Source organism: Delphinus delphis, chromosome 12, assembly GCF_949987515.2.
Source record: "Delphinus delphis chromosome 12, mDelDel1.2, whole genome shotgun sequence".
NCBI classification, from domain to species: Eukaryota; Metazoa; Chordata; class Mammalia; order Artiodactyla; family Delphinidae; genus Delphinus; species Delphinus delphis.
In genome coordinates, this window is record NC_082694.2 from 65,267,784 (window position 1) to 65,339,872 (window position 72,089).

A 72,089-nucleotide genomic window follows, 5' to 3' on the forward strand; every position below is an offset into this window, starting at 1 on the left:
CCTTGGAATTTCCTTAGTGATAGGAGTATCTTTGCTGTTCATGGGGGCCCTGATAGTTTATACTAAGTAGATGACTCAGAATGGGGGTTGGCCATGCCAGAATGACCAACTGTGTGATTAGAGGGTTGGGATTTGAGCCACGTGATATCAGCCTGACCTCTGAGGAGCAGAGCAGGGCTGGAGATTGAGTTCAGTCACATAGCCAGTGATCAATCAATTGTGAATGAAACCTTAATAAAAAATATGGACACTGAAGCTTGGATGAGCTTTCCTGGTAGGCAAGCCACTGCAATTGTCACACACTGATGTGCTGAGAAGGTAGTGGATCCTGACTCCATGGGGAGAGGACAAGAAAACTTCATGTTTGGGACCACCCCCCTTGACCTAATCTCTTTTTTTGGCTAGCTCTGATTTATGTCTTTTTGCTATAGTAAAGCTGTAATCGTCAATATATTACTTTCCTGAGTTCTGTGAGTTGCTCTAGAGAATTACTGAACCTGAAGGTTTAGTGGGAGCCCTCATATTTGTAGTGAGCTGTTCAGAAGTATGTGTGGCCTGGAGACCCCTGAAGTTACTTGTATCTGAAGTGAGGGCAGTCTTGTGGAGGACTGTGTCCTAAACCTCTGAAGTTTGGCTCAACTTGAGTAGTTGTTGTCAGAAGTCAACACAACATGTCTAGTAACTTGGGGGATGTTAGATATTGTGAAGGCTACATTGTTACTTGTCTGTATGTAATTGTCTCCCTTTAAAGAGGGTTGGACATTGTTAAATTACTTGTGAATCATCTTGATCTTTTGGGGGGATTGATTGAACATTTTGTTAGGATGGTAGTCTTCACTGTAAAAATAAATTATTCCTACCACTAAAGCATGACCTTCTGGGATCACTACTGAATTTCCCAGGTGATCTCTTTCTCTGTCTGACACACACACACACACACACACACACACACACACACACACACACATATGCACACACCAGCCATACCCCAATCATCTCTTATATCAGGCTCTTATACTCTGGACCACTATTCGCCTGACTTAATCACCCCAGTGCCAGGTACCAGCCAACTAGAAATAACCCCTACAACCAACAGCCCACTGAAAATATTCAAACTAGCCAATCCTAAGTCTGCTTACCTTACCTTGTCCATTCCTTCCTGCAGAAACCACAACAAAGCTCTTGTCCATGATTTCCTGTCACTCCCTCTGCCTACTGACTGAGCCTGATTCTTCCCTGTGTTGTCTTGTGTGGCTTGCTGTGTCTCCTGTTTCTGGGGATCTGTGAGTATAAACTTCCTTCATGATGGTCATTTCCATGTCTGCATGCCTCACCATACTGATTAAAGTAAATTTCCAGTACCATTAAAACACACACGAAAAGTAAATACTGTATGATTATATTATGTAAAGTTCAAAAGCTGGCATAACTAATTATGATGTCAGAAGTCAGGGTGGTGGTTATTCTGGGAGGGGATGTAAGGAGGCCTGAGGGGAGGATGTAAGGAGGCCTGAGGGGAGCTTCTGGTATGCTAGCAATCAGTTTCTTGACTTAGGTGCTGGTTGCAAGAATGTGTTCAGGTTGTGCAAATCAATCAAGTTGTATATTTCCAATCTGAGCACTTTCTTTATGCATGTAATTCAGAGCAGTTGCATTACTGGTTCCAATTCTCTACCTCTCCCTGTATCCCTGTCCTTTGCCACGTAACTTTGCATTACTTTCCTATTCTGACTGTGGAATCCACGATGTGACTTGATTTGGACAACAGAAAAAGTACAAAATAAGAGTGTACTAGTTCTTGGCCTGAGCCTCAAGAGGTCTTTTGTGTTTCTTGTCCTCTTGTACTTCTGTTATTGAGACTGTATAGATATGGTGGGGCTAGCTCACTTATGCTAGGACCAGAGCCATGTGGAACAGAGCTGTCTCAGCTAAGGTTCTCCATCCAAACCCAGCCTGGAGCAGGCCTCTCAGTTGCTCAGCAGATGAATGAGTGAGATCAACCAAGCCTAGCCTAGGACAGCTGACCTCCAGCTGACTCACAGATGCATAATCTGAAGATAACTGACTTTTAGGGTAGTTTGTTATGCAGCAAAAGCTAACTGATACAGTAGTGGAAAAAAGATGATGAGGGCCAAAATTGGGCAAAGTTGTAAGAAAAGAGAGGAGAGAATTGGGACAGGAGAAATTTCATTAAAAAAAAAGTATTCCATCAAGTTGGGTTTGAAATGTCACACTGCCTATTATCCTGATACTGTATGTTATCAAGAAATATAGGGACTTCCCTGGCAGTCCAGTGGTTAAGACTTCACCTTCCAGTGCAGGGGGTGCGGGTTTGATCCCTGGTCTGGGAGCTAAGATCCCACATGCCTCATGGCCAAAAACCAAAACATAAAATAAAAGAAGCAATACTGTAACAAATTCAGTAAAAACTTTAGAAAGGTCCACATCAAAAAAATCTTAAAAAAAAAAAAGAAATCTAGAATTTCCTGAGTCTGCAAGCCAGCCTCCCAGGGAGGCTATGGCTATATCGGACAGAGAAGAGGTAACCAGGAACACAGAGGGAGGATCTGGGTGTGGGTGGAGGAGAGTGGAGGGGAAGATAAATGGGTTTAGTTTTGGGTAGGGTTGAATTTGAGGTCTCTGAAGGACATCCAAGTAGAGTTGTCCAGCAGGGAGGAAACGCAGATGAGAAGCTCCAGTCTTTGCTGGAGGTCTAGATTTGGGTGTTCTCAACTAGCAAGTGGTAAATAAGGAATCTGGGACTGGATCTGGAAAGCCAGTGCAAATACGGCTCTAGGTATCTGTGAGAGCTGAGCCTGGCCACTCCATTGAGAGTGCTTCAGCCAATATGGGTGGTTCCTACAGGGTGGTCAACTGAAAACTGAAGCCTATTTACAATTTAATTTTTAACCCAACAGGAAAGTGGTGAATACCTCTTCAGCAAGCAGAGGGCATCACCATACACCACCGTGTCCCAGGAATCAGGAAACAATCTCAAACTGGGCAGGTGAAACACTATGTACCTTTCATTGGAATAGCTGGTAGGACAGGGCAGGAGTGGATGGAGTAATACTGAGTGGGGCTCCTGAGCGGCAGTTAGTGGGAACAAAGGGCGAAGGATGAAGAAAGCGCCCCAGAAAGGGGAGGGAGAGCAAGGGAAAGATGGGTGGAGCCTGAAGTAGGGACAAGAGAAGAGAATTAACAGGGATGAAGCAATCAAGGGAGGTGGGACAAGAAGATGAGGAGGCAAACAGCAGGTGGGAAGAGGAGGCCAACCTGGGAGGAGAAAACTGGATTAAAGAAAGAAGAGGGAAAAAGGGGTACAAAATATATGAAGAAGGCAGTTAAGCAAGTCCGGATACTGAATCAGAGAAGGGAAGAGGAAACAGATAATGAACAGATAATGAATGACAGGAGGGCAGCAAATAGAAGGGAGAGAGAAAGAACCGCGTCTTAGGTGTTCTAGAGCCCAGCTGCACTTCAAAGGGCAACATCATATAGGACTCGATTCATCCGTTCCAGGAGGCTGAAGCCCTAGACATGAGCCTGAATCTGGACCAGCTTGGGAAGAGGAGAGGCTAGGGCAGACAGACAGGATCACTACTCAGGGTCGAAATCCGTGCTTCCACGCCCACGCTCAGTCGGCTCGTCTCTTTAAAGCAGAGAGAAAGCAGAGGAAATAAGGGTGGGGAGAGGCTGGTACCTGCCTGGGGGCGAGGTGGTGTGGAGGGGCCACTAATGACGAAAGTGGCCAAGGAAAGCGGCGCCCCAGCGCAGAAGGCCTGGGGGACGCGGGAAGTGGCTGGAGGCTGGGCCCAGAGTCGAAGGAAGGATTCAGGGTTGAGTGGAAGCTGGCGGAGAGTGAAGGAGCACAGGGAACCGGAGGGGTTGGGGAGATTCTGGCTGCGGATGGTCAGAGGGTGGGGACTGCGTGGCCACCACACAGAGGGTGTGTGTTAGAGCGGAAGAACTACCCTGGCTAAGTCGTACCTGTAGTTTTCTATTTCCTAGTCCCAGAAGTTGCAGCATCAGAGGTTGATGGGTGAAGAACAAATCTTCGAAGGGTAGTTAGAAGGAGAGAACAGTGGCAGGATGTGGAGAGGGGCGGACGCGCGGGCGACGGCGCGAATATGGGCTAAAGGAAGGGCGCAGGACACTAAGTTGGCTCCACGAAAGCCTTCATCCACTCTCCGCCTGGCTGCTTTCCGAAGTGCCAGCCCTGCGAAAGGGGCATCGCTGCTGAGCCTAGCCAGGGCTGGCCGCTCTGAGATGGGAGGTAGGATAGAGGGGCGGGAGCCAAGGCCGAAGGGGCGGACACGGGGTGGCGTCTAGCTCTCCATAAAGGGGCGGCGAGGGCCGCGCTCTCTTCTGCGCTGGCAGCGGCCACCAGCGGGGAACAGGGCGCAATGTCCGTTCGCTGCCAGGAGAGTCCGGTGCTGGCAGGCAGCGCCACTTTGGCTGTCCTGGGGGCACTGGTTCTGTGCCTCGCGGAGCCCGCCGGCTACGGGAAGTACACGGAGAGCCGAATTCCCGTGGCTACCCGCCTGTCCGCCCGCGCCGCCTGGTTCCTGCAGGAGCTGCCCTCCTTCGCGGTGCCCGCGGGGATTCTCGCCGGGCAGCCCCGCTCTCTCTTCGGCCAGCCTGCGACTGTGCTTCTGGGCCTCTTCTGCGCACATTACTTCCACAGGTAGCATAGCGTTTTCCCTTGAGGGTGCGGAGCGCAGCGCACAGCCAGGCTCCCGGCGTCCAGGAGCGCAGCGCGGCGCGAGCCGCTGCAAGGAACGCGGAGTGCCGCGCGAGGGGAGCACCTGGCCGGGTCGGGGCTGCGGGCCAGACGCGGGCTAGTGGAGGAGCGATCGCGGGCAGACGCCGCCTTCACTCTCCACGGCCCCGCGCGCGTCTCGGGTCCGCTTCGAATCCTTGGCCTGCTCCGGGGAAAGCGGTGGAGCGGGGCGGGAGGCAAGCTGGAAAGCTCAAGCTGGGCAGAGCTCTTGGCTCAGACAGTTACCTCTCCAACTCCGCGCCGTCCCGCGTCACCTGTGGCGTCTTGCCCACCACCCCTTCTCGTTCTTCCTTCACCTTTCCTTTGCAGGGTGGGGGCGGGCTGGTTCTGAGATCTTGAGGGAGTCTAAGTATTGGCATCTCCCGAAGGAAACTCGGCTCAGAGGGACTGGATCAACGTATCTCCGCAGGGAGATGGGCAGACCCAGACCCTGGACTTAACGGTGAGAAAGAGAACGTGATGGGAACCCACTGACCTGAGCAGAGTCCCACTTCTCAGGAACCACCGAAAAGGGACCGCACTCACCACCAACTCGTTGCAAATTCCACTGGCACTAAAGTGTGGATGGGTTGAAGTTAACTTAGAGCTCAAATGTTCTGAATTAAAAATCCCAAATTCAGGAGAACTTTACCTTCTGCTCTGAGAAGGAAAGACAGGAAAGAAACCAAGGGCTTTCAAGATTCGGAGAATAGATGTTCAAAAGAGACTCCTAGGAGAAGAGAAGAGCTTAAGATTCAGTTGCCTACCATGCCTAGTCATTTACCGTCTGTCGTCCCATGTAGCCCCATAGTAACCTTGTGAGATACGTATTTACTGTGCCCACTTTATAGACAAAGGAACTGAGGCTGTGTCAGGTTAAGTGACTGAATGAAGATGATACAGCTAGTGCCCAGCCAAATTCAAATCTAAGCCTGTGAAACTCCATGGTTTAAGACTTTCCCACCATGTTAAGCAGGCCGATACTCTGCAAGGAGAAAACAGGATCCATGGACAGAGAAAAGTTGCCAAACCAAATCAAGAACTGGAACAGAGGCACAGCCTTATTTTGCGTAGAGAATTTATGGGGTAAAAAAAATCAAGGAAATCTAGATTAGAAATTAGGGTAAAGAATTCCTCTGGAAGCTGAAAGGCATGATCCTCTCTCATAAGGATCATAAGGGAAAAGTGATGCCTCATTTTGGGAAAAGGAAGTGTAGAGAAACAAGTTTTAACCTCTCTTTCCATATAATCCCTTCTTATCTTCTGGATCTTTTTTATTGGTCAAGATTTAATATTTATGCAATTTTAACTGGGTTCTCACTCTTTTAATAATTATTGCCAAGCAACCATTTCATAAATGGGTGTCCTTTCTGGAGCTATTTACTAACCATTTTATTTTATCCAGATTTAGGTGGTTTAATTTGCACAGAAAGAAGGATGTTGGGTGTAGGAGATAAGAGACCAGCTTTTGATTTCACTGTTTTTGGAAAAGACATTTGACAGAAAAATGTGATTTTATCAGGCAATTACTTTTAACTTCTAAAACTACTGTCTATTAGCACCATAAACAATATTTTTATGAGTTCATTTCATCTTACAGTATTGATTAGTGCTTTCTGACACTCCTATTAACATAAGTTTTAGACTTGTTTTTAAAGCCAAAAGGTACTTTGCCTTAGTAAATTATGACAAGTACATTTAAAAAACCAAGGAAGTAATTACTCATAAAATGAATATCAACATACTGTTCACCTTCTTCAGGGGAAAATTTAAAATGTAAAATTTAGAGGATTTGGGGATTGATTCTGCCTGAGGGAAAATTCCCCACAGAAAACACAACTCAGGGTGAGTTGTCCCTAAGGAATGAAGATGTGATGTTTGTCCACCATTCCCTTTGTGTGAACTCTTTCTTTGTGGCCACTGGGCTGTTGAATCTATTATCATTTTGAGTGCTTACAAGGGGTTACGCTCTGTGCTAAACACTATGTGAGTTATCTACTAATCCTCATACCAGCCCATTGAGGAAGCACTATTATCACCCCCATTTTGCAGGTGGGAAACTGGGGTGAGAAAAGCTTAAATAACTTGCCCAAGGTCACAAAGTAACCAGGGAGCCAGGGTTCAGATCCAGGGAATCTGAATCCAGATCTTAGGCTCTTAGCTACCATGATAAACTGTTTTATATTTGTTCTTGCTGCCTTGTTCTTGCCTTTTAAAAAGTATATTTAGGCTTAAAATTATTTTTTAATTATAAAAATAATGAATGTTTACTAAAGAAAAAATGAAAAGTACAAAAGTAGAAAAATTCCCATAATTTCAACACTTAAGTACATTAATTGTTAATGTTCTGGAACATTTCCATCAAGGTTCTTTTTTTTTTTTATCTTTATTGGGGTATGATTGCTTTACAATGGTGTGTTAGTTTCTGCTTTATAACAAAGTGACTCAGTTATACATATACATATGTTCCCATATCTCTTCCCTCTTGCGTCTTCCTCCATAAAGGTTCTAATTTTTCTTGGTCAATTTTTATACATGCTTGCTATATTGAATATATGTAGGTTTTAGTTCTGCTTGATTACTGTCTATAATAAATATTTTTCCACATTATCATAGAATCTTAGTAAATATCATCTTAGTGGCTGCTTGTTATTTCATCTAAAAACAATAATTTATCCATTAATCTATAGTTTTTTGATAATTTTAATATTTTAAAAATATAATTTATATTAAATTGGATATTTAACTTGTCTTTTTATTTTGGCTAAATAAGGTTATGATGTACATTTTTGCACCTAAATTTTTTTCAGAAGTCATCACTATTCTCTTAGCCAGGATTCCCAGAAGTGGTTCAAAGTTATGAGCATTTTTGCCTTGAGGTTTTAGGAGTCATTAGGCTTGATAGTGAGGGCACATTAAGGAAAAAGCTCCAGGCTGCCTTGGCTTTACCCTGTGCTGTGCGTAGCTATGACACAGAGTATACGATGGAGGAACAGGGGTTCAGGAGAAAGCTGGCTCAGCTGTGGCTTAGACTCTTTTGCAAAATGTCCCTTGGGGGCTATTCAGAAAAGCAATATGTCCCATTGGATAGAAGGTGAAACTCTGCACTTTTCTCCATACAAGGGTGACATGCTAGAATGTGAGTCCCACAAGGGCAAGGATTTTTATCTCATTTGTTCCTCAGTGTATAGAAAAGCTGTGTCCTCAGTGTATAGAAAAGTGCCAGTACATATTTGTTACTCACTAAAATTTGTTGAATGCATGAATGAACTCTACTTCTGACATCAGTACAGGCAGTCAGAATTGTGGGAGGGCTAGCAATTACTTAGGAATCGTTGCTGAGATTGCATGGCTAGGTCAACTCAGATAATTCTCTTCCCTTCAGAATCTATTGTTGTGGATATTTGGTTGGTTTAGCTACATGAAAATGACTGCTGTGTAAGCATGTTGCCTAATCTCACATCTAGAGTTGTTTGAAGTCAGAGTTATCTCACCTCTTGTTGACCTTGACTACGGCCTGGAATGATCCTTTCCCCCCACTCTCTGATTCATCATTTTCTCAAGATGCCTTGGTGTCTCACGCAATGGTCATCACAACACCTATGCCTGTGGGAGCTTATGTTTTTTCAAGACTTGGGTGTGACCTTGGTATTTAGATGAAAAAGAAAACTGTTTTCAAATAAAGGTGACTATTCTGTAAAAAGTTGCTGGCAGTGTGACCTTCCTTGATGCACATGCAGAAGCAGACGGCAATGCACACATTAGAGTCTGTTTGAATTTGGAAAGAACTTTCCTGGGGTTTAGATGCTGAAAATAATGACATTTTCTATTCAGCCTAATAAAATGATGGATTAAATGGGAGGTCTTTTTTTTCTTTCTTTGAATTTTCTTTTATTTATTTTTTTATACAGCAGGTTATTATTAGTTATCCATTTTATACATATCAGTGTATATATGTCAATCACAATTTCCCAGTTCATCACACCACACCCCGCCCCCCCACCACTTTTCCCCCTTTGTGTCCATACGTTTGTTCTCTACATCTCTGTCTCTATTTCTGCCCTGGAAACAGGTTCGTCTGTACCATTTTTCTAGGTTTCACATATATGCGTTAATATATGATATTTGTTTTTCTCTTTCTGACGTACTTCACTCTGTATGACAGTCTCTAGATCCATCCACGTCTCTACAAAATGAGCCAATTTCGTTCCTTTTTATGGCTGAGTAATATTCCATTGTATATATGTACCACATCTTCTTTTTTTTTTTTTTTTTTTTGCAGTACACGGGCCTCTCACTGTTGTGTGACCTCTCCTGTTGTGGAGCACAGGCTCTGGACACACAGGCTCAACAGCCATGGCTCACGGGCCTAGCCGCTCTGTGGCATGTGGGATCTTCCCAGACCGGGGCATGAACCCGTGTCCCCTGCATCGGCAGGTGGACTCTCAACCACTGCGCCACCAGGGAAGCCCCCACATCTTCTTTATCCATTTGTCCGTTGATGGGCATTTAGGTTGCTTCCATGACCTGGCTATTGTACATGGTGCTGCAGTGAATATTGGTGTGCATGTGTCTTTTTGAATTATGGTTTTCTCTTGAGTATATGCCCAGTAGTGGGTTTGCTGGGTGATATGGTACTTCTATTTTTAGTCATTTAAGGAACATCCATACTGTTCTATATACTGGCTGTATCAATTTACATGCCTGCCAACAGTACAAGAGGGTTCCCTTTTCTCCACACCCTCTCCAGCATTTGTTGTCTGTAAATTTTCTGATGACGCCCATTCTAACTGGTGTGAGGTGAAAACTTGTAGTTTTGATTTGCATTTCTCTAATAATTAGTGATGTTGAGCAGCTTTTCATGTGCTTCTTGCCCATCTGTATGTCTTCTTTGGAGAAATGTCTATTTAGGTCTTCTGCCCATTTTTTGATTGGGTTGTTTGTTTTCTTAATATTGAGCTGCATGAGCTGTTTATATATTTTGGAGATTAATCCTTTGTCCGATGATTCACTTGCAAATATTTTCTTCCATTCTGAGGGTTGTCTTTTCGTCTTGTTTGTAGTTTCTTTTGCTTTATAAAAGCTTTTAAGTTTCATTAGGTCCCATTTGTTTATTTTTGTTTTTATTTCCATTACTCTAGGAGGCAGATCAAAAAAGATCTTGCTGTAATTTATGTCAAAGAGTGTTCTTCCTATATTTTCCTCTAAGAGTTTTATTGTGTCTGGTCTTACATTTAGGTCTCTAATCCATTTTGAGTTTATTTTTGTGTATGGTGTTAGGGAGTGTGCTAATTTCATTCTTTTATATGTAGCTGTCCAGTTTTCCCTGCACCACTTATTGAAGAGACTGTCTTTTGTCCATTGTATATCCTTGCCTCCTTTGTCATAGATTAGTTGACCATAGGTGTGTGGGTTTATCTCTGGGCTTTCTATCCTGTTCCATTGATCTATATTTCTGTTTTTTGTGTTGTGTACCATATTGTCTTGATTACTGTAGCTTTGTAGTATAGTCTGAAGTCAGGCTATAGTCTGATTCCTCCAGCTCCATTTTTTTCCCTCAAGACTGCATTGGCTATTTGGGGTCTTTTGTGTCTACATACAAATTTTAAGATTTTTTTGTTCTAGTTCTGTAAAATATGCCTTTGGTAATTTGGTAGGGATTGCATTGAATCTGTAGATTCCTTTGGATAGTATAGTCAGTTTCACAATATTGATTCTTCCAATCCAAGAACATGGTATCTCTCTCCATCTGTTTCTATCATCTTTAATTTATTTCAACAGTGTCTTATAGTTTTCTGTATACAGGTATTCTGTCTCCCTAGGTAGGTTTGTTCCTAGGTATTTTACTCTGTTTGTTGCAATGGTAAATGGGAGTGTTTCCTTAGTATCTCTTTCAGATTTTTCATTATTAGTATATAGGAATGCAAGGGATTTCTGCGCATTACTTTTGTATCCTGCAACTTTACCAAATTCATTGATTAGCTCTAGTAGTTTTCTGGTAGCATCGTTAGGATTCTCTATGTATAGTATCATGTCATCTGCAAACAGTAACAGTTTTACTTCTTTTCCAATTTGTATTAATTTATTTCTTTTTCTTCTCTGATTGCCGTGGCTAGGACTTCCAAAACTATGTTGAATAATAGTGGCAAGAGTGCACATCCTTGTCTTGTTCCTGATCTTAGAGGAAATGCTTTCAGTTTTTCACCATTGAGAATAATGTTTGTTGTGGGTTTGTCGTATATGGCCTTTAATATGTTGAGGTAGGTTCCTTCTGTGCCCACTCTCTGGAGAGTTTTTATCATAAATGGGTGTTGAATTTTGTCAAAAGCTTTTTCTGCATTTATTGAGTTGATCATATGGTTTTTATTCTTCCATTTGTTAATATGGTGTATCACATTGATTGATTTGAGTATATTGAAGAATGCTTGCATCCCTGGAATAAAACCCACTTAATCGTGGTGTATGATCCTTTGAATGTGTTGTTGGATTCTGTTTGCTAGTATTTCGTTGATGATTTTTGCATCTGTATTCATCACTCAGTGATATTGGATTGTAATTTTCTTTTTTTGTAGTATCTTTGTCTGGTTTTGGTATCAGGGTAATGGTGGCCTCGTACAATGGGTTTGCGAGTGTTCCTTCCTCTGCAATTTTTTGGAAGTGTTAGAGAAGGATGGGTGTTAGCTCTTCTCTAAATGCTTGATAGAATTTACCTGTGAAGCCATCGGGTCATGGACTTTTGTTTTTTGGAAGATTTTTAATCACAGTTTGAATTTCATTACTCGTGATTGGTCTGTTCATAATTTGTATTTCTTCCTGGTTCAGTCTTGGAAGGTTATACCTTTCTAAGACTTTGTCCATTTCTTCCAGGTTGTCCATTTTATTTGCATAGAGTTGCTTGTAGTAATCTCTTAGGATGCTTTGTATTTCTGTGGTGTCTGTTGTAATTCTCCTTTTTCATTTCTAATTTTATTGATTTGTGTCCTCTCCCTCTTTTTCTTGATGAATCTGGCTAATGGTTTATCAATTTTGTTTATCTTCTCAATGAACCAGCTTTTAGTTTTATTGATCTTTGCTATTGTTCTCTGTTTCTATTTCATTTATTTCTGCTCTGATCTTTATGATTTCTTTCCTTCTGCTAACTTTGGGTTTTCTTTGTTCTTCTTTCTCTAATTCCTTTAGGTGTAAGGTTAGATTATTTATTTGATATTTTTCTTGTTTCTTGAGGTAGGCTTGTAGAGCTATAAACTTCCCTTTAGAACTGCTTTTGCTGCATCCCATAGGTTTTGGATTGTCGTGTATTCATTGTCATTTGTCTCTAGGTATTTTTTGATTTCCTCTTTGATTTCTGTAGTGATCTCCTGGTTATTTAGTAACGTAGTGTTTAGCCTCCATGTGTTTTTGTTTTTTACGTTTTTTTCCCCTGTAATTCATTCTAATCTCTAGTGTTGTGGTCAGAAAAGATGCTTGATATGATTTCAATTTTCTTCAAGTTACTGAGGCTTGATTTGTGAACCAAGATGTGATCAATCCTGGAGAATGTTCCGTGCACACTTGAGAAGAAAGTGTAATCTGCTGTTTTTGGATGGAATGTCTTATAAATATTAAATCTATCTGGTCTATTGTGTCATTTAAAGCTTGTGTTTCCTTATTTATTTTCATTTTGGATGATCTGTCCATTGGTGTAAGTGAGGTGTTATGGTCCCCCACTATTATTGTGTTACTGTCGATTTCTTCTTTTACAGCTGTTAGCAGTTGCCTTATGTATTGATGTGCTCCTATGTTGGGTGCACATATGTTTATAATTGTTAAACCTTCTTCTTGGATTGATCACTTGATCATTATGTAGTGTCCTTCCTTGTCTCTTGTAACATTCTTTCTTTTAAAGTCTATTTTATCTGATATGAGTATTGCTACTCTTTTGATTTCCATTTGCATGGAATATCTTTTTCCATCCCCTCACTTTCAGTCTGTATGTATCCCTAGGTCTGAAGTGGGTCTCTTGTAGACAGCATATATATGGGTCTTGTTTTTGTATCCATTCAGCCAGCCTGTGTCATTTGGTTGGAGCATTTTTCCATTCACGTTTAAGGTAATTATCAATATGTATGTTCCTATGACCATTTTCTTAATTGTTTTGTGTTTGTTTTTGTAGGTCCTTTTCTTCCCTTGTGTTTCCCACTTAGAGAAGTTCCTTTAGCATTTGTTGTAGAGCTGGTTTGGTGGTGCTGATTTCTCTTAGCTTTTGCTTGTCTGTAAAGCTTTTGATTTCTCCATCGAATCTAAATGAGATCCTTGCTGGGTAGAGTATTCTTGGTTATAGGTTCTTCCCTTTCATCACTTTAAGTGTATCATGCCACTCCCTTCTGGCTTGTAGAGTTTCTGCTGAGAAATCAGCTTTTAACCTTATGGGAGTTCCCTTGTATGTTATTTGTCGTTTTTCCCTTGCTGCTTTCAATAATTTTTCTTTGTCTTTAATTTTTGCCAAATTGATTACTATGTGTCTTGGTGTGTTTCTCCTTGGGTTTATCCTGTATGGGACTCACTGTGCTTCCTGTACTTGGGTGGCTATTTCCTTTCCCATGTTAGGGAAGTTTTCGACTATAATCTCTTCAAATTTTTTCTCGGGTCCTTTGTCTCTCTCTTCTCCTTCTGGGACCCCTATAATGTGAATGTTTTTGCATTTAATGTTGTCCCAGAGGTCTCTTAGGCTGTCTTCACTTCTTTTCATTCTTTTTTCTTTATTCTGTTCTGCAGCAGTGAATTCCACCATTCTGTCTTCCAGGTCACTTTTCCTTTCTTCTGCCTCAGTTATTCTGCTATTGATTCCTTCTAGTGTAGTTTTCATTTCAGTTATTGTATTGTTCATCTCTGTTTGTTCTTTAATTTTTCTAGGTCTTTGTTAAACATTTCTTGCATCTTCTCCATCTTTGCCTCTATTGTTTTTCTGAGGTCCTGGATCATCTTCACTATCATTATTCTGAATTCTTTTTCTGGAAGGTTGCCTTTCTCTACTTCATTTAGTTGTTTTTCTGGGGTTTTATCTTGTTCATTCATGTGGTATGTAGCCCTCTGCCTTTTCATCTTGTCTATCTTTCTGTGAATGTGGTTTTTGTTCCACAGGCTGTAGGATTGTAGTTCTTGCTTCTGCTGTCTGTCCTCTAGTGGATGAGGCTATCTAAGAGGCTTGTGCAGGTTTCCTGATGGGTGGGACTGGTGGTAGGTAGAGCTGGGTGTTGCTCTGGTGGGCAGAGCTCAGGAAAACTTTAATCTGCTTGACTGCTGTTGGGTGGGGCTGGGTTCCCTCCCTGTTGGTTGTTTGGCCTGAGGCAACCCAACACTGGAGCCTACCTGGGCTCTTTGGGGGGGCTAATGGCAGACTCTGGGAGGGCTCATGCCAAGGAGTACTTCCCAGAACTTCTGCTGCCAGTGTCCTTGTCCCCAGGGTGAGCCACAGCCACCCCCCGCCTCTGCAGGAGACCCTGCAACACTTGCAGGTAGGTCTGGTTCAGTCTCCTACGGGGTCACTGCTCCTTCCCCTGGGTTCCGATGCGCACACTACTTTGTGTGTGCCCTCCAAGAGTGGAGTCTCTGCTTCCCCCAGTCCTGTCAAAGTCCTGCAATCAAATCCCACTAGCCTTCAAAGTCTGATTCTCTAGGAATTCCTCCTCCTGTTGCTGGACCCCCAGGTTGGAACGCCTGACGTGGGGCTCAGAACCTTAACTCCAGTGGGTGGACTTCTGTGGTATAAGTGTTCTCCAGTTTGTGAGTCACCCAGCCAGCCGTTATGGGATTTGATTTTGTTGTGATTGCGCCCCTCCTACTGTCTCATTGTGGCTTCTCCTTTGTCTTTGGATGTGGGGTATCTTTTTTGGTGAGTTCCAGTGTCTTCGTGTCAATGATTGCTCAGAAGTTAGTTGTGATTCCAGTGCTCTCCCAAGAGGGAGTGTACCTACGTCCTTCTACTCCACCATCTTGAACGAATCTCTCAGTAAGAGGCCTTTTTGCTCGATTGCTCAGTTCATTCTCCAGCACCATGAATTCTTCCCCATCCTTCAAGACTCAGATCGGGCATCACTTCCTCCAAGAAGGCTTCTCTGTGTCCTTTCTCCTTTTGTAAGTCAAGGTGTGGTTTTCATAGCAGCCAGCGTGGCCTTCCATGAGGCACTTCACACACTGGATCATAATTCTCTATTTTAAGGAAACGTCACATCTGTCTAGCCTCCTCATTTTATAGAAGCAGAGCACCACAAAGTTAAGACAATTAGGGGCAAAGAGGGCACTGGAACTTGAGTCTCATCATGTGCCGTGTCAATGCTTCTCCAATCTTATAAGACCTGCAGATGTGTCAAATATTCAGAAGTAATCAAACCTCATGAAGGAAATTATTCATTGGCTGAGAATCAGGAGGATGATTAATACGGACATTGGAAACCACCTAGAAAAATCTCTCCTCTTACACACTGAGAAGGAAGTCCCAGGCAGAATAAACTGAATTCTTGTGGTCACTTATTCATGTGTTAAGGACATTCATGAGGCATAATTTGGATCAATTAAAATGGGGGTCAGCAAACATTTTTCTGTAGAAAAGCCAGATAGTAGCTGTTTTAGGCTTTGTAGTAATACAGTCTCTGTCACAACTACTCAGCTCTGTTCTTGTAGCATGAAAACAGCACAGACAATTATGTAGACAAATGAGTGAGGTAATGTTCCAATAAAACTTTATTTACAAAAACAGGTATTGGGCTGTATTTGGCCTGTGGGTCATAGTTTGCTAGCCTCTGCTTAAGAAAACCATGTGTGGCATAGCTTTACATTCAGTGCTCTGGTAGTTCTATTATAAAATTTTGTTAAATCCTATAGTAAAGTACTGGGCATAATCTAGAAAATTTCTGCTACATTTAAATAGGAATTTGGTAGTAAATCTGATTTTCTGTGAATTCCTGGGTTGCAAGTCATTTATTTGATCCTTTGTGGGAAATAGTAGGACTCTTGGAGTTTACATTCTAAATGGGATGACATCATAAGCACATCTGAAACATATACAGCTATGTTTGCCAAAAATGTAAACAAGATTTAGAGATCTTGACCACTTTTACCACACTGAAGAAAGGTCCAACTTATTGCTCATTTTAAATCTAATTTAATGTCACTTAACAAACAAGATAAGGAAACAGTGATCCAAGCTGGTTAAGTGATGTGTATGAAGTTACATGGTGAGGAAGGGGCAGAGTGGGGCTTGAACTTAGGTGTCCTAATTCTTTATCAGAGTTCCACATGCTCAGAACTGTGCTGGGTCCTAGGGGAGCACACAAAAGAAACACAAAGCTGGTGCTTGCCCTCCAGGAGAAAGGCAGGAAAACGCATCATAGTGTGTCTGACACTCTTTCTGGTGTGAAAGTTCGGTGGTGGTAATGTCAGTGTGAGAAGCTCAGGACAGGTGGGAAAATGCAAATTGAGGGACATGTGGGCCATGGTCCACAAGGGGGACCATGGTCATGCCACTGAACATGCTGAGGTCTCTGGTGCCTGTCTGTGTTTGAGTGTGCATGGAAGAGTGGGCAGATGGGTGGGTGGGTTTTGAGGGAACCCAATAAATGGCACCCTTCTTCCCCCACCCAAGTTCATAATCAACTGAGAGACAGATCCAGGAATTAGGCAACTAGAGACAAATTACTACCCTTATTAGTGGTAAAGCTGGTTTGGGGCAACATGGCTTCCCTTTTGGATCCTAACACTGTCCCTCAGAAAAACTCAGTGACAACGATGGCTGAATACTACGGGCCTTACCCAGTGGTGCCTGTTTGGAAAGATAGCAGAACGGAAGAAGGGCTGAGCTGCACACACCCCTTGAGAGGTCCTGCTTTCAAATTTACCAATTGGGTAATTTACTCCTCCTTTCCTGAGGAGCAATGAGTGAGGGAGAGTGGAAAGGCAAGGAGGTATACTCAGATGAAAGATCCTCGGCCAGCAGGAGGGAGAATATTAATGTTTTCTGTTACAAGATAGAATATGAAAGTTGTCTACATGTTGATTTTTGCCAGAGCCTGGCAACTTGGTTCTGGAACCTGGGGCACTTCCCTTTCTGCTTTTTGACTCCTTGCCACATACGGCAATGGAGACATTAAAGGCTGGACTCAAGATGTTTAAAAAGTTGCTGGGCTCAACCCAGCAGCCTTTAAGGAGACTCATCATAGGAGCTCTAAATTTTAAAACCCTCTGAACCAGGGCCAACAATGCAATTTGCCTTCCATTTGGTTATGGAAGGGGGGATATGGGAAGGAGAAACCAATATTTATTGAGCTCCGGGTGTTCCAGGAATTATGTTACGTGTTTTATATCAGTTATCTCATGTTATCCTTGAGACAATCGCTGTTATTAATGCAATTTCACAAATAACTGCACTCTGTCTGATTGCAGTAATTGGTGGGAGTGAGGGGGAGTGATGACTAAGCACTTAGCTGGTCCTCTAAAGATGGTCTATGTGGGTGGGAATGAGATGTTCAGTCGGGAAAAGGGGTCTCTTTGGTGACCTATGACTTAAAATTGCCCTGTGCGCCATATGTACTCCGTGTTAGAATACCTTTTTAATACCAAATATCTTTTGTTTCTTTTAACATCTTTATTGGAGTATAATTGCTTTACAATGGTGTGTTAGTTTCTGCTTTATAACAAAGTGAATCAGCTATACATATACATGTATCCCCATATCTCCTCCCTCTTGTGTCTCCCTCCCACCCTCCCTATCCCACGCTTCTACATGGTCACAAAGCACGGAGCTGATCTCCCTGTGCTATGCGGCTGCTTCCCACAATACCAAATATCTTTTGTATCTGTGCCATAATATCTGATCCTACTATCCAAGCCTTAAATCAGGTCTGGGCCATTTTCAAAATTCTTCCATTTACTTGCTTCATGTTGTCAAGGCTGATCCTAAAAGTTACTGTGAAGAAAATAAGGCAATTTGCTTTTGATATTTTTTCTATTTGACCATGAAAAACCCGCAACTCCCTTTCTGTGTACAGTCTCTGTTTTTCTCTTCTGCTCTATCTGTCCTCTTTCAACAGCAGTACTTGGTCTCACTTCAGTCTCCCAGTGAATGTTCTTTACTTACCCAAAGTTACTATCTGATAAACAAATCTAAATACTAGTGTTTTGGGTCCTTTGTTTTCTTATTATTAAGTTTTGAAAGTTCTTTATATATTCTAGATACAAATTCTTTACCAGATATATACTTTGCAAATAATTTCTCCTACTCTGTGTGGCTTGTCTTTTTCATTCTTTTAACCATATCTTTTGAAAAGCAGAGGTTTTTAATTTTGATGAAGTCCAATTTTTCTATTTGTTTTCATGCAATTAAATCTAAGAAATCTTTGCCTAGTCTAAAGTCACATGGGTTTTTTCCTTATGTTTTCTTATAAAAGTTTTATTATTTTAGGTTTTACATTTATGTCTATTATCTATTTTGAGTTAATTCTTATATGGGGTTAGAAATATGAATCAAAGTTCTTTCTTTTGCCTATAGATAGCCAATTGTTCCAGTACCATTTGTTGAAAATACTTTTCTTTCTCTAATGAAATTGCTCCTGCACCTCATGATATGAACAGATACTTTGCTAAAGAAAACATATGAATGGGAAATAAAAACAGGGAAAGATGCTCAACATCATTAGTCATTAGGGAAATGCTAATTAAACCACAGTGGGATACTACTATGCCTCCATTAGAATGGCTAGAATAAAAAGACTGAACATACCAAGTGCTACTGAGGATGTGGAAGACTAGAATTCTTATACATTGTTGATAGGAATGTAAAATGACTACCACTTTGGAAAACATTTTGAAGTCTCTTAAAAAGTTAAACATAAACATACCATGTGACCTACCCATTCCATTGCTAGCTCTTTTCCAAGCAAAATAAAAGCACATGTCTGGGGCTTCCCTGGTGGCGCAGTGGTTGAGAGTCCGGCTGCCGATGCAGGGGACGTGGGTTCGTGCCCCGGTCTGGAAAGACCCCACATGCCGTGGAGCGGCTAGGCCCGTGAGCCATGGCCGCTGAGCCTGTGTGTCCGGAGCCTGTGCTCCGCAACGGGAGAGGCCACAACAGTGAGAGGCCCGCGTACCGCAAAAAAAAAAAGCACATCTCGACACCAAGACTTCTATACAGATGTTTTTAGCAGGTTTATTTGTAGCAGCCAAAAACCAGAAACAACCCAAATGTCCGTCAAAAAGTGAATGAGTAAACAAATTGTGGTATAACCATATAATAGAATACTACTCAGCAATAAAAATGAGTGAACTATTGATGTGAACTACACTAAGATGAAAGTCAAAATAATTATTCTGTGTAAAGAAGACAAGCAAAAAAAATAGTGCATGCGTTTTTTTTTTAATAAATTTATTTATTTTTGGCTGCATTGTGTCTTCATTGCTGCGCACAGGCTTTCTCTAGTTGCGGCAAGCAGGGGCTACTCTTTGTTGCAGTGTGTGGGCTTCTCATTGTGGTGGCTTCTCGTTGCAGAGCATGGGCTCTAGGTGTGTGGGCTTCAGTAGCTGTGGCACGCAGACTCAGTTGTTGTGGCTTATGGGCTCTAGAGCACAGGCTCAGTAGTTGCAGCACATGGGCTTAGTTTCTCTGTGGTATTTGGGATCTTCCCGGACCAGGGCTCGAACTAGTGTCCCCTGCATTGACAGGCGGATTCTTAACCACTGCGCCACCAGGGAAGCCCAGTACATGCTTTATGACTCCATTTGTATAAAATTCTATGGAATTCAAACTAACCTATGGTACATGAAGTACATCAGGGGTTTCCTGGGGACAAAGGGAGAGACAGAAGGATGAGATCACGAAGAGTATGAGCAAAATTTTGGTAGAGATGGATATGTTATTTTGATATCATGATGGTTTTAAAATTTATCAAATTGCATACTTTAAATACATGCAGTTGATTGTTAATTATACCTCAGTAAAGATTAAAAAAAAAACTATAGGTAGGCCTTTGAAAAAATCGTTGTATGTGTGGCCCTGTGTCACTGTGTCACTGAGAATTGTTCAAACTTTCTGTGAAGCTAATCTGGCAATGTTTAACAATAGCTGAAAAGCAGTTCACTTTTTTTCCCCCAGGAATTTCACTTAGGTAGAATACTCAAGGGCAATAGTCCAAAAGAAAGAAATCAATTTACACAAAGTTATAGTGTTACTATTCACAACTGTAGAACACTGGAAGTTACTTAAATGCTCTACTATTAAGGGCTGATTGTAATCAATATGATTGAATATTACATATAATTCAAAAATATTACCTTCTTGGATCTATATCTGTGATGGAAATAATATAAAGTTATTTAGTGAAAAAATAGCACACAATGAGTATGCTCTAAATAAGTCCACATCAACCCATATGAATTAATATAGATAATGATTAGAATATAAAGTGATGTGAATAGCTGATACTTTTGGTTTATAGATTTTTTAAAATAAAGTTTTAAATTTATTTTTGTCTGTGTTGGGTCTTCATTGCTGCGAGCGAGCTTTTTCTTATTGCAGCAAGCGGGGGCTACTCTTCGCTGTGGTACACTTGCTTCTCATTGCAGTGGCTTCTCTTGTTGCAGAGCACGGGCTCTAGGCATGCGGGCTTCAGTTGTTGCGGCTCATGGGCTCAGTAGTGTGGCTCATGGGCTCTAGAGCGCAGGCTCAGTAGTTGTGGGGCACGGGCTTAGTTGCTCTGCAGCATGTAGGATCTTCCTGGACCAGGGCTCGAACCCATGTCCCCTGCATTGGCAGGCGGATTCTTAACCACTGTGCCACCAGGGAAATCCCTGGTTTCTAGATTTTTATGTAATATTTTCAAAGTGTTTAATGGCATAACTCCCACTATACCTAATAGAAGAAGTAATACTGACATTACAAGATTTTAAGAATTACCTCGCAAACTGAGCATGCAATTAAATGCCAATAGAGATCAAGACATTTCTACAAATAAGCACTGCCTTGAGGGAAAAGTCACCATTAATGTATAAGATCTCTCCCACTAAGCCACTGTGATATCACTAACTTCTGAAATTGTCATCTTTCATATTGATCCTTTGAGTTAGGATGTTGAAGATCCCTTAAAAGGCAGATGTTACCTGGTGAAGTGTCAATACACAGATATCCTTTTAATATGTATAGAATACATGGGGATGTCACCTGTCTGATTCTTGATAATGGTAATGTATGTCTTCTCACTTTTTCCCCTACTCTGTCTAGCTAGAGTTTTATCAACTTTATTGATATTTTCAAGGAACCAGATTTTGGTTTCGTTGAGTTTCTCTATTGATTTTTATGTTTCCTGTTTGTTTTCTGATTTGATCTTTATTATTTCCTTCCTTCTTCTTACTTTGGGTTTAATTTGCTCTCCTTTTTCTAGCTTTTTAAGGCAGAAGCTGAGGTTATGCATTAAGACCTCCTTTTTCTGATTGGCATATATTGCTATGAAAATCACAAAATACTGCTTTTGGCACCTCACAAATTCTAATATGTTGTTTTTGTTCTAATTCATTTCAAAATACTGATATTTCTCTTTTGATTTCTTCTCTGATCCATGGGTTATTTGGAACGGTACTATTTAGTTTCCAAATGTTAGGGCTTTTCCAGATATATTCTGTTATCAATTTCTAATATAATTTCATCATGGACAGAGAACATACTTTATATGACTTAAAGCCTTTTACTTGTTGAATTAAAACTTGTTTTATGGCCCAGAATTTGGTCTGTCTTGGTAAATGTGCTCTTTAAACTTGAAAAGAATAGGTATTCTGCTATAAGGAGGAGTCTTCTAAAAATGTCCATAGGTTAATTTGATTGAAAGTGCTTTTCAGATCTTCTATATCCTGCTGATTTTCTGTCTACTTTTTCTCTAAGTACTGAGAGAGGAGTATTGATTTATGTCTGATTAAAATAGGACTTCCCTATTTCTCCTCAAAGTTCTATCAGGTGTTTTTCATGTATTTTGAAGCTCTGTTATTAGATGCATGAGCATTTAGGATTGCTATGTCCTTGATGAATTGATCCTTTTTATCATTATTCCTTTATTATCACTACTTCATTATCATTACCCTTATTCCTGATAATATTCTTTGCTCTGAAATCTACTTTTATCTAATATTAATGTAGTCACTATGGTTTTCTTTTTCTGAGGGTTGGCATGGCATATTTTTTCAACATTTTACTTTGAATCTGTCTCTGTGTTTAAATTCACTGTATGTTTCTTGAAGGCAGTATATGGTCAAGTCTTGCTTTTTGCTCAATACTGACAATCTCTGCTTTTTAATTGGGACTTTTAGAATGTTTATAGCTAATGGGATTATTTATGTAGTTTGGTTTAAATCTATCACATTGCTATTTGTGTCTTTTTGTCTCTCTGTTACTTGCGTTCATTTTCCCTTTATCTTCCATCTTTTGAATTGAGTGTTATTTTATTCCATTTTATAGCTTTTGTTGGATTATTAGCTATAACTCTTTCTTTTGTTAGTTTGATTAAAGCTTTAAAGCACGTATCTTAAACTTATCACTATTTATTTTCAAGTGATGTCATACCACTTCATGTGTACTGTAGGAATGTGAAATAATATACTTCCCTTTCTTCCCTCTTGACCTTTATGCTATTGTTGTTATTTGTTTTACTTATACACATGCCATAAGAAGCTTCAACCTATTGCTGTTATTTTTGTTTAAACAATTATCTTTTATAGAGATTCAAATAATAAAAAACATGTATTTGCCCATGTATTTGCCATTTCTGGTGCTCTTTACTTTTGGAGGTTGATCTATACTTCTATCTGATATTATTCTTTCTTTTGTCTGAAGAAATTAATTTTGTTAGAACAGTTTTTTCGTATTTTGAATATCTGAAAACGTCTTTATGTCTCCTTTGTTTCTGAAGGTATATAATTCTAGACATAGCATTCAGATTGACAGTTATTTTCTTTCAGTACTTTAAAGGTGTTGCTCCACTGTTATCTAGCTTGCATTGTTTCCAAAAAGAAACCTGTCGTTTTCCTTATCTTTGTTCCTCTGTACATATGTCTTTGATCTCTGGCTGCTTTTATTTTTTTTGCTGTATGCGGGCCTCTCACCGTTGTGGCCTCTCCCATTGTGGAGCACAGGCTCCGGACCCGCAGGCTCAGCGGCCATGGCTCACGGGCCCAGCCGCTCCGCGGCATGTGGGATCTTCCCAGACCGGGGCAGGAACCTGTGTCCCCTGCATCGGCAGGCAGACTCTCAACCACTGCGCCACCAGGGAAGCCCTGCCTGGTAATCTTTGATTGGATGGTCAGACATTGTACCTTGTTGGCTGTTGGATATTTTTGTATTCCTATAAATATTCTTGAGCTTTGTTCCGGGGTGCAGTTAAATTACTTGGAAGTAATTTGGCCCTTTCAGGTCTTAATGTGGTTTATTAGGTGGTTCTAGAAGAGTGCTAGTGGAAGGGCTAATTAATCCCCTCCTCTGAGCTAAGGCCTTTCTGAGTACTCTACCCAATGTCCCATGTATTGTGAGTTTTTCAGTCTGGCTGGTGGGAATGGGTTCTATTCCTGGCCCATTCCAAATGACATCAGGATCCCTCTAAAGCTAGGCTGCAGTATAAAGCCAAACAACTAGAATTAGAAAACCACAGCATCATTTTTGCAAATAATGAAAAATAAAGGAGACAAAATTACAGCTTAGAGAAATTATGTATTTGTGTCCAACAGTGAATGTGTCTTGTCCTTATCTTACCTTAGTAGCCTTGCTGAACTTTGTACTTCAAGCTGAAGACCACCCCATGTCACAATTTATAATTTATTAACTTGGTCGTGACCAGTTAGCATGAGTGGCTGAGGAGATGTGTCTACACCATGCCAAAACCCACACCAAAGCAATCAACTTAAAGAAAAAGAAAAGGTAAACTAGTTATTCAAATCAATTGATTAGTTACTCAGGCCGAGAGATTGATCTGGTTCTATTTGTACACTAAGATTTTGATCTTCTAGGGTATAAATAAATAAGGAAGCAAGCAAACAAACAAATAAATAGGGTCAGTGGTCTGTAGCCTGTCTCTTGTAGGAGGTTGTAGCCTCGATGATTACTCTTTTCATCATTCAGAAGATCCTCAAAGTTTCTTAAAACCTTAGTAATTCATTGGATGTTCAGACTGAATTCTGCTTTGATGCAGAGGTGGGAAGAAAGAGGAAAATTGAGTGAGTGAGCAGTCCCAGGGTCTCCCAATACTACCAGGACACAAAGATTAAGAAATAATACAGGAAAGTTAAAAATGGTGTACTGTATTTTAGATCTTCATGAGCTAATCATCTCAATAATTTTAATATATCTACTGGATCATGACCACCAGGTGGTTCACACCGGATGACGTCTGCAAGGGGTTGACAATGGGGCCTGTCTGTCCTCACTTCCAGGGCATCAGAGCAAGATAAGAAGAAGTCTTAGGAGCTTTGGGGAAAACTTTGTATTGAATTTTTCCCATGGTATCACCCTTAGTAGAAAGTGATCAACCACTCTATTGCAGGAAAAAGAAATGTAGTTTTATTGAATTGAGTCCCTTAAAAAAAACTAGATTTGGCAGTCTGATTTCTCTGTGTGTACATAGTCTTTGGAGAAACCAAACCATCTGGTCACTTCCAATTTGAAAAAGTTAAATTTGCCATTGAAGTTTATGCTGTTAGTGGTTTTTAACCCTGTCTGCACATTAGAGTCATCTGGGGGGACTCGTAAGTGCTACTGATGCTCAGGATCCTATGCCTAAGATTCTGATTAATTTGTCTTCAGTGTGCCTCTTCCCCTTTAGTGTTCCTAAAGCCCCTTAGGTGATTTGAATATGGAACCAGAGGTGAGAACCTCTGGTGTAAACAAATGCTCATGAAACTGATGTTTTTCACACAGTGACTGCAAAGCAAAGTGCTCAAGAGCATAAACTCTGGAAACAGCTCCACCTGGACTTGGATCCCAGCTGTGACATTTCATAGCTGTGTCAACTTGGGCTAATTTAATCTCACTGTGCCTCAGTTTCCTTATCTGTATAATGGGGATAATAACAATATTACCTATCTCCTAGGGTTACTATAAAGATTAAATGAGTTAATGTGTGCAAAGTACTTAGAACATTACCTGGAGCATAGTAAGCAACGTATAAATATTAGCTGTGTGTGGTCCTTTGCTGGCAGTTCCCTTACCGGATGTCTGAACTGAAATTAATTTCAATGACCTGATATTACTCTAACAAGGTGTATTAGTTCCCTGTAGCTGCTATAATAAATTACCACAAATGGGGTGGCTTAAAACTACAGAAATTTTTTCTCTCATCATGCTGGAGACCAGAAGTCTGAAATTTTTTCTCTTGTCATTCTGGAGGCCAGAAGGTGCCAGCAGGGGTCCCTGTGGAAGCTCTAAAGGAAGATCTGTTCCTTGCCTCATCCAGTTTCTGGTAGCTGTCTGCATTCCTTGGCTTGTGGTTACATCTCTATGCTCTGTCTTCACATTGCCTTTTTCTCTGTGTATCTTTCTTTTCTTCTGCTCCTTTCTTGTATAAGGATACATGTGATTGCATTTAGGGTCTATCCAGATTATCCAGGATAACACCATCTTCTCAAGATCCTTCATTTAAACTCATCTTTTGCCATGTAAGAATATTCGCTCTTTTGTTATAATGAAGTAGTATTCACAAATTCTGGGGATTAGGGCATAAACATATTTTGGGGGCCACCATTCAAACCACAACACAAGGTCCATAGTAAAACATAAACTTGGATGGGATGCACCACTGACTCATTCTGTATTTAGTCACCTTTGCATTTGGCCTGCACTTCCCGCTTTCTAATATGTCCGAAACCATTACTTACAATGACAGGTATCATCTGAGTATATAGACAAATGACTGTTCATTGTCACTGTTTGTTATTTCTTGGGAAGGACTTGGGGAAGTGGGCCAAGGGCTCAGAGGACGGGTTGGCCTAATGCCCTTTGGCATACATAGAGGCTCCAACAAGGAAAGACCTCTTGGTGAGTTCTGCTCCAAGAAAATAATTTTGGGGAAACTCTGTTTTATGATTAAATGCAACTCAAAACCTTCACCAAGTCTGGTTTCAAACTTGGAAAAGTTTGATGCTTATTTCAAAAGAGAACAGTGTGGTGTTGCATTAATCAGGACTCTTTCAGTTCCAAGTGACAGAAAATTCAAGTAGGTTTAAGTAAAACCTGAATTTATTAACTCTCATGACTGGAAAATTCTAACTTAAGGTCCAGATTGATGTAGTGGTTCCAAAGATACCATCAAGACCTGGTTTCTCTCTCCAACTCTTGGCTCTACTTCTTTTACTGGCTCTGTTTTCAGAAAGGCTGTCCTTTGGTGGTGGCAAGACAACTGTAACATCTAAGAGTATATGTACTCTCAGATCCAAGGCATGTGGGAAAAAACAGTTCTAGAAAAAAACATAAGGGGTTTGTTGGGTCATGTGCCCATCTCTGAAACAACCAGTGTAATAGGGCTGTCACTGTTCTGATTGACTGAGGATGAACCCTCTCATGGGCTAAGATGGAAAGGGAGTGGAGAACCAGGGTAGTTACCATAAAAAGGAAGAATGAATGCTGGGTGGCAAATACAACAAATGACTACCAGAGATGCAACAAGATCCTTAGACTAAAATGACTGAAAACCAAACATGGATTCTTTTGAAGGGCATGTGAGATTTTTTTTTTCCAATTGTATGTTTTGATGTGAATTTTCCTTTCCAACTGGAAATGAGTGAGTTGTTTTGAAACAGGAGACCCTCATTTAAATCTCATCTCTGCTGCCCCTTTGTAGCTGTGTGGCCCTAGGAAAATTACCATACCTCTGTGAGTTTCATATTCTTCACTGGCCCAGTAGTAGTAACACACACGCACACGCACACACGCACACGCACACGTACACGCACACGCACACACACACTCAGGATAGATGCCTTCTTATCAGGACAGCAGGGTGCATAAACAGAATAAGCCTACCTGAACACAATCTGATCGGTACCAAAAAACCATCTGCCCCTACAACTTTTTTCTGTGGCCCTGAAACATGTCTGAAATTCCTACCATTCAAGTGTTTTCTTTGGTTTAAAGCGATGTGTCTCCAGGGAGCCAGGTAAAAAATGCAAAAAAACCCCAAGGAGAGGTAACAGGAAATCTTGCATCACTGACTACACTTTATCTGCCGTCTTGGAGGGGATGAACCAGAGAAAGTCACCTTGTGAGTTGATTTTTATTGCCACATGCAAGGCAACAATTAAGACCTGGAGAAAAATGTTTTCTTTTCCTTCCTCATCTATTTTAGGATTCTTCTCTCACTGTTTCTCCTTTCACTCAGCCAGGGCCTTCATGTTCCCTAGCGATACCCAAAGCCACAGGGAACCTCCACAAGGAAAAACTCTGTGTAATGTTCTCCTTTCCCCAAGTGTCTCTAGTTGTGAAATGACTCTCTTCTCCATAATCGCAATTCTCATTTTCACACTGGAACTGATGTTAGGTAGGGTGAGTGCCATCTGATTACTATTTGATTAAAGTATTTATGCAAAGCATGAATGAGGGACAGGCTCAACTTTCTTTCAGGGGATAAACAATATTTATCTTCAATCTTCTATTTTGGCATAAGAGGTTTTTTTTAAAATTAATTTATTTTATTTATTTATTTTTGGCTGCATGGGTCTTCGTTGTTGTGTGCGGACTTTTTCTAGTTGCAGTGAGCGGGGGCTTACTCTTTGTTGTGGCGAGCGAGCTTCTCATTGTGCTGGCTTCTCGTTGCAGAGCATGGGCTCCAGGTGCGCGGGCTTCAGTAGTTGTGGCTCACAGACTCTAGAGTGCAGGCTCAGTAGTTGTGGTGCGCGGGCTTAGTTGCTCCGCGGCATGTGGGATCTTCCCGGACCAGGGCTCGAACCCATGTCCCCTGCATTGGGAGGCAGATTCTTAACCACTGCGCCACCAGCGAAGCCCTGGTGTAAGTTTTTGAGAAGGATACTTAGGTCTCTTTCCTAGTAACCAAAGATCAGTTACAAATGTGCTTATAGCAGGTGCTAACTCCACTTCTGAGAGATTATTGCCCATAGGTTTTAGGTGTTGCTTAGAAGATAATAGGAAGTAGAGCATCCTGAGGGATTAGGACAAAGGAATGGTAGGTTTCAATAAAGGAACTGGAAAGAAAAGATTTGAAGACTGGGAAATTTCCAGGAAAAATAAACATTTTGGGGAACGGTCATTCATGTCTGTGTCAGGCATGTCTGGGATCCTGAGAACCTAGGGCAAAGAGGGAAGCAGTGGGAGAGAGCCCCACAGGGGATATGATCTGAGCAGACCCAAAGACTAGGGCACAAAGACCATTTTCACCATTGGTCTTAGGCTGACCCTCGGCTTTATACAGAGAAACTCTAATGATATATTTCCTTGGTTGGGGAAAGAAACACTTAGTCATTAAGTTTTAATATGTGCCAGTTACATTAATAATGTCATTTAATTCTTTCAACAACCTTCTGAGGTTGGTTATTATTCTCCTCCTTTTACCAATGGAAAACTGAGGTTCAGAGGAGTTAAGTTGCCAAGGTCATTGTGATAGTTAAAAAAAAAATAATAATAATTTTTTTTTTTTTTTTTTGCGTTACTCGGGCCTCTCACTGTTGTGGCCTCTCTTGTTGCGGAGCACAGGCTCCGGACGCACAGGCTCAGTGGCCATGGCTCACAGGCCCAGCCGCTCTGCGGCATGTGGGATCTTCCCAGACCGGGCACGAACCAGCATCCCCTGCATCGGCAGGCGGACTCTCAACCACTGCGCCACCAGGGAAGCCCCCAAAATATATATTTTTTGATATGATTTCCTTGAAAAGATGGTACCTAAGAGAGAGTTAAGAGAGCTCTTTATGCATTCTAAACTTCTAGTTCTTTGTAAGATATGTGGTTTCCAGATATTTTTCCCAATGTGTAGCTTGTCTTTTCATTCTCTTAACAGGGTCTTACAAAAAGCAAAAGTTTAAAAAATTTTGGTTAAGTCCAATTTATGCATTTTTCCTTTTATGGATGGTTCTTTGGGATTTTCTATAGAGACAATCATGTCATTTTCAAACAGGAACAGTTTTATTTCTTATTTCTTATCTGTATGCTTTTAATTTTTTTCTTGCCTTGTTGCACTGACTAGAATTTCCAGCACTTTGTTAAGTGAGAGCGGTGAGAAAAGACATCTTGTCTTGCTCATGATCTTAGAGGGAAAACATTCAGTCATTGACCATTAAGTATAATGTTAGCTGTGGTTTTGCTTTATCAAATTCAGAAAGTTTTCCTTTATTCCTGTTTTCTCAGAGCTTTTATCATTAAAGGGGTTGAATTTCATCATATTTTTTTACAATGATTGATATGATCATAATATTTCTTTTTTTATTCTGTTAAAATGTTGGGTTGCATTGATTGATTTTTCAATATTGAACCAGTCTTGCAGCCCTGGAATAAACCTCACTTGGTCATGCTGTATAATTCTTTTTATATATTGCTGAATTCTATTTGTTAACAGTTTGTTAAAAATTTTTGGCATTAGTGGCTTGTAGTTTTTTTTCTTTGTACTGTGTTTGTCTGGTTTTTGTGTCAGAGTAATATTAGCTTTATAAAGTGAAGAGATTGTGCAGAATTAGTGTTAATTCTTCTTTAAATGTTAGGTAGAATTCTCCAGTGAAACCATCTGGACCTGGAGATCTCATTTTTGAGGAGTTTTAAAATTATGAATTAAATTTCCTTAATAGTTATAAGGCTAGTCAAATGATCTGTTTCATTAGGATGAGTTATGATTGCTTGTGTTTTTCAAGGAATTAGTCCATTTCATCTAAACTGTCAAATTTATGCATGTATAGTTGTTCATAGTATTTCATTAATATTCTTTTGTTATTTGCAGGTTCTCTAATGTTATCCCCTGTTTCTTTCCTGATTATGTTTTCTCTTTTTTTCTTTATTAGTCTCATTAAAGGTAAATTTTATTAATCTTTTCAAAGAATTAGTTTTATTATTGTTTTACTATTTTGAATTTTATTGATTTTTTGCTCTTTTTTATTGCCTCCTTGGATTTATTATTCTCTCTTTTTTTTTTTTCCCTAGGTTCTTAAGGTAGAGGTTTTGAGACCCTTCCTATTTTCTATTATATGTATTTAGTGCTACAAAATTTTCTACGAGCACTGATTTAGCTGTGTCCCACGAATTTTGATATATTGTATTTTTCATTTTCATTGAGTTCAATATAGTTTTAAATTTTCCCTTGAGGCTTCCTCTTTGAAACATAAATTATTTGGAAGTATGATGTTAAGTTTCCAAGTTTTGGAGATTTTCTTATCTTTCTGTTTGATTGATATGGTGTGAGGTGGCCAGATTCTGGAAATATTTTGAAGGTAGAGCTGACAGGATTTGCTAACAGATTCTATGTGGATTATGAGAGAGAGAGAGAGAGAGAGAGAGAGAGAGAGAGAGAGAGAGAAAAGGAGAAGAAGAAGAAGAAGAGAGAAGAGGGAGAAGTCAGTGAGGGTTCAAGTCCTCAGTCTGAGCAAGCAGAAGAATGAACTGAGATGGGGCAGACTCAGGGAAGTGCAGGTTTGGGGAAGAGTAGGGAATCAGGGGTTTGGGTTTGGATGTATTAAGTCTGAGATGTCCTTTAAGTTAGATGTCTAGTAGGAAGTTGGCTACATGAGTCTGAGTTCAAGGACAGCAGACATCCTGCCTGGAGGCATAAATTTGGGAGTTGTCATTCTACAGATGATATTAAAAGGTATGAGACTAGATGTGATCACATCTACAATGGCTGTAAAGAAAGAAAGAAAGAGTCCTGAGCCCTGGGGTACTCCCATATTTAGAGGTCAAGGAGATGAAGAGAAACCAGCAATCGAAAATGAAGAGAAATCAGTGAGGAAGGAGAAGAATCAAGAGAAAGTGGTGTGCTGGAAGCTGCGTGAAGACAGTGTTTCCAGAAGGATGGAGTGATTAACTTGTCAAATAAGAGGGCTGAAAATTGGCTCTTGGATTTGGAAATGTGGAGGTCTGTGGTGGTCTCGCCAAGATCAGTTTCTATTGGGGGGAGGGAGGAAATAAGGAGGAAAAGACACAGATGGAAAGTATAGACAACTCTTTGGAGGAGTTCTGCTGTAAAGGAAAGCAGAAAAATGAGGTAGTGGATGAAGGGGGAGATGGGGTTGAGGAAGGAGTTATTACTATACATAACAAGTAAATGTATACATGGAAGCCTTGTATTTATATATAGAACTTGAATTTATTTTGATTGACAGTGAAGTCTAAAATTTAATATAGTGAGAAGTCTTCAATAGGCTTGATAATCTCAGCAATAGCATTTATATTTGAAGAAGACTTAGTTAAATATGAGATAGTCTATGCAAGATGTGTAATTTTAAAGGTTTTTCCTTTAGTTTAATTTGGATTTGCAATTTCAGTTAACCCTTTCCAATCAGCATCCCCCCAAATGAATATTTACTTAGCTGTGATAGAAAACTTTATATTTACATAGTGCTTATCAGGCTCTGTATCAGAACAAACACAGAAGAATGAAAATGTACATTAGACGTGTAGGAGGGAATTAAAGGGAATTTGTTCCAAACCCCAGGGAAACTGAGTCTCAGGCCATATTGGGATCTGAAGGTGAAACTCACCTGCAACGCCCCAGAGCACTAATGGTTATTAGCCTCTTGGGTGGACTCTCCTCCCCTTCCTCTCCATTGTTTTTATCACTTTCTACAAGGAAACACTTATTTTAAACAGCTCCCAGTTTTCCAATATCAAAGTTTTTCCGATCAGAAGAATCTTATTTGTTCTCCAGGACTCCTGGCTTTCCAGAGTCTTTTGCCTGTTCAGCTAGGCTGCATTTCCCAGTCGCTGTTGCAGTTGGGTGGCGCCAAAGTGGGACTTATATGTGCTACTTCTAGTCCGCAGCCTGGCCCTTAAGAAAACCTTTACACAATCCTCCACGCTGTCTTTGTCTGTTGGCCAGAGGAGGAAGGTGCACGGAAAGAGCCTGGATCCTCAATGATTATAGAGCAGAGCATCACCCCTGAACAGCATTGTGCTGTTCTTGACACAAGCAAGAAATGAGCTTTTATTACATGGAAACTCTCTGGAGTTGTTTATTATAGTAGCGAGCCTGTCTTGATGAACATACTCTTTGGATGAGAAGTGATTGAGTACTGACTTTGCATTCAGACTTAGACAGTCTGGGGACTTTCCTCGTCATCCAGTGGCTAAGGCTCTGAGCTCCAAATGCAGGGGGCCAGGGTTTGATCCCTGGTCAGGGAACTAGATCCCACATGCCGCAACTAAAGTTCTATTAAAAAAATAAATTAATTAAAAAAAAGAATTACCAAAAAAAAAAAACAACTTATAACATCCAGAAGGTAGAGGTTGGATGGATACATGATTTAATTTGGAAAATGGCTACATGCACTATGTCCTGTGTTTTCAAAAGGCAAGGACTTTGCCTTTGGGCTTGTTTTGAGGGCATTGTTGGCACTGACAGGGCCACACTGGGAGGCCAACAGCTATCTTTTAATAGGCTTTCTTTAGCCTTCTAAAACCCTTTCCCTCTAAGAACTTAAGCCACCTTCACACCCTCAAAGCTTCATAACCTATATAAATAGGAGGAGAAACAAATTGTTTAGCAATTATCCTGTGTCAGGCAATTTTTCTTACACCATCTTATTTAATTTTTATAAGAATCCAGTGAGGTAGTAATGATTAACCTCCATTTACAGATGTTTATAATCAACTATGGTCATTATTCTTTTCAATATCCAGTTGGTCACAAATTTGGCCAGTGGAATTCCTTTCCAGTTGGCATCTATGTAATTTTGACAACTCCTGTCTCCTTTTTAATTTTCAATTGTTTCCTTATTTTCCAACACACAAAAAATTTCTGACTCAACCTTGTACTTTTCCTGACTTTGATCTAGAATGAGCTACTTCTCTGTGGTGCCCTGCTTCCTTTAGGTAATGGTATTTACAAATGAAGACCCAGTTGCTTAGTGTGTTTTTGTTGCTGGTGTGCCATTTCTCTTAGATCTTCGAGCGGGCCAGTTTTAAAAGTCATGGATCCATACTGATATTTTCAATTCAAATTTAACATTACAACTTTTCATTTAATTTTATATTTGTGTCTTCTACACTGAAAATCTTAGCTCTTAGTTACATAGCATATTTCCTTGATTCCTCTATCTGACAATATTCATAAAATAATTTATAAGCTACAATACCATTATTATTGGTAAAAATAGAATAAATTAAAATTTATTATATATTTCCCATTCTTTCCATGCTTAGAATGAATATAACCCACTAAGGCTATATGGTCAGAGCACTATGTTCAAATGTCACTTGAAATTATTCTTTTTGTGTGTGTGTTACTGGTTTTATACAGTTGGGTTCATATTGATATTTTGGTTTGTTTTCAGTTTTACAATTTGCTTTCTTCACTTTTTGATATTTGATGTCTTTTTTTGTATTTAAAGGCATTTACATGGTCAAAAGTTCAAAACTATATGAAGGAGGTAAATTCAGCAATGTTTCACTTCATGTCAATCCCTTCCACTCTTTATCCCCTCCCATCCTTCTGCCCTTTGTAGGTAAGTATCTTTTAAAATTACTTTCCCATTTATCCTTTTAGGGTTATTTTGGGAGGGGGGGAAGTAAGCAAATATGGTCACTTTGGTAAACATTCTGTCAATTCCTCAAAATGTTAACCATAAGACCCCAAAATTCCACTCCTAGGTATCTATCTGAGAAAAATGAAAACATACATACACATAAAACTTAGATGGGAATATTCATAGCAGCATTATTCATAGTAGTTGGAAACAGGGAGGAACCTTCAAGATAGTGGAAACAGGGAGGGACCTTCAAGATAGTGGAGGAGTAAGACGTGGAGATCACCTTCCTCCCCACAAATACATCAAAAATACATTTACATGTGGAACAACTTCTACAGAACACCTACTAAACAATGGCAGAAGACCTCAGACTTCCCAAAAGGCAAGAAATGTCCCATGTACCTGGGTAGGGCAAAAGAAAAAAGAAAAAACAGAGACAAAAGAATAGGGAAGGGACCTGCACCTTGGGGAGGGAGCTGTGAAGGAGGAAAAGTTTCCACACACTAGGAAGCCCCTTCACTGGCAGAGATGAGGGGTGGGTGGGTGGGGGAAGCTTTGGGGGCACAGAGGAGAGTGCAACAACAGGGGTGCAGAGGGCAAAGCGGAGAGATTCCTGCACAGAGGATCAGTGCCAACCAGCACTCACCAGCCCGAGAGGCTTGTCTGCTCACCCTTCGGGGTGGGTGTAGGCTGGGAGCTGAGGCTTGGGCTTTGGAGATCAGACTCCAGGGAGAGGACTGGGGTTGGCTGTGTGAAGACAGCCTGAGGGGGCTAGTGCACCACAGCTAGCCAGGAGGGAGTCTGGGGAAAAGTCTGGACCTGCCAAAGAGGCAAGAGACCATGGTTTTGGGGTGCACGGGGAGAGAGGATTCCTCCTCCATGTGCCCACAGAAGGCAGAGCACTGCCTAAGTGAGCTCCAGAGATGGGCGTGAGCCGTGGCTATCAGCTTGGACCCCAGAGACGGGCATGAAACACTAACGCTGCTGCTGCTGCCACCAAGAATCCTGTGTGCAAGCACAGGTCACTATCCACACCCCCTTGGAGCCTGTGCAGCCCGCCACTGCCAGGGTCCCATGATCTAGAGACAACTACCCCAGGAGAACACACGGCAAGCCTCAGGCAGTTGCAACGTCATGCCAGCCTCTTGCCCCACATTCCAATTGAGACTACCATACCCCTCCCTCTCCATGGTCTGAGTGAGCAAGAGCACCACAATCAGCTGCTGCTTTAACCCCCTCCTGTCTGGGCGGGAACAGATGCCTAAGGGCAACCTACACGCAGAGGTGGGACCAAAACCAAAACTGAACACCAGGAGCTGTGCGAACAAAGAAGAGAAAGGGAAATTTCCCAGTGCAGCCTCAGGAACAGGGATTAAATCCCCACAATCAACTTGATGAACCCTGCATCTGTGGAATACCTGAATAGACAAAGAATTGTCCCAAAATTGAGGTGGTGGACTTTGGGAGCAACTGTAGACTTAGGGTTTCCTGTCTGCTACTGATTTGTTTCTGATTTTTATGCTTATCTTAGTTTATTTTTTAGCGCTTTTTATCATTGGTGGATTTGTTTATTCATTTGCTTGCCCTTTTTTAAATTTTTTTATTTTAATAATTTTTAAATTTTAATTTTTTTAATTTAATTTTTTTCCTTTTTTTTTTTCACCTTTTCCTCTGAGCCATGTGGCTGACAGAGTCTTGGTGCTCTGGCCTGGTGTCAGGCCTGAGCCTCTGAGGTGGGAGAGCTGCATTCAGGACATTGGATGACCAGAGACCTCCCAGCCCCATGTAATATCAATTGGCAACTGCTCTCCCAGAGATCTCCACCTAAATGCTAAGACCCAGCTTCACCCAACAGCCAGCAAGCTCCAGTGCTGGATGCCGCATGCCAAACAACTAACAAGACAGAAACACAACCTCACCCATTAGCAGAGAGGCTTCCTAAAATCATACTAAGTTCACAGATATCCCAAAACACACCGCCGGATGTGGCCCTGCCCAACAGAAAGACAAGATCCAGCCCCACCCACCAGACCACAGGCACCAATCCCTTCCTACAGGAAGCCTACACAAGCCACTGAACCAACTGGGGGTAGGCACAAAAAACAACAGGAACTATGCACCTGCAGCCTGTGAAAAGGAGACCCCAAACACAGTAAGTTAAGGAAAATGAGAAGACAGAGAAATATGCAGCAGATGAAGGAGCAAAATAAACACCCACCAGACCAAACAAATTAAGAGGAAATAGGCAGTCTACCTGAAAAACAATTCAGAGTAATGATAGTAAAGATGATCCAAAATCTCGGAAACAGAATGGAGAAAATACAAGAAACATTTAACAAGGACCTAGAAGGATTAAAGAGCAAACAAACAATAATGAACAACACAATAAATGAAATTAAAAATTCTCTGAAAGGAATCAATAACAGAATAACTGAGGCAGAAGAATGGATAAGTGACCTGGAAGATAAAAGAGTGGATAAACTATCGTAGAGAAGAATAAAGAAAAAAGAATCAAAAGAATTTAGGATGGTCTCAGAGAATTCTGGGACAACATTAAATGCAGCAACATTCAAATTATAGGGGTTCCAGAAGAAGAGGAAAAGAAAGAGTCTGAGAAAATATTTGAAGAGATTATACTTGAAAACTTCCCTAACATGGGAATGGAAATAGTCAATCAAGTCCAGGAAGTGCAGAGACTCCCATACAGGATAAATTCAAGGAGAAACATGCCAAGACACATATTAATCAAACTATCAAAAATTAAATACAAAGAAAAAATATTAAAAGCAAGGGAAAAGCAACAAATAACATACAAAAGAATCCCCATAAGGTTAACAGCTGATCTTTCAGTAGAAACTCTGCAAGCCAGAAGGAAGTGGCAGGACGTATTTAAAGTGATGAAGGAGAAAAACCTACAATCAAGATTACCCAGCATGGATCTCATTCAGATTCAATGCAGAAATTAAAAACTTTACAGACAAGCAAACATTAAGAGAAATCAGCACCACCAAACATGTTTTACAAAAAATGCTAAAGGAACTTCTCTAGGCAGGAAACACAAGAGAAGGAAAAGACATACATGTAGAAACAAACCCAAAACAATTAAGAAAATGATAATAAGAACATATATATCAATAGTTACCTTAAATGTAAATGGATTAAATGCTCCTGCCAAGAGACATAGACTGGCTGAATGGACACAAAAACAAGACCGTATGTATGCTGTCTCTGTTTAAAAGAGACCCACTTCACACCTAGGGACACATACAGACTGAAAGTGAAGGGATTGAAAAAAGATATTCCATGCAAATGGAAATCAAAAGAAAGCTGGAGTAGTAATTCTCATATCAGATAAAATAGACTTTAAAATAAAGGACGTTACAAGAGACAAGGAAGGACACTACATAATGATCAAGGGATCGATCCAAGAAGAAGATATAACAATTATAAATATTTATGCACCCAACATAGAGCATGTCAATACATAAGGCAAATGCTAACAGCCATAAAAGGGAAATCGACAGTAACACAATAATAGTAGGGGGCTTTAATACCCCACTTTTACCAATGGAAAGATTGTCCACAATGAAAATACATAAGGAAACACAAGCTTTAAATGACACATTAGACAAGATGGACTTAATTGATATTTATAGGACATTTCATCCAAAAACAACAGAATACACTTTCTTCTCAAATGCTCATGGAACATTCTCCAGGATAGGTCATGTCTTGGGTCACAAATCAAGCCTTGATAAATTTAAGAAAATTGAAATCGTATCAAGATATCTTTGCCGACCACAACCCTTTGACACTAGATATCAATTACAGGAAAAAAACTGTAAAAAAAGAACCACAAACACACATGAAAGGCTAAAAAATACGCTACTAAATAACTAAGAAATAACTGAAAAAATCGAAGAGGAAATCAAAATATACCTAGAAACAAATGACAGTGAAAGCACAGTGACCCAAAACCAATGGGATGTAGCAAAAGGAGTTCTAAGTGGGAACTTTATAGCAATACAATCCTACCTCAAGGAACAAGAAACATCTCAAATAAACAACCCAACCTTAGACCTAAAGCAATTAGAGAAGAAGAACAAAACCCCCCCAAAATAAGCAGAAAGAAAGAAATCATAAACATCAGATCAGAAATAAATGAAAAAGAAATGAAGGAAACAATAACAAAGATCAATAAAACTAAAAGCTGGTTATTTGAGAAGATAAACAAAATTGATAAACCATTGGCCAGACTCATCTCGAAAAAAAAGGAGAAGACTCAAATCAATAGAAGTAGAAATGAAAAAGGAGAAGTAGCAACTGACACTGCAGAAATAAAAGGATCATGAGAGATTACTATAAGCAACGCTATGCCAATAAATGGACAACCTGGAAGAAATGGACAAATTCTTAGAAAATCACAACCTTCCCAGACTGAACCAGGAAGAAATACAAAGTATAAACAGACCAATCAGAAGCACTGAAATTAAAACTGTAATTAAAAATCTTGCAAAAAACAAAAGCCCAGGACGAGATGACTTCATGGGCGAATTCTATCAAACATTTAGAGAAGAGCTAACACCTATTCTTCTCAAACTCTTCCAAAATTAGCAGAGGGAGGAACACTCCCAAACTCATTCTACGAGGCCACCATCACCCTGATACCAAAACCAGACAAAGATGTCCCAAAAAAGAAAAGTACAGGCTAATATCACTGATGAACATAGATGCAACAATCTTCAACAAAATATTAGGAAACAGAATCCAACAGCACGTTAAAAGGATCATACAGCATGATCAAGTGGGGTTTACCCCAGGAATGCAAGGATTCTTCAGTATACACAAATCATCAATGTGATACACCATATTGACATATTGAAGGATAAAAACCATATAATAGATGCAGAAAAAGTTTTCCACAAAATTCAACACCCATTTATGATAAAAACTCTCTAGAAAGTAGCCATAGGGGGAACGTACCTCAACATCATAAAGGCCATATATGACAAACCCACAGCCAGCATCGTTCTCAGTGGTGAGAAATTGAAACCATTTCCTCTAAGAACAGGAACAAGACAAGGTTGTGCACTCTCACTACTATTATTCAGCATAATTTTGGAAGTTTTAGCCACAGCAATCAGAGAAGAAAAAGAAATAAAAGGAATCCAAATCGGAAAAGAAGAAGTAAAGCTGTTACTGTTTGCAGATGACATGATACTATACATAGAGAATCCCAAAGATGCTACCAGAAAACTACTAGAGCTAATCAATGAATTTGGTAAAGTAGCAGGATACAAAATTAATGCACAGAAATCTCTGGCATTCCTATACACTAATGATGAAAAATCTGAAAGAGAAATTAAGGAAAGATTCCCATTTATGGTTGCAACAAAAAGAATAAAATACCTAGCAATAAACCCACCTAAGGAGACAAAAGACCTGTATGCAGAAAACTATAAGACACTGATGAAAGAAATTAAAGATGATACAAACTGGTGGAGATATATACCATGTCCTTGGATTGGAAGAATCAATATTGTGAAAATGACTCTACTACCCAAAGCAACCTACAGATTCAATGCAATCCCTATCGAACTATCACTGGCCTTTTTCACAGAAGTAGAACAAAAATTTCACAATTTGTATGGAAACACACAAGACCCCGAATAGCCAAAGCAATCTTGAGAAAGAAAAACGGAGCTGGAGGAATCAGGCTCCCTGACTTCAGAATATACTACAAAGCTACAGTAATCAAGACAGTTTGGTACTGGCACAAAAACATAAATACAGATCAATGGAACAGGATAGAAAGCCCAGAGATAAACCCATGCACATATGGTCACCTTATCTTTGATAAAGGAGGCAAGAATATACAATGGAGAAAAGACAGCCTCTTCAATAAGTGGTGCTGGGAAAAGTGGACAGCTACATGTAAAAGAATGAAATTAGAACTCTTCCTAACACCATAGACAAAAATAAACTCAAATTGGATTAAAGACCCTAATGTAAGGCCAGACACTATAAAACTCTTAGAGGTAAACATAGGTATAACACTATGAAATAAATGACAGCAAGATACTTTTTGACCCACCTCCTAGAGAAATGGAAATAAAAACAAAAATAAACAAATGGGACCTAATGATACTTAAAAGCTTCTGCACAGCAAAGAAAACCATAAACAAGATGAAAAGACAACCCTCAGAATGGGAGAAAATATTTCCAAACGGAGCAACAGACAATGGATTAATCTCCAAAATTTACAAGCAGCTCATGCAGCTCAATGTCAAAAAAACAAACAACCCAATCCGAAAACGGGCAGAAGACTTAAAAAGTCATTTCTCCAAAGAAGATATACAGATTGTCAGGAAACACATGAAAGGATGCTCAATATCAGTAATCATTAGAGAAATGCAAATCAAAACTACAATGAGGGGCTTCCCTGGTGGCGCAGTGGTTGAGAATCCGCCTGCTGATGCAGGGGACATGGGTTCGTGCCCCAGTCCAGGAAGATCTCACATGCCGCAGAGCGGTTGGGCCCGTGAGCCATGGCTGCTGAGCCTGCGCATCCGGAGCCTGTGCTCCGCGACGGGAGAGGCCACAACAGTGAGAGGCCCGCGTACCGCAAAAAAACCCAAAAACCAAAAAACAAAACTACAGTGAGGTATCACCTCACACCAGTTCGAATGGCCATCATCAAAAATTTCCACTACTGGGCATATACCCTGAGAAAACCATAATTCAGAAAGAGACACATACCACAATGTTCACTGCAGCACTATTTACAGTAGCGAGGACATGGAATCAATCTAAGTGTCCATTGACAGGTGAATGGATAAAGAAGATGTGACATATATATACAATGGAATATTACTAAACCATAAAAAGAAACGAAATTGAGTTATTTGTAGTGAGGTGGATGGACCTAGAGTCTGTCATACAGAGTGAAGTAAGTCAGAAAGAGAAAACAAATACCGTATGCTAACATATATATACATGGAATCTAAAAAAAAAAGAAAAAGGTTCTGATGAACTTAGGGGCAGGACAGGAATAAAGACGCAGATGTAGAGAATGCACTTGAGGACACAGGGAGGGGGAAGGGTAACCTGGGACAAAGTGAGAGAGTAGCATAGACATATATACACTACCAAATGTAAAATAGATAGCTAGTGGGAAGCAGCTGCACAGCACAGGGAGATCAGCTCTGTGCTTTGTGACCACCTAGAGGGGTGGGATAGGGAGGGTGGGAGGGAGATGCAAGAGGGAGGGGATATGGGGATATATGTATACATATAGCTGATTCACTTTGTTATACAGCAGAAAGTAACACAACATTGTAAAGCACTTGTACTCCAATAAAGATGTTAAAAAAAAAGTGGAAACAACCCAAATTTCTATCAACTGACAAATGGGTAAACAAAATGTCATATATCCATACAATTAACTATTATTTGGCTATAAAAATGAAATTAAGTAGTGATACAACATGGATGACCCTTGAAAACATGCTAAATGAAAGAAGTCAGTCACAAAAGACCACATATTATATAATTCCATTTATATGAAATATTCAGAACAGGCTAATACTTTCAGACAGATATTAGCAATAGATTGCTGGTTTCCAGGGGCTAGGGAGTGGGGGAAATTGGGGTTGACTGCCACTGGGTATGGAGCCTCTTTTTGTGGTAATGAAGATGTTCTGGAATTAGATAGTGGTGATGGCTGCACAGCTTTGTGAATATACTAAAAAACACTGAATTGTGCACTTTAAAAGGTGAATTTTAGGTATGTTAATTTTATCTCAATAAAGCTTTTATAAAAATAAGCAAATCTGTACATATATTCTTATTTCCCTTTCTTGATTATGAAAAGGGGCCAAATTTTAGATACTATTTTACAGCTTTCTTTTTTCACTAACAAATGTGTCTTAGGGCTTGGATGAATCTCGAGAGAGAGATGCTGAGTGAAGAAAGCTGATTTCAAAGGTTACATATTTATGAGTCCATTTACGTAATATTCTTGAAATGATAAAACTATGGAAAGGGATAACAGATTAGTGGTTACCAGGGGTCAGAAATGGGTAGGCATACATCTGTGGCTATGAAAAGACAGCATGTAGAATCCTTGTGGTGATGGAGTAATAAGCAAATATACTGAAGTTTAAAAGTGTCATAAAATACTATCTTAGTTTTTTACAGATGCATTCAAAAACTTGAATAACATGCATGATTTTCTATGAAAATATAAATTTTCTAGAATTTATTAGGATGCCCCAGAAGGCATAGATAATCTAAACAAACCGATTACCATGAGAGAAATAGAAATATGATCAATATGAACAACTCCTCCTCCCAATAATACAGTCCAAGGTAGATTTCACAAAGGGCTTCTACCAGATATTTAAATATGGGTAATTCTGGTGCTATTTATGTCATTCCAGAGCATGGTCAAAGAACAAATGCTTCCAGATTCTTTTTAAAGAGCGGAATGTAACATTTGCAGATGCTGATAGACCTGGAAAATATACTGAAAAAGTATTATAAATAATAAGGGAGTTCAGGATGTGGCTGGGAACAAAATTAATGTTAAAGGCCATCTTGTATATGTAAAACAGTTACAGATGTAAATGGAAAATCCTATTTACAGTAACACAATTTTAAAAAGAAAAAAACCTTTTTAAAACCTTTTTAAAAACCCTTGGGTTTAAACATTAAAAATGTGCAAAATATATATGAAAAAACTTTAAAACCTTTTGAGGGACGCACAAAAAAAGACCCAAATATGTGGAAAGGAACATCCTGTACCTGAATAGAAGAGTAATGTCAACTACAACCTAATAAAGATAATGTTTACAAAAATAACATATTTAATCAGCTTTTATTATTTGTCCTGTTCTAAGCACTTTGAGTATATTAATTCACTTAATCCTTACAATGCTATGAAATGAGCAGAGGAAGAAACAGACGTACTGAAGTTAAGTGACAGGGTCATCCATCTGGTAAGTGGAAGAGGCCCTACAATTTAACCTCTGGGCTCCACTGCCAGAATTTTCTCTTACTTAACCTAAAAAATGGAGATGTAACTCACATATCATAAAATGCACCATGTTAAATGTACAATTCACTGGTTTTTAGTATATCCCAAAAATTGTGCAATCATTACCACTATCTAATTACGGAATATTTTCATCACCCCAAAAAGAAGTCCTGTACCTGGTAACAGTCACTCCCCATTCCTTAATTCCCCATCCCCTGCCAACCGTCAATCTACTTTCTGTCTCTAAGGACTTGCCTATTCTGCATATTTCATATAAATGGAATCATAAAATATGTAGCTTCTTTCACCTAACATACTGTTTTCAAGGTTCATCCATGTGGTTTATAGTTTAATAATATGCCATCAGTATGGATTTATAACATTTTTGTTTATTCATCAGTTGATGGACATTGTTTCTATTTTTTTGGCTACTATGAATAATGCTGCTATGAACATTTGTGTACAAGTTTTGTATTAACATACATTTTCATTTATCTAGGGTAGATACCTAGGAGTGGAATTTCTGGGTCATATGGTAACTCTGTTTAACTTTATGAGGAACTGTCAGGCTGGTTTTTTTGAAGTGGCTACACCATTTTACATTCCCACCAACAATGTATAGTAGTTCTAATTTCTCCTCACCAACACTTGTTCTTTTCTTTTTTGTTTAAATTATAGCCCTCCTAGTTGCCTTAAAGTGGTATATCATTATGGTTTTGGTTGACATTTTCCTAATCTCTAAAGATGTTGAGCATCCTTTCATTTGCTTATTGAACATTTGTTTATCTTTTTTGGAGTAATGTCTATTCAAATCCGTTGCCCTTTTAATTGAGTTGTTTGTCTTTGTTGTTGTGTTGTAGTTCTTTGTATACCTGGATATAAACCCATAATCAGATACTGCTTTGAAAACATTTTCTCCCATTCTGGAGATTGTCAATTTACTTTCTTAATAATGTTCTTTGCTGTACAAAAGTTCTTAATTTTGATGAAGTCCAATATATCTATTTTTTTCTCCTTAGCTTTTTTAAATTTAATTTTATTTATTATTTAATTTACACAGCATGTTCCTATTAGTTATCTATTTTATCCATATTAGTATATATATGTCAATCCCAAACTTCCAATTCATCCCACACAAACCCCCACACATACCCACTTTCCCCATTGGTGTCCATACATTTGTTCTCTACATCTCTGTCTTTATTTCTGCCTTGCAAACAAGTTCAACTGTTCCACTTTTCTGGATTCCACATATATGAGTTAGCATACGGTATTTATTTTTCTCTTTCTGACTTACTTCACTCTGTATGACAGTCTCAGGTCCATCCACATCTCTACAAATGACCCAATTTCATTCCTTTTTATGGCTGAGTAATATTCCATTGTATATATTTACCACGTCTTCTTTATGTATTTGTCGGTCGATGAGCATTTAGGTTGTTTCCATGACCTGGCTATTGTAAAGAGTGCTGCAATAAACATTGGGGTGCATATGTCTTTTTGAATTATGGTTTTCTCTGGGTATATGCTGAGTAGTGGGATTGCTGCGTCGTATGTTAGTTCTATTTTTAATTTTCTAGGAAACCTCTATACTGTTCTCCATAGTGGCTGTATCAATTTACATTCCCACTAACAGTGCAAGAGGGTTCCCTTTTCTCCACACCCTCTCTAGCATTTGTTGTTTGTAGATTTTCTGATGATCCCCATTCTAACTGGTGTGAAGTGATACCTCATAGTCATTTTGATTTGAATTACTCTAATAATTAGTGACGTTGAGAAGCTTTTCATATGCCTCTTGGCCATCTGTATGTCTTCTTTGGAGAAATGTCTATTCAGGTCTTCTGACCATTTTTGGATTGGGTTGTTTGTTTTTGTAATACTGAGCTGCATGACCTGTTTATATTCTTCCTTAGCTTTTGTTTTTTAACATCTTTATTGTAGTATAATTGCTTTACAATGGTGTGTTAGTTTCTGCTTTATAACAAAGTGAAGCAGTTATACATATACATATGTCCCCGTATCTCTTCCCTCCTGTGTCTCCACCCGCACTCCCTATACCACCCCTCTAGGTAGTCACAAAGCACCGAGCTGATCTCCCTGTGCCATGTGGCTGCTTCCCACTAGCTATCAGTGTATATATGTCCATGCCACTCTCTCACTTTGTCCCAGCTTACCCTTCCCGCTCCCCGTATCCTCAAGTCCATTCTCTAGTATATCTATGTCTTTATTCCCATCTTGCCACTAGGTCCTCCATGACCATTTTTTTTTCTTAGATTCCATATATGTGTGTTAGCATATGGTATTTATTTTTCTCTTTCTGACTTACTTCACTCTGTATGGCAGACTCTAGGTCCATCCACCTTACTACAAATAACTCAATTTTGTTTCTTTTTATGGCTGAGTAGTATTCCATTGTATATATGTGCCACATCTTCTTTATCCATTCATCTCCTGATGGGCACTTAGGTTGCTTCCATGTCCTGGCTATTGTAAATAGAGCTGCAATGAACATTTTGGTACATGATTCTTTTTGAATTATGGTTTTCTCAGGGTATATGCCCAGTAGTGGGATTGCTGGGTCATATGGTAGTTCAATTTGTAGTTTTTTAAGGAACCTCCATACTGTTCTCCATAGTGGCTGAAGCAATTCACATTCCCACCAGCAGTGCAAGAGTGTTCCCTTTTCTCCACACCCTCTCCAGCATTTATTGTTTCTAGATTTTTTGATGATGGCCATTCTGACTGGTGTGAGATGATATATCATTGTAGTTTTGATTTGCATTTCTCTAATGATTAATGATGTTGTGCATCCTTTCATGTGTTTGTTGGCAGTCTGTATATCTTCTTTGGAGAAATGTCTATTTAGGTCTTCTGCCCATTTTTGGATTGGGTTGTTCGTTTTTTTGTTATTGAGCTGCATGAGCTGCTTGTAAATTTTGGAAATTAATCCATTGTCATTTGCAAATATTTTCTCCCATTCTGAGGGTTGCCTTTTGGTTTCCTTTGCTGTGCAAAAGCTTTGAAGTTTCATTAGGTCCCATTTGTTTATTTTTGTTTTTATTTCCATTTCTCTAGGAGGTGGGTCAAAAAGGATCTTGCTGTGATTTATGTCATAGAGTGTTCTGCCTATGTTTTCCTCTAAGAATTTGATAGTGTCTGGCCTTACATTTAGGTCTTTAATCCACTTTGAGTTTATTTTTGTGTATGGTGTTAGGGAGTGTGCTAATTGCATTCTTTTACATTGTAGCTGTCAAGTTTTCTCAGCACCACTTACTGAAGAGGCTGTCTTTTCTCCACTGTATATTCTTGCCTCCTTTATCAAAAATAAGGTGACCATTTGTGTGTGGGTTGGGAAAATTATCTTTGAGTAAGTAAAACACTATGGAAGGAACTCAAATATTCATCAAAGTAAAATAGATAAGCACATGTGGTATATTCATACATGACAATAATATACAACAATGAAAATAAATGAACTATAGCCATCCACAACAACATGCTTGAGTCTTAGAAACATGATGAGTTTCCTTTCATATGGAATTAAATATGAGCAAAATAAACTATGTTTTTAGGGATGCATACAAATGAGGTAAAATTGTAAAGAAGCAAAAGGAAATGATTATTACAGGAATCAGGATGGTGGTGACCTCTGGGGTAATGGTGGCACTGTGAACAGGAGGGACCCATAGGAGGCTTCCGGGTGATGGCAATATTCCGTTTCTTGACTTGGGTTAGTGACATTATGGGTATTTATTTGATAGTAATTCATTAAACTATTCACATAGGTTTATGAACTTTCCTGTATGATGGTTATATTGCACCATAAAAGAAGAAAAATCAAAAACAGGACATAGTTTGCTGTCTAGTATTTAGCATTATATCTTGGGCAAATTTTAATTTTGACATTATTTATATTTTTTAACGTCTTCCTAGATTCCTCTAGATTCATAGCTCCGTGCATTTAAAGGAATCTCTCACTTTTCTCAAGGGGTTCTGCAGCCCACCTTCTAGGGAATGCTACAATATCAGTAATTAAATCATATTAGAGAGACATATGGAAAGCCACATATGTCTGAACGACTCCTATCACAATTCCATTCCGCTGCTACATGGGTTAAGCCTGGCTTTATCTTTCTTCCAGTATAATCTGGATTTCACTTCTAGATCCATGTAAAGCTGATCTCCAGTCCTGTGTTTATAGGATTGAATTTATTAACTAAATTTATAAGGATGAAATTTACCTTTCAAGGCTGTTGTGGCTTGAAATGCATGGTGGCTACTGTGCATTTTAATGAAACAAGACAAATAGCCTAAGTGATTGCTCTAGAACCAGATAATAATGTCCTTTCATTGCATACATTTAAGGGAAATGGTTTTTAAAAATGGGTTTGATGTGATTGCCTGTTGCTTCATCTCAGTGATTGATTTTTTTTTTTTTAACAATGGATCCTGACCTTTCTCCCCCATATACCCTAGGACATTTGTTTACTCACTGCTCACTAGAGGGAGGCCGTTTCCAGTTGTATTCCTTTTCAGAGGCTTTGTCTTCTGCATGGGAAATGGACTCCTCCAAGGCTACTATCTGGTTTACTGTGCTGAATACCCTGCTGAGTGGTACACAGACATACGGTTTAGCTTGGGTAAGTGAATCTGACTACTTCTCACCCATACCCCAGTTAACACCCCTTCCCACAGGCTAAATCACCATTACCTCTCCCTATCCTACTGCAATAACCTTCCAAGGATTCCATTCCCCCCACCCCAACCCCACGACCGCCTCCACCCTGGTCTTTTCTCTGTATAGCAGCCTGAGAGATCTTTGAAAAACATCGTGTCATTACCCATCTCAAAACCCTCCAATGCATTTCTGTTACTCTCAGGATAAAATACAAATTTCTTACCACTGCTTACGAAACCCAAGTGTTCTTGGCTTGCCCCATTTCCTGACTTCATTTCCTATCTCCATCCATCTCACTGTGCTGTAGCTTCAGTGGCTTTCCTGCTGGACCTGGAATACTCAAGTTTGTCCTGCTCCAGAGCTGTCGTACAGACTGCACCCTCTGTGTAGAATGCTCAGTCCCTGTATACTCGGGGAGCTTGCTCCCTCCCTTTATTTAGGTCTCTATTAATTCACACCTCCTCAGAGAGACTTTTCCTGACCACCTATCCAAAATAGTAGAAAACACTGACCATTGAATGTTTTTCATTATCTGCAAGAGGAGCTAAAGTTCTTTACTAAAGTAAAGGTTCAACTGTTTGTACATTCTTTTGGCTCAAAGGAAAAAGGCAGAGATTATCCTTAATCCCTCTCCTTACATCACATATCACGTTCCCTCCATCAGCTTAGTACAGCTGCCTCTAGTTCTAAAACATGTGCCGACTGAACTCAGCTCTCCATGACTGCACTAACTTCATCCTGGTCTGAGCCAGGATGACCTCTTGCCTGGACTGCCATGGTGACCTTCAAGCTAAATATCCTACTTCCAGTCCTGACCCTCAGTAGCTCCTTCTCCACACAGCGGTCAGAGGGAACATTTGAACACACGAATGGCCAGAGGATTAGTTGTACGAATGCTGGTACATGTACCCAGTGGAGTATTCTGGAGCCACAAAAACAAAGCAGACCAAAAGCAAGGACTGTCTCTGTGCTCGTCTGGAGACATCCCTAGAGCATGAGGTTAAATAAACATAAAGTGTGCACAGTGTGTATAGTGTGCTGCTGTTTGTGTAAAAAATTGGAGGAGGAACTATTGGACTGCTAAAAGAGAAACTGTTTTTAAAAAGGGTATCTGTAGGGTTTGGGGTAAAGAGAATGGGATGGTGGGCAGAAATTTTCTTTTAATACAGTTTTGTCCTTTGAATCGTGAAACTTCATAACTTAATTAAAAATCCAAATGAAAGTTGCTCAACACTGAGAACAGATAAATAAATGTACCTAACTGTATAGTTATTAAACTGGTCCCATAACCACACAAGAAAATGATTTATGCCAGTTTACAGGAAATACAAAGAGTAAAATAAGTTAGACGCCACCGTGAGGAAGTAAGCCAGTCTTATCTAGAAAGGGGGGCTTTCTGAGGGACCACTGTCTGGTCTTTTTAAGAAGTCAGTGTCCTAAAAAAAAAAAAAAAAAAAGACAGGGGTCTGGGCTAGATGAAAATGGCCTTAAAGGATGTAATGACCAGATGTCGGGTGTGGTCCTATATTGGACTTTGGTTTACACGAACCAGCTAGAAGTGGTATTCTGGGGACATTGGAGGAAATTGGAATATGCCTAAGATGAAGATCTGGAAGGACATGCACCAAAGTGTTTAATGGTGGTAGTTCTTGGGTGGTAGGAACAAAGTGTCTTGGTTTTCTTATTTCTGCTAATTAGCATTTCATCTTCCACAAAACATATATACTTCTTTTGTAATGATAATAAACTGACATCAGATCCTATTCTCCCCTGCTTAAAACCTGCCATCGGCTTCCTGTTGCAGTTAAAAATCCACACTCCTCACCATATCCTGTAGAGCTTGATGGGATTTTGAAAGTTCCATCCTCTTCTCGTCTCCTCATTACCACCACCACCCCGCCCCCCCACCATCTATCTTAAAGCATTAACTGTAGCACCTTCCTTCTGTTTCTTAGACATGCTAAACCTATACTAGCCTCAGGACCTTTGCATCTGTTAGTCCCTCTACCAGAATGCTCTTCCTCAGATCTTTGTATTCTCATTATTCAAATCATAGGACAGATGCCAAATCTTCAGAAAAGCTTTCCCTATTGACCTCATCTAAAGTAGAGATACTTCCTCCCCACCCCAATTCATTCTTTTTTATCTCCTTATCCTACTTTGATTTTCTGCTTTGTAGTGATATTATGTGATTTAAAATTTTTCATTATTTTAATTCATTTCTGTGTTTCTCCACTGAAATGTAAGCTCTATGAGAACAGACACCTTGACTGTTTTTCTCACTACTATATCCCTGGTGTTTAGGACAGTGCTTGGTACATAGTAAGAACTCAACACATGTTATCTGAATAAATGAATCAAAGAATCAACACATGAATGAGTCTCATACCATCCTTTTAAGATAGGTACTGTTGGAATCTACATTTTACAGATAAGAAAAGTGAGGCTGAGAGAGGTTAAGTGACTTGTCCAAGGACACACAGACATCGAATCTAAGGTGCCTGCTTTTCCACTGCTGTGCATGCTATCTCCCCTCCCTCTCCCACCCCCTTGTCCTCCCTCCACTGGTGTCCCTTCCCAGGTTTCCTTTCTTCCAGGCTAATAATCTTTTGACAAGACAACATTAACAATCATTATTTCATATCATAGCAAATGAGGTGAGAGTAGATGTGACTGTTTTTAATTCAACTGTTCTTGCCTGATGTATTTTGTTTTTTTTAAATTTATTTTATTATATTTTTATTTTTGGCTGCATTGGGTCTTCGTTGCTGCGTGTGTGCTTTCTCTAGTTGTGGCAAACGGGGGCTACTCTTAGTTGCAGTGCACGGGCTTCTCATTGTGCTGGCTTATCTTGTTGCAGAGCATGGGCTCTAGGTGCGCAGGCTTCAGTAGTTGCAGCATGTGGGCTCAGTAGTTGCGGCACATGGGCTCTGGGGCACACAGGCTTCAGTAGTTGTGGTGAGCGGGCTCAGTAGTTGTGGCTCACGAGCTTAGTTGCTCTGCGGCATGTTGGATCTTCCCGGACCAGGGATCGAACCCATGTCCCCTGCACTAGCAGGCAGATTCTTAACCACTGCACCACCAGGGAAGTCCTCTGCCTGATGTATTTTGATCAGCACAAATACACTTGACTGAGAGCTGGGGTTGGGCGTCTGTGTGGAACAGTGAGTGATTCTGGGCCCATTGGGACGTAATACATAGCATCCCTGACCCCACCTCTCCTAATCTCAGACCAGGGCCCTTTCTGTACCTGTGAATGGGGAAAGGGAGTGTGTGTGTGAACTGGCCGTGGTGGAAAACAGTTTGCTAGGTGCCAAGCTCTCCAATTACTTCCATGAGCGTGGGTATATCAGTCAGTAGTGCTCTCAGCAATAAGTCACAGAAACCCAACTCTTAGTGAAATAATTAAGAATTTATATTTCCTACATAACAAGATTGTCCAAAGGTAGGTGGCTTCTGCATTCCTTCAGCTGCTTGCTGGTGTCATTAAGATCCCAGGCACTTTCTGCTCCACTGTTGTGAGAATATTTACTTCTAGTCCTCATCACAGTCACGTCATGGTTGCAAGACATTTCCTGTAGCTCAAGGCATCGCATCTGGCAACAAAGGAAGAGGGAGGCCATAGAGACACTGGTCCCATTTAGCCCCCTTTATCAGAAAAGCAAAAGATTTCCAAGGAAACCTCCAGAAGACTTCCCTTTACATCCTCTTGGCAGAACTAGGTCACAAGACCGTCTCTCAGCCTCTGTAGTGGGGGTGGCAAAGGAGAAGGGATTAGAGTTGGCTGTTGAGTTTGCCGACCATGTTTTGATTATCTGTGAATGGGCTGAAAGCTTGCTATTTATTCATTCATTTATTTGTTTATTTACTTATTTAAGTATTGCATGATGGTAGGGCCTCCCTCTCTCCTTTCCCGCTTGCCTCTATCACATGACACTGTGCATTTTCAGCCCTTTGGTTTATGAAACAGCACAGACCCTTCATTCAAGTTTAGGACCAGGGTTAGTTGCCCCCTCCCCCCCTTTTTTGCCTTAGTTTCATTCTTAAAATTCGAAGTCAAATGCCCTTCCCTTCATTTTTAGAAAAACAACAGCAACAACAAAAACTTTAGATTGTGAGAAAAACACCAAAAACAGGATATATTCTTAACTTCTCCCTCTCTTCTTTGCCAAGGTGTCTTCTTATTTATCTTGGGAATGGGAATCAACATTCATAGTGACTATATATTGCGCCAGCTCAGGAAGCCTGGAGAAATCATCTATAGGATTCCACAAGGTAATGTCTCCCCTGCCCTCCAGATTCCCACTCCTCCTTGAGAGCCTGTCTCAGGAATTACACTATGAGTAACAAAGGGACAGGGGGCAGAGAGGGCCCAGATGACACAATATATCCCAATATGTCCCTGACTTCTCCTCCACATCCCATCCTATCCCACAGCACATTTGCAGTCCTCATCTGAACCTGGAAGTTCAAGAGAAGAGCCCCCAGGAAGGTTCATGATCACAATAGCCTGCAGGTGGGGGGAGGGAGGGGTTTGGGGTAGGGTGAAAGTAGGCTGCCTCTTAGTTGCAGTAGGTAAGATTATTATGTGCTGTACTGGGGTTCTCCAGAGAAACAGAACCAATAGAATATAGATTTAGACATTGATAAATAAAGAGATTTATTATGAGGAATTGGCTCACATGACTATGGAGGCTGAGAAATCCCATGATCTTCCATGTAGAAGGTGGAGCCCACAGAGAGTAGGCAGTGCAATTTCCAGTCTGAGTCCCAAGGCCTGAGAACTGGGAGAGCTTCCGTGTAAGTTCCAGTCCTAATGCAGGAGAAGACCAATGTCCCAGCTCAAAAACAGAGCGTGAATTCTCCCTTGCCCTGTTTTTTGTTCTATTCAGGCCTCCAGTGGATTGGATGCCCATCAACCCTGGGGAGAACAATCTGCTTTACTCAGTCTGTTGATTCAAATGTTAATCTTATCCAGAAACACCCTCACGGGCACACCCAGAAATAATGGTCAACCAAGTATCTGGGCACCCCATGGCCAGTCAACTTGACACAAAAAATTAACAATCATATGTACGGAGTGTCGATCCTTCCTAGGTTAGCAAATGAAGCCTAATCATGCATGACCAACAAATTGGTCCTCTTCAATAAGTCTCACTAGACTTACCTAGTGAGTAGTCAGGGGGTAGTATTTGTTTATTTCCTGCCACTCGTGTGTTCTAAAAGGTGTAGGGAACCATATTTACTTAATCAAAAATTAGGATGGGAAGTCTAACAAGTACAAGTGCATTTTCAGGGATAAAGGTACAGAATATTTGAAGTCCTAACTGTTCCCAAGTAACCAAGCTGTGAGGTTGACAAGTATAAGCAGGTGGGAGTGAATTCGTCCAAGTCATCCTTCAACATCTTTAGGTGGGTATTTGTGTAGGTCAATGGCTCTCACCCTTTTTGATGTAAATACAGCTCTTTATTTACATTTAAAAATTACTGAATTACGACATGATGTTGGCACAGACTAATATCCACTGATTAAAAAAATAATGACAAAGCTACTTTGAATTCGGTAACACTTAAATGAATTTGAATGTTGCTAACATCCTTTCAGTACCTACATCAAACAAAAATAATACTATAGGTTGAGATACACCATTTGCTATATTCACAGACTATTTATAGACCCTTTGCAGTAGGCCAGTGTTAACTCCTGGGGAGTTACAGGTCAGGAACTGCTGATGCAATATCATCCTTCAGGAAGATAGCTTTAAGGGGCTTTGATTTTTTAAGTCTTCATTCAGTAACTAGACAAATAGAGAAGAGCAGAGAAAGCTCTTAAAAGTGAAATTGCCAAGGTTAGTCTCCAACTGTTAAGTTATGTTAGATAATGACTTAAAAACAAAATATTCTTTGTATAAGTATGGAAAGAAAAAATTGTTTGGGGTGGAACTTTCCCAGTTTAGTGTGGGGCAGAAATATTGAGTGTAGATATATTTCCTAACATTATAAATGTGTTGATTTCTAGATACCGTTTTGAGGTCAGAAATAGAGGTTGGATAGAAAAGGAAATCTTTAAAATCAATAGAAACAGACTTCACCAGCCTCCAGTAGGGCAAAACCCTTGCAGCTCCCACTCTGTACTTTAAACTCGAACGAGTGTACTGCTTTGCAGAAGTGGGAGGGCAAATGCCAAAGGAGAATCTGACTAATTCTCACATCAGTTCAGGTTGTTATTGTTTTCACGTGGTGTGTTCTTTTAACTTGTGTATGGTGGACGTGCTGTGTGGGTGTCCAGGGAAGGAGTGAGAAAGTGAGTGGTAGCTGGAAATGTTGCTTAATAGAACGAAACCATCCCCAACCTCCTGCACCTCATCCTTGTCCTGTCCAGAGCCAGTAGCCCAGCAGTTGTTGGAGATTTAGATGGAGCCCATCCAGCAGTTGGGGCCACTCCTCAGAACATTCCCAGATGTTCTGAGGGCTACAGGATGCTGATGCTGTTTTCCCTTCTCCCCAAGAGGATTCCACCAAACTCCCATTACTCTGAAGGCAGTCTCCAGCCCCACATTCATCCTAGGTTCCCTTATGTATTTTGGAACAAAGCACAGGGGTTTTAATGCAGCACTGATCTAGGACTGATGATTGACTTGTTGATTCTTCTGCACGCAGGTGGCTTGTTCACGTACGTTTCTGGAGCCAATTTCCTTGGCGAGATCATTGAATGGATCGGCTATGCCCTGGCCACTTGGTCCCTCCCAGCACTTGCATTTGCATTTTTCTCACTTTGTTTCCTTGGGCTGCGAGCTTTTCACCACCATAGGTAAACTTTTCAATCAAGGTGGCAGCATCCATGTAGCTTTCTTCTCCAAACAGGGTTTTATTAACACACGGAGTCAGATATAGACACGGAAGAGATTTTTTTTTTTTTTTTACAAGGTAAGGTTGATACAATTATCCAGACGGATGAATTCTGACCTTTTGGATTTTCACTGAAGTTGAAATTTAGCTGGATGACAGTAACAGTAACAATTTTTTTTCTTCCTATGAGCAAAACCAAACCCAGGTAGATAGGAGCACCAAAGTGACTTGGGAAGCCACATGCCCCCTTGTTGAAGAAGGCTTCCCAGAGAGAAGCACTCGGTGTCCACATGAGTTAGTTGACCCCGGCTCTGTGCCCTCCTATCAGGCTTATCTGGCAATGGCTGCTGTTTGGCAGTGGGCTACAGGTAAGAGGAGGTACAAGACGTAGATTCCATTTCCGTGCTTCAATTCACTTCCGCCACATCTCTCCAAGTGTGTTCCATAGGTGGGAGCCCAGGTTGCACTTTCCAAAGCTTCACAGGTAATTCTGAGGTACAGCCAGGATGGATAACCGCTGGGGAAAAGTACTAGCCCTGTACCTAGTGTGCCTACTATTTTTAATTCTAGGTTTGGTGCTAACTGTTCAGGTAATCACTGAGCCCTGGAAACTCTAGGATTATTTTCTTGGAATCTGTGTAATACCAGGGCTTATTTTGGTACTCTCCTCCTTCCTCTACCTCCACCCTCCATAAATCATTACCAATGTTATTGCTGGCTTCCTGGGAAGATAGGGTCAACAATTATGTACTTGTGTGGTGCAGTTTCAGGACTGTGCCATCTGTTGGGGAATGCTGGGAATTGCAGGGGTTTAGACCCATTCCCCTGTAGGTCTAGCCTAAAGCTTTACTAACTCCTCCCTCCCTCCCTCCCAATCCCTGAGCCTGGGATGGGGTGGGGACAAAAGAGTTAAGGAAAAGTATCACTGGAAGGGAAAGGGTTACATACTAAGTTGCTATCAGGCTGTAAAGGCAAATGTCAGATCCCTTTGCTGAAATGGGGCTGGAGGAAAGAGAAAGCCTGTGGTTACTGGTGACAGAGGGGATGGATGCCCAAAGAGAGAATGGGCTTGGAACCAGGACCCTGAAGGAACCCCTTATACTCCTGCATAGGTGTTTTAGTCCCGCTAATGATTAATTTCAAAGTTTTGAAGGTTTAAATAAGAATGTGTTCTTTTCCTTGGAGTGGAATTTATGCAGAGACCTGTGAGAAATGAATGAAACAGCAACTCCTCATGATCTATTCTTACCCCCTCCTTTGCTTGGTGGGGAAGGGCGCCGGAGGGTCCCCAGCCTGGAAGGGGGTGTAATAGTTCTCCCCCATTCAGGTAGGCCTGTTGCCCACCAGAGTCAGAGGGGCAGGGGAGAGGACAGGGCATCAGCCAGCAGTTGGAGGGGCCCTGAGAAGGGTGGCCTGCACTGGGCTTGGTCGGGGAGGGATAGCAATCCCACCAGAGGGTTCTAGCTAGTACAACAGCAGAATCCAAACTGAGGCCCTGTCCTATTATGGCAGCCTGCTTCAGAGGGAAGGGCGGAGGGCATCTTTTCACAGGGCTTACTGCAGTTTGTGAGAGGCAGCTCAGCAGACCCCAAATCACAGCACGGAAAACCAGCCACCTCCTGTGACATATTAATACTATTTGTCCCTCAGTTCAAACTATGGTACTTGAACAGAGTGTATCATCTTAATTATAACTTGAGAGCTGCCAGCTTCAACTAGGTAAGAGAACAGCCTGGTCACTTAAAGGGAAAGCCTTTTTACAAGATGTATTAGTCTCCCTGGGCTGCCGAAATAGATGACCACAAACCGAGTGGCTTAAAGAACAGAAATTTATTCTCTCACAGTTCTGAAGGCAGAAGTCTGAAATCAAGGTGTGGGCAGAGCCACGCTCTCTCTGGAGGCTCGAGGGAAGAATCCTTCCTTGTCTTTTCCTAGCTTCTGGCAGTGGCCGGCAGTCTTTGGTGTTCATGGCTTATAGCGGCCTCACTCTAATCCCTGCCTCTGTCTTCACGTGGCCTTCTCCCATGTGTGTGTGTCTCTGTGTCTCTTCTTCCCCTTCTCATGAGGACACCAGTCATATTGGATTAAGGGCCCACCCTGCTCCAGTATGACCTCATCTTAATAAATTATATTTGCAGTGACCCTATTTCCAAAATAAGGTCACATTCTCAGGAACTGGGGGTTAGAACTTCAGCATATATTTGGGGGGAACACAATTCAACCTATAATACAAGGTAACATTTTTTTGGCGTTTCCCGGGCCTCACGAAGGGATATTTTTCCTGGGAACATGACCAGTTCTCTAGGGTTAACGTTGCCTATGCTCTTTGGGGTCTCTGGTTCCCTGTATTTCTCGGTTGAATCCACTGAGTACTTCTCTCTGGCTATGATGTATTTTTTATTGGGTAAAATATACATAACATAAAATCTACCATTTTAACAATTTTAAGTGTATAATCCAGTGGCATCAGGTACACTCATCATATTGTGCAGCCACCACTGCTGTCCTCTGGCTATTACTTTTTATTTCTCAACATGAGAAGCTTCAACATCTACAAGAGATAGGATGCAGGAGGGAGGAAGAAGATAAATAGATGGCCATCTGGAAGAGTCAGACCCTGAACAACTGCAGGCTGGTTTGTAACAGGGATTCCAAACAGATCAAACCTCAGTCGTTGACCACTGCTTGGTTGTATTTATAATTATTCCTCTCTTGTCTTTTAGATTCTACCTCAAGATGTTTGAGGACTACCCCAAGTCTCGGAAAGCCCTCATTCCAGTCATCTTTTAAAGAAACCAAATAAAAAGGGAACAAAGCTCCCACAATCCTTTTGAAAACCATCAAGCTGCTGAACCTATAACTTTTTTTTTTTTTTTTTTTTGCGGTATGCGGGCGTCTCACCGTTGTGGCCTCTCCCGTTGCAGAGCACAGGCTCCGGACGCACAGGCTCAGCGGCCATGGCTCACGGGCCCAGCCGCTCCGCGGCATGTGGGATCCTCCCAGACCGGGGCATGAACCCGCGTCCCCTGCATCGGCAGGCGGACTCTCAACCACTGCACCACCAGGGAAGCCCTGAACCTATAACTTTTAAAAGTCCCATCGTGTATATGTAATAGGAGGCCTCTGGTGTTCTGGCAGCTGGCCTGAGGATTCTGCATGGGCCCGCTTAGTGTTTCCTCCCATCCTCCCTGTCCAGATCTCCTACTGAAGCTTCAACAAGGCCCTTTTTTTTACGCAAAGACATCTACTTAGCTATTCCTCCTAGAAAGTGCAAAGTTCCCTATGTATTTTTTTCTTTGAAAGACCCAAGTACAGGTGGCTTTATACCTGCTCTGTATCCATCTAAGACAGCTCGGTAGTTGAGAAAGTTTTGAGTTGAGGGCAGTGCTTATAGAATTTATTAAAGGTGCACATTTGACACGTATACAGATCCGCAGCGATTTAAATTCTGAAGCTGCATGGACCCAGAGCAATTTTTCTTCCAAATGAAAACCCACTCACGTGGGTTTTCCTTAGTTAACTGTGAAAAATGTGAAATGATTACGTAGACTTTTAATAGGGGAGCTCTGTCTTCATATTGCTGAAAATGCAACAACGCATTGACCCCATTTCAAATTTGTGCATTGTCTTAGTGCCTCTGTCTTCCTGAAGAGTCCATAATCCCTGTTAGAGATATCATAGGCTAATCCAGAAAACTGGTGTGGGTTTTATTGAAGGTCAGATTTTAATGACCACAGAGAAGAAGAGATGACTCTGGTTGACTACAAAGAGCAGAAAAGTGTTTTACAATAGACCACAAATTCTTATATTCTTAGAAACTGGTGGGAATATCCAAATAATGAGTGTCGGATAAGGAAATCGCCGAATAAGAGCACATGTTGTTTGCCTGGACAAGACATGTACAATGATGGTAAAGCATCTCAGAAGCACCCAACAACTCTTCCCTTCTGGAGTTTCTGCATCACAGTCCTCAGGATCTGATCAAGAAGGCGTTCCCTAGGGGTGCCTTGAACATCAGTTCTCAAAAGTCCTGGGAGCAGAGGCTGAAAGTTGCAACCGGAGGGACACCTTTAGGCAGAAAACCTGCTTTGTTTGGCTCTGACAGTGTTTCTCACATAGTCTGGTTTTCTTTTCTTTTCTTTTCCTTTTTTGTGGTACGCGGGCCTCTCACTGTTGTGGCCTCTCCCGTTGCGGAGCACAGGCTCCGGACGCACAGGCTCAGCGGCCATGGCTCACGGGACCAGCTGCTCCGCGGCATGTGGGATCTTCCCGGACCGGGGCACGAACCCATGTCCCCTGCATCAGCAGGCGGACTCCCAACCACTGCGCCGCCAGGGAAGCCCCAGTCTGGTTTTCTTTTTTTGTTTACATTCAAAGTTTCCAAAATTTAAAAATTAGGAGGTTTCTGCATTCTCTAGTGTCCTTTAAAAAGTTGGAGGATCTGGACCCATGGAGCCAGCTAAGAGCTGGGACTGATCAGCTGATAGACATCAGAATTTGCAACCTTGTGGAGGGGTCACCCTTGCATGGGTGCTGAGACTTTGGGCTCTTTAGGGAAGGGGCTGAACATTCATAATTAGAATGTATGATGATATTTGTCTATGTAGGTCTAGGTTTGTACTCAGCATTGGTAATATTTAGCAAACCCCTTTGAGAATGAGCACCAGTTTTATCAGATGTAGTGCTAAGTGCAGAAATTCACTAGGATAAAACACACAGGACACTCAAAAGATCTGAAGATGATGTACATTACTGAAAAATATAATCATATATATACATGTTTTGCTGTTTAAATGCCTCTCAAATCATGGATGTTAAGTAATTTTTTTGAATTAAAAGATCCCCAGACTCACGAAGATTTTCATAAAGTGTTGAGCTGTGTTTGTTCCCCCTTTATTTCTTTTTTCCTCCAAGTGTTGCTTCCTTTTTTTCTCTTCTCTCTTCATTTTGCCAGCTTGAAATTCAGGGCTCTGAGCTGAAAATAAAAGAGAAATATGACTTATAGAGCTTGTCACACAGCTAAGAACTCCAAGCAGGTGCAATAAAGGCGCAGGAGAATGTGCTAAGGCTGGATGCCCCTCCTCGTGTTCAGGCATACACGGGGGAGTGGGAGAAACACACTCAGTGAAATAAATCTTAAAGTGTAGCTTGGCCTCTGTGAAATAAAAGACTCCCTGTTCTCTCCATGACATTGAAAAGTGCCTTTATTAAATCCTTTATCTTATTACTATGTAAAACATCCTTGAAATGTAATGAGTGCTCAACAAATGGTAGCTACTATTTGCCCAGTGTGTGCAATCTCAGGACGAAACTGCTATTCAGCAATCGCATTTTTTTGCCACTAGAGGGTGCTCTCTAGAATTTTATTTAGGCCAACCCTGATTTACTTAGGAAACGCATGTCTGGAAATTTAAGAAATTCTACTGTCATTTCAAGTTAACATGATCGTGGACCTCCTTAATTTAAAAATAGGGTAGAATAACTTTTATGTAATTTTAAATATTTTCTTGATAACTGAGGTATTCTCTGCTGTATGGCTATTCAACTCGATTTCTCTGTTTAGGTCCAGAATATGTATGCAGAAGGAATACAGTAAAGGTCTGGAGCCTTGCTCATCCCTAAACGTATTTCCCCTTTCTCCTAAAACTGGAGTGCAGCAAAAATATGGCTAATTTAGGCTTCTGTGGAGTGGTTTTTGAAATTAGGGGCTAAAATATGACAGTGGCTTTTCCTGGTGGGAATGTTTTCCTACTGGCCTGTAGGAGGTGCTGTAATGTTTTGTTTTCAGAATTAAAGAGCCAAAGCACATTTAAGACATCAGCTAAGATTGGGATTGACATATACACACTACTACATATAAAATAGATAACTAATAAGGACCTATTGAATAGCACAGGGAACTCTACTCAATACTCTGTAATGGCCTATATGGGAAAAGAATCTAAAAAAGAGTGGATATATGTACGTGTATAACTGACTCACTTTGCTGTACGCCTGAAACTAACACAACATTGTAAATCAACTATACTCCAATAAAAAATTTTTAAAAATAAAGTAATAAAATTATAAAAAGTAAAATAAAAGATAAAAACAGGCAAAAAAATGTAAAATAAAACAATCAAAACAAAACAAAATAGTTAAAAAAAAAAGACATCAGCTAGGTCCACCCCTTTGTATCACAGATGCAGACACTAAGACCCAGTGTTAAATGCCTTCCAAGGTGTTGCATAGCTGGTCTTAACTTGTCCCTTGAAGGATCAGAAGTCTTTTTTTCTTTGTAAAGCACAGCAGACTTTTACAAGAGAGACCCAGCAGAGCCTACCCAGATAGGTGTGAATTTAAGGCCTGAACATGCTCATGCACTCAGCAATCATTTTTGAGTATTTATGATGTGAAAAATGGTAAGGGGTGGGAGGATATTGTTGAATTAGACATGACTCTTGCCATTTAGGGGCTGCCATTTGGATTTCTGAAGAACTCCTGCAGGAGAAAAATAGCCAGAGCTTAAGTGCTGTGTCACAATTCAGATACACACTGATTTTCCTGGGCATTGGGTGGAAACTGTTTTTTTCACTCTGTGGGGGAGGATCTGGCTGAGGCCCTTATCTTGAACCTATTTGATAAAATGAAGGTGTAGTAGAGATGACATTTGTGTTCAGCATGGAAAATATATTAACTCACAACTTCCCCTCATCCCAAACACTTATCTTCATACAGAGCAACATTGGTTCTGTCATGTTCAGAAGGAGAAAAGACTGCTAATGAGAAATTTGCAATTAAATAGTGACTTAGGTGGTTTAAACTCTTTCAAAAGCCAATAAATAAACGTATGATTTTACTGTCCTGTAGTTTTGCAATATCCATCTTTTTTTTTAAACAACTTTATTGGAGTATAATTGCTTTACAATGGTGTCTTAGTTTCTGCTTTACAACAAAATGAGTCAGTTATATGTATACATATGTTCCCATATCTCTTCCCTCTTGCGTCTCCCTCCCTTCCACCCTCCCTATCCCACCCCTCCAGGCGATCACAAAGCACGGAGCTGATCTCCCTGTGCTATGCGGCTGCTTCCCACTAGCTATCTATTTTACGTTTGGTAGTGTATATATGTCCATGCCGCTCTCTCGCTTTGTCACAGCTTACCCTTCCCCCTCCCCATTTCCTCAAGTGCATTCTCTAGTAGGTCTGTGTCTTTATTCCTGTCTTACCCCTAGGTTCTTCATGACATTTTTCCCCTTAAATTCCATATATATGTGTTAGCATACGGTATTTGTCTTTCTCTTTCAGACTTACTTCACTCTGTATGACAGACTCTAGGTCTATCCACCTCATTACAAATAGCTCAATTTTGTTTCTTTTTATGGCTGAGTAATATTCCATTGTATATATGTGCCACATCTTCTTTATCCATTCATCCAATATTGTACACTTAGGTTGTTTCCATCCCTGGGCTAGTGTAAATAGAGCTGCAATGAACATTTTGGTACATGACTCTTTTTGAATTATGGTTTTCTCAGGGTATATGCTCAGTAGTGGGATTGCTGGGTCATATGGTAGTTCTATTTGTAGTTTTTTAAGGAACCTCCGTACTGTTCTCCACAGTAGCTCTATCAATTTACATTCCCACCAACAGTGCAAGAGGGTTCCCTTTTCTCCACACCCTCTCCAGCATTTATTGTTTCTAGCTTTTTTGATGATGGCCATTCTGACTGGTGTGAGATGATATCTCATTGTAGTTTTGATTTGCATTTCTCTAATGATTAGTGATGTTGAGCATTCTTTCATGTGTTTGTTGGCAGTCTGTATATCTTCTTCGGAGAAATGTCTATTTAGGTCTTCTGCCCATTTTTGGATTGGGTTGTTTGTTTTTTTTGTTATTAAGCTGCATGAGCTGCTTATAAATTTTGGAGATTAATCCTTTGTCAGTTGCTTCATTTGCAAATATTTTCTCCATTCTGAGGGTTGTCTTTTGGTCTTGTTTATGGTTTCCTTTGCTGTGCAAAAGCTTTGAAGTTTCATTAGGTCCCAGTTGTTTATTTTTGTTTTTATTTCCATTTCTCTAGGAGGTGGGTCAAAAAGGATCTTGCTGTGATTTATGTCATAGAGTGTTCTGCCTATGTTTTCCTCTAAGAGTTTGATAGTTTCTGGCCTTACCTTTAGGTCTTTAATCCATTTTGAGCTTATTTTTGTGTATGGTGTTAGGGAGTGATCTAATTTCATACTTTTACATGTACCTGTCCAGTTTCCCCAGCACCACTTATTGAAGAGGCTGTCCTTTCTCCACTGTACATTCCTGCCTCCTTTATCAAAGATAAGGTGTCCATATGTGCGTGGGTTTATCTCTGGGCTTTCTATCCTGTTCCATTGATCTATATTTCTGTTTTTGTGCCAGTACCATACTGTCTTGATTACTGTAGCTTTGTAGTACAGTCTGAAGTCAGGGAGCCTGATTCCTCCAAGTCCGTTTTTCGTTCTCAAGATTGCTTTGGCTATTCGGGGTCTTTTGTGTTTCCATACAAATTGTGAAATTTTTTGTTCTAGTTCTGTGAAAAATGCCAGTGGTAGTTTGATAGGGATTGCATTGAATCTGTAGATTGCTTTGGGCAGTACAGTCATTTTTACAATGTTGATTCTTCCAATCCAAGAACATGGTATATCTCTCCATCTATTTGTATCATCTTTAATTTCTTTCATCAGTGTCTTATAATTTTCTGCATACAGGTCTTTTGTCTCCTTAGGTAGGTTTATTCCTAGATATTTTATTCTTTTTGTTGCAGTGGTAAATGGGAGTGTTTTCTTGATTTCACTTTCATATTTTTGATCATTAGTGTATAGGAATGCAAGAGATCTCTGTGCATTAATTTTGTATCCTGCTACTTTACCAGATTCATTGATTAGCTCTAGTAGTTTTCTGGTAGCATCTTTAGGATTCTCTAAGTATAGTATCATGTCATCTGCAAACAGTGACAGCTTTACTACTTCTTTTCCGATTCGGATTCCTTTTATTTCCTTTTCTGCTCTGATTGCTGTGGCTAAAACTTCCAAAACTATGTTTAATAAGAGTGGTGAGAGTGGGCAACCTTGTCTTGTTCCTGATCTTAGTGGAAATGCTTTCAGTTTTTCACCATTGAGGACGATGTTGGCTGTGGGTTTGTCCTATATGGCCTTTATTATGTTGAGGAAAGTTCCCTCTATGCCTACTTTCTGCAGGGTTTTTATCATAAATGGGTGTTGAATTTGGTCGAAAGCTTTATCTGCATCTATTGAGATGATCATATGGTTTTTCTCCTTCAATTTGTTAATATGGTGTATCACGTTGATTGATTTGCGAATATTGAAGAATCCTTGCATTCGTGGAATAAACCTCACTTGATCATGGTGTATGATCCGTTTAATGTGCTGTTAGATTCTGTTTGCTAGTATTTTGTTGAGGATTTTTGCATCTATGTTCATCAGTGATATTGGCCTGTAGTTTTCTTTCTTTGTGACATCCTTGTCTGGTTTTGGTATCAGGGTGATGGTGGGCTCGTAGAGTGAGTTTGGGAGTGTTCCTCCCTCTGCTATATTTTGGAAGAGTTTGAGAAGGATAAGTGTTAGCTCTTCTCTAAATGTTTGATAGAATTCGCCTGTGAAGCCATCTGGTCCTGGGCTTTTGTTTGTTGGAAGATTTTTAATCACAGTTTCAATTTCAGTGCTTGTGATTGGTCTGTTCATATTTTCTATTTCTTCCTGATTCAGTCTTGGCAGATTGTGCATTTCTAAGAATTTGTCCATTTCTTCCAGGTTGTCCATTTTAGTGGCATAGAGTTGCTTGTAGTAGTCTGATGATCTTTTGTATTTCTGCAGTGTCAGTTGTTACTTCTCCTTTTTCATTTCTCATTCTATTGATTTGAGTCTTCTCCCTTTTTTTTCTTGATGAGTCTGGCTAATGGTTTATTAATTTTGTTTATCTTCTCAAAGAACCAGCTTTTAGTTTTATTGATCGTTGCTATTGTTTCCTTCATTTCTTTTTCATTTATTTCTGATCTGATTTTTATGATTTCTTTCCTTCTGCTAACTTTGGAGTTTTTTTGTTTCTCTAATTGCTTTAGGTGCAAGGTTAGGTTGTTTATTCGAGATGTTTCCTGTTTCTTAAGGTAGGATTGTATTGCTATAAACTTCCCTCTTAGAACTGCTTTTGCTTCATCTCATAGATTTTGGGTCGTCGTGTCTCCATTGTCATTTGTTTCTAGGTATTTTTAAAATTTCCTCTTTGATTTCTTCAGTGATCACTTCGTTATTAAGTAGTGTATTGTTTAGCCTCCATGTGTTTGTATTTTTTACAGATCTTTTCCTGTAATTGATATATAGTCTCATAGTGTTGTGGTCGGAAAAGATACTTGATACAATTTCAATTTCCTTAAATTTACCAAGGCTTGATTTGTGACCCAAGATATTATCTATCCTGGAGAATGTTCCATGAGCACTTGAGAAAAATGTGTATTCTGTTGTTTTTGGATGGAGTGTCCTATAAATATCAATTAAGTCCATCTCGTTTAATGTATCATTTAAAGCTTGTGTTTCCTTATTTATTTTCATTTTGGATGATCTGTCCATTGGTGAAAGTGGGGTGTTGAAGTCCCCTACTATGAATGTGTTGCTGTATGTTTCCCCTTTTATGGCTGTTAGTATTTGCCTTATGTATTGAGGTGCTCCTATGTTGGGTGCATAAATATTTACAACAATTGTTATATCTTCTTCTTGGATCGATCCCTTGATCATTATGTAGTGTCCTTCTTTGTCTCTTCTAATAGTCTTTATTTTAAAGTCTATTTTGTCTGATATGAGAATTGCTACTCCAGCTTTCTTTTGATTTCTATTTGCATGAAATATCTTTTTCCATCCCCTTACTTTCAGTCTGTATGTGTCTCTAGGTCTGAAGTGGGTCTCTTGTAGACAGCAAATATATGGGGCTTGTTTTTGTATCCATTCAGCCAATCCATGTCTTTTGGTGGGAGCATTTAGTCCATTTACATTTAAGGTAATTATCAATATGTATGTTCCTATTCCCATTTTCTTAATTGTTTTGGGTTTGTTATTGTAGGTCTTTTCCTTCTCTTGTGTTTTTTGCCTAGAGAAGTTCCTTTAGCAGTTGTTGTAGAGCTGGTTTGGTGGTGCTGAACTCTCTCAGCTTTTGCTTGTCTGTAAAGGTTTTAATGTCTCCATCAAATCTGAATGAGATCCTTGCTGGGTAGAGTAATCTTGGTTGCAGGTTTTTCTCCTTCATCACTTTAAATATGTCCTGCCAGTCCCTTCTGGCTTGCAGAGTTTCTGCTGAGAGATCAGCTGTTAACCTTATGGGGATTCCCTTGTGTGTTATTTGTTGTTTTTCCCTTGCTGCTTTTAATATGTTTTCTTTGTATTTAATTTTTGACAGTTTGATTAATATGTGTCTTGGTGTGTTTCTCCTTGGATTTATCCTGTATGGGCCTCTCTGTGCTTCCTGGACTTGTTTAACTATTTCCTTTCCCATATTAGGGAAGTTTTCAACTATAATCTCTTCAAATATTTTCTCAGTCCCTTTCTTTTTCTCTTCTTCTTCTGGAACCCCTATAATTCGAATGTTGGTGCGTTTAATGTTGTCCCAGAGGTCTCTGAGACTGTCCTCAGTTCTTTTCATTCTTTTTTCTTTATTCTGCTCTGCAGTAGTTATTGCCACTATTTTATCTTCCAGGTCACTTATCCGTTCTTCTGCCTCAGTTATTCTGCTATTGATCCCATCTGAGTATTTTTCATTGCATTTATTGTATTGTTCATCATTGTTTGTTTCATCTTTAGTTCTTCTAGGTCCTTGTTAAATGTTTCTTGCATTTTGTCTATTCTACTTCCAAGATTTTGGATCATCTTTACTATCATTATTCTGAATTCTTTTTCAAGTAGACTGTCTGTTTCCTCTTCATTTGTTAGGTCTGGTGGGTTTTTATCTTGCTCCTTCATCTGCTGTGTGTTTTTCTGTCTTCTCATTTTGCTTATCTTACTGTGTTTGGGGTCTCGTTTTTGCAGGCTGCAGGTTCGTAGTTTCTGTTGTTTTTGGTGTCTGTCCCCAGTGGCTAAGGTTGGCTCAGTGGGTTGTGTAGGCTTCCTGGTGGAGGGGACTAGTGCCTGTGTTCTGGTGGATGAAGCTGGATCTTGTCTTTCTGGTGGGAAGGTCCACGTCTGGTGGTGTGTTTTGGGGTGTCTGTGTTTTATGATTTTAGGCAGCCTCTCTGCTAATGGGTGGGGTTGTGTTCCTGTCTTGCTAGTTGTTTTGCATAGGATGTTCAGCACTGTAGCTTGCTGGTCGTTGAGTGAAGCTGGGTGCTGGTGTTGAGATGGAGATCTCTGGAAGATTATCGCCGTTTGATATTATGTGGAGCTGGGAGGTGTCTTGTGGACCAGTCTCCTGAAGTTGGCTCTCCCACCTCAGAGGTATAGCACTGACTCCTGGCTGCAGCATCAAGAGCCTTTCATCCACACGGCTCAGAATAAAAGGGAGAAAATGTAGAAAGGAAGAATTAGTAGAAGTATAAAGAAAGAAGGAAAGGGAGGGAAGGAGGGAGGGAGGAGGGAGGAAGGAAGGAAGGATGGAGGAAAGAAAGGTTAAAAGAAAGAAGATAGAGTAAAATAAAATAAAGTAAGGTTAAAATATAATAAAGTTATTAAAATAAAAAAATAATTATTAAGAGAAAAGAAAAAAAAAAAAAAAACGGACGGATAGTGCCCTAGGACAAAGGAAGCAAAGCTCTATAGACAAAATCTCACACAGAAGCATACACATACACACTCACAAAAAAAGGAAAAGGGGAAAAAAAATCATAAATCTTGCTCTCAGAGTCCACCTCCTTAATTTGGGATGATTCTTTGTCTATTCATGTATTCCACAGATGCAGGGTACATCAAATTGATTGTGGAGCTTTAATCCGCTGCTTCTGAGGCTGCTGGGAGAGATTTCCCTTTCTCTTCTTTGTTCTCACAGCTCCCAGGGGCTCAGCTTTGGATTTGGCCCGCCTCTGCGTGTAGGTAGCTGGAGGGCGTCTGTTTTTTGCTCAGACAGGATGGGGTTAAAGGAGCCGCTGATTCGGGGGCTCTGGCTGACTCAGGCCGGGGGAGGGAGGGGCACGGAGTGCGGTGCGTGCCTGCTGCGTCAGAGGACGGCGGGACGTTGCACGAGCCTGAGGCGTGCCGTGCGTTCTCCCGGGGAAGTTGTCCCTGGATCCTGGGACCCTGGCTGTGGTGGGCTGCACAGGCTCCCCGGAAGGGGGGGTGTGGATAGTGACCTGTGCTCGCACCCCGGCTTCTTGGTGGCGGCAGCAGCAGCCTTAGCGTCTCATGCCTGTCTCTGGGGTCCGCGCTTTTAGCCGCGGCTCGCGCCCGTCTCTGGAGCTCCTTTAAGCGGTGCTCCTAATCCCCTCTCCTTGCGCACCAGGAAACAAAGAGGCAAGAAAAAGTCTCTTGCCTCTTCAGCAGCTCCAGACTTTTACGCGGACTCCCTCCCAGCCAGCCGTGGCGCACTAAACCCCTGCAGGCTGTGCTCACGCCGCCAACCCCAGTCCTCTCCCTGCCTCTGACCGAAGCCCGAGCCTCAGCTCCCAGCCCCGCCCGCCGTGGCGGGGCAGCAGACAAGCCTCTTGGACTGGTGAGTGCCGCTTGGCCCTGATGCTCTGTGCGGGAATCTCTCCGCTTTGCCCTCCCCACCCCTGTTGCTGTGCTCTCCTCCGCGACTGCGAAGCTCCCCCCTCCGCCTCCCAGTCTCCGCCTGCAAAGGGGCTTCCTAGTATTTGGAAACCTTTCCTCCTTCACAGCTCCCTCCCACTGGTGCAGGTCCCGTCCCTATCCTTCTGTCTCCGTTTATTCTTTTTTCTTTTGCCCTACCCAGATACGTGGGGGGTTTCTTGCCTTTTGGGAGGTCTGAGGTCTTCTTCCAGCGTTCAGTAGGTGTTCTGTAGGAGTTGTTCCACGTGTAGATGTATTTCTGGTGTGTCTGTGGGGAGGAAGTTGATCTCCGCGTCTTACTCTTCCGCCATCTTCCCGGAAGCCCTCGCAATAGCCATCTTGACTTCTTGTGGTAACCTCATGGCAGTCTCACGAAGAGAAAGCTCTTGGCATGTGAAAGAATGGACTTGTGAGGGGTCGTTTCCATTCTTGCCTGCCTTTTTGATGCTCTAATAGGCTGTGGGCTGAGGTCCGGGCATGGCAAATAAGCAGAGTAGCAATAAATGTAAGGCAAAACCTTCTAGAGAAGGCTGCTGATTGTTTTAAAGCATCTATACTGTCTCATGATAAAAGAAAGAGGCATGGTGCCACCTGGTAATGTGGGTGCTTGGATGATTTAATAGCCATTGAATGGATTTAATTTCTAAATAAGAGATTTGCTTTTTCTCTCTGTAAGTCCACTGAGCCTTGATCTTAAAAGGTTCTGTGTTACCTGTGTCTTATTTCTTCCCACTAACCATAGCTTGGGATTTGGATGAGTGAAATATGTTTTGGGGGAAGGTTAAAGTATGTACTAAGATGTGTTAGTTCCTTTTGTTCTAACCTTTGTGGGTGCAGGGCTTGGCTTTGCTCACTGTAGTCAGAGTCTAAGTGAAGGATATCCGGTATCCTCTCCCACGTGGCAGCCTGGCTGGGAGGAGGAGGGGAACAGAGAGAGAAAGTGGAGGAAGGTGGGGACTTAGGTGGGAGGAATGGGCTGCGGTGGCAGAAGGTCTGCAGTGAAGTGAGGCAAGGGGCCTTGGGAGAGGGTGGCCTCTCGTGACAGAGTAGTTTCTTCTCTTTCCCTTGTGTCCAGGTCTGCATAAGCCAGATCCTTTCTTTATCCTCGCAGGGAAAAAAAATTCCTCTGAGAGAGAAAATAAGCTCTTCTTCGAGCTCCTTTTTTATAAGGGAAGAAGCTGAGTTTCTTTAAACACAAGCCATATGGCTGTGCCTCACCATAAATAATTTTATTGAATTTCTGTCCGCTCACCTCATAAAGATGGTTTTAAGTCTGTGCAGAAGTGACACTTGTGAAAAAGAGGTGAAGGAGTTGTTCTGAGAAGCGTATGGCAGCATCCAAGTTCTGTGAGGCCAGTGGGGAGGGAGAGCAGCCAGAGGAGTCAGCATCCATCAGGGTTTTCCCTTGTAATGGTCTTTGTTTTCCGTTACTCCAGAGGCCTTAGAGAAGAGGATCCTTTTGGGGTGCATTTTTCAGCACTGACCAGAAAGCAAATACCATAAAAATCCATTAAATTTTGTTAATTCATTAATGCATTAATTCATATTCAATAATGTAAGATTCTTAAACTATCCAGAGAGAGGTATAAATATAAATGTAAACTGTGTTAAGTTAAAGATATATATATTGTACAAACTCTAGGGCAACAATTTAAAAAAGAGATATAAATAATAAACTAATAGTGGAAAAGAAAAACAATCACAAAAAACTACTCAATCCCAAAATAGTGCAGTAAAAGCAGAAGAAATTAAAAAACAAAACAAAACAAAACCCAGAAGGCGAGAATAGAAAATAGTGAGATGGTATTTGTGAGGAGTCTGGGAAGGGTTCACAGGGGCAGTCACATAAACTGGGCCCTCATTATGTCCATTATGAAACTAGAGATGAATTTTAAATATGGACAAAACTCTCAATATATTTTATTGAAAATTTGAGATAGAAAAATTTAAGGGATGAAAATGAGCCTTGTAGCCTTCTGTACAGTAGTCATTTGGACTCTGGGGGCTCTATCTAATCCTTATCTGGTCTTCTCAATGCAACTGAAGTCTACTCTTCCCTGACATATGAGGCATTACTCTTCCCAAATTTACAGGTGCTAGGAATGCTCTAACCCTCTCCATCCCCCACTTGGCAACTAGCAGAATTATTAGCAGAGCCTCATGTAGCTGAACCACCACCACACTTTATCAACAGTTCTAATGCACTCTCCACCCTAAAAGGCATAGAAATATGTTAGGTAAAAGCAGATTTTTTTCTGCCCTGTACTATTTGATAGATTCATCATTTTCCTTTAGCCTATAAGAACTGTAAGAAAAACCCAGATGCCTGGTGATTGCTGAAGACACGTCCTATCAAATTTTTCATTCATGAAGCTAAGTTATATTGAGATAGTTGGATATCCACATGCAGGAGAATGGATTTGAGTCCCTATCTTACACAATGAACAAAAATTAACTCACAGTGAGTCATAAAGCTAAATGTAAGAGCTTAAATTATAAAACCCAATGGAGCAAACATAGGAATGAATCTTTATGATGTTGGATTAGGCAATGATTAATTAGACATGATGCCAAAAGCACAAGCAATAAAAGAGAAGATTGGCAAGTTGAACTTTATCAAAATTAAAACCTTTTTTTTTTTTTTTTTTTTTGCGGTACGCGGGCCTCTCACTGTTGTGGCCTCTCCCGTTGCAGAGCACAGGCTCCGGACGCGCAGGCTCAGCGGCCATGGCTCACAGGCCCAGCCGCTCCGCGGCATGTGGGATCCTCCCGGACGGGGGCACGAACCTGCGTCCCCTGCATCGGCAGGCGGACTCTCAACCACTGTGCCACCAGGGAAGCCCCAAAATTAAAACCTTTTGTACCTCAAAGGGCACCACCAAGGAAGTAAAAAGGCAACCCACAGACTGGGATAAAATATTTGCCAATCATACCTGATAATGGACTTATATCCAGAATATATAAAGAACTCTTACAACTCAATAATAAAAAGACAGATAACCCAATTAAAAATGGACAAAGGATTTGAATAAACATTTCTTTAAGAAAGATATACAAATGTCCAATAAGGACATAAAAAGATGCTCAACATTATTAGTCATTAGGGAAATGCAGATCAAAACCACAGTTAGATGCCATTTCGCACACACTAGAACGGCTATAATCAAAAAGACAGATAATAATGAGGGTTGATGAGGATGTGAAGAAATCAGAACCCTTATACATTGCTGGTAGGGATACAAAATGGTGCAGCATGTTTGGAAAACAGTTTGGCAGTTCCTGAAATGTTCCTGAAAATGTTAAACTTAGGTCACCCTATATAACCCAGCAAGTCTAGGTATTTACCTTCTTCTAGTTGGGTTAAAGCACCAAGTGACCTGAAATGACACTCGGTTAAATATCTCTTGGCAGGGCTTACTTTGGTTGACCCTTTGTCACAGGGTCGGCCTGCAGCAGGGCAAAGAAATGGAAGCAGAGGAGGAGCCGACAGAGGGGAGAGACTGGGCAGTGCTTGGGGTGCCCTCTGGTGGGGATTGTTTAGACGTGCAGCAGGGGCTGTAGGCAACTGGGGGTTGGGATGAGGATTATGGGCACCCCATGGACTTGGGGAGAGAGGCCAGAAATGAACCAAAGGGTAAACCTTAAGGGAGAGAGATTTGGTTAACTATAAGGAAGACAAAGAACCTGGCTGTGAATTCCCCATCACTGGAGCATTCAAGATGAGGATGGACTATGGAGAACAGTATGGAGGTTCCTTAGAAAACTACAAATAGAACTACCATACGACCCAGCAATCCCACTACTAGGCATATTCCCTGAGAAATCCATAATTCAAAAAGAGTCATGTACCACAATGTTCATTGCAGCACTATTTACAATAGCCAAGACATGGAAGCAGCCTAAATGTCCATCGACAGATGAATGGATAGAGAAGATGTGGCACATGTATACAATGGAATATTACTCAGCCATAAAAAGAAACGAAATTGAGTTATTTGTAGTGAGGTGGATGGACCTGAGACTGTCATACAGAGTGAAGTAAGTCAGAAAGAGAAAAATAAAGACCGTATGCTAACACATATACATGGAATCTAAAAAAATGGTTCTGAAGAACCTAGGGGCAGGACAGGAATAAAGATGCTGATGTAGAGAATGGACTTGAGGGCACGGGGGGGGGGAAGGGTAAACTGGGACGAAGTGAGAGAGTGGCATATACTTACATATACTACCAAATGTAAATAGATAACTAGTGGGAAGCAGCCGCAAAGCACAGGGAGATCAGCTCGGTGCTTTGTGACCACCTAGAGGGATAGGATAGGGAAGGTGGGAGGGAGACACAAGAGGGAGGAGATATGGGGGT

At 40.7% G+C, this 72,089-nt stretch overlaps 1 protein-coding gene across 1 annotated transcript; it reads left to right on the top strand.

The window, feature by feature from the left end:
* Nucleotides 1-4,406: 4,406 nt before the first annotated feature.
* SRD5A2 (steroid 5 alpha-reductase 2) lies at nt 4,407-56,872 on the top strand. Its single transcript, XM_060027600.1, has 5 exons — nt 4,407-4,687; nt 46,947-47,110; nt 51,322-51,423; nt 53,809-53,959; nt 56,721-56,872. The coding sequence occupies exons 1-5, from the start codon at nt 4,407-4,409 to the stop codon at nt 56,785-56,787; spliced, it is 765 nt and encodes a 254-aa protein (XP_059883583.1). The 3' UTR covers nt 56,788-56,872.
* The last annotated feature ends 15,217 nt before the right edge of the window (nt 56,873-72,089 follow it).

What these genes read in the sequence shown, in the direction of transcription:
- SRD5A2 (XM_060027600.1), top strand. Translation starts at nt 4,407, where the DNA reads ATGTCCGTTCGCTGCCAGGAGAGTCCGGTGCTGGCAGGCAGCGCCACT. An exon ending in TGCGCACATTACTTCCACAG is followed by an intron (nt 4,688 to 46,946) that starts GTAGCATAGCGT and finishes CATATACCCTAG; the next exon opens with GACATTTGTTTACTCACTGC. An exon ending in AGACATACGGTTTAGCTTGG is followed by an intron (nt 47,111 to 51,321) that starts GTAAGTGAATCT and finishes TTCTTTGCCAAG; the next exon opens with GTGTCTTCTTATTTATCTTG.